Source organism: Myripristis murdjan, chromosome 20 (assembly GCF_902150065.1).
Source record: "Myripristis murdjan chromosome 20, fMyrMur1.1, whole genome shotgun sequence".
Classification (NCBI taxonomy): domain Eukaryota; kingdom Metazoa; phylum Chordata; class Actinopteri; order Holocentriformes; family Holocentridae; genus Myripristis; species Myripristis murdjan.
Window position 1 is genome coordinate 6,043,695 of NC_043999.1, and position 59,756 is coordinate 6,103,450.

At 41.8% G+C, this 59,756-nt stretch overlaps 2 protein-coding genes across 3 annotated transcripts; both read left to right on the forward strand.

The window, feature by feature from the left end:
- Positions 1 to 492: 492 nt before the first annotated feature.
- On the forward strand, positions 493 to 29,308 carry phex (phosphate regulating endopeptidase homolog, X-linked). The gene is made up of 22 exons (XM_030079364.1): positions 493 to 616; positions 4,564 to 4,620; positions 4,803 to 4,964; positions 5,981 to 6,064; positions 7,547 to 7,773; positions 9,189 to 9,257; positions 10,248 to 10,364; positions 10,619 to 10,702; positions 11,412 to 11,554; positions 11,771 to 11,864; positions 13,669 to 13,797; positions 14,116 to 14,217; positions 16,938 to 17,015; positions 18,172 to 18,275; positions 18,412 to 18,470; positions 19,610 to 19,664; positions 21,546 to 21,613; positions 21,722 to 21,852; positions 26,053 to 26,118; positions 26,352 to 26,456; positions 28,171 to 28,247; positions 28,362 to 29,308. The coding sequence occupies exons 1-22, from the start codon at positions 493 to 495 to the stop codon at positions 28,462 to 28,464; spliced, it is 2,238 nt and encodes a 745-aa protein (XP_029935224.1). The 3' UTR covers positions 28,465 to 29,308.
- Positions 29,309 to 42,684: 13,376 nt separating this feature from the next.
- Positions 42,685 to 56,186, forward strand: ptchd1 (patched domain containing 1). 2 transcript variants are annotated; one of them, XM_030079448.1, is made up of 5 exons: positions 42,700 to 43,047; positions 46,318 to 47,032; positions 53,174 to 53,592; positions 53,776 to 53,904; positions 54,517 to 56,186. In XM_030079448.1, exons 1-5 carry the CDS (start codon positions 42,700 to 42,702, stop codon positions 55,615 to 55,617), a joined length of 2,712 nt encoding a protein of 903 aa, XP_029935308.1. In that variant the 3' UTR covers positions 55,618 to 56,186. The 2 variants fall into 2 exon arrangements, with proteins under 2 accessions (XP_029935307.1, XP_029935308.1); XM_030079447.1 differs by having other exon boundaries at positions 42,685 to 43,047; positions 53,174 to 53,904.
- The last annotated feature ends 3,570 nt before the right edge of the window (positions 56,187 to 59,756 follow it).

Genomic DNA, 59,756 nt, shown 5'->3' on the forward strand with positions numbered 1-59,756 from the left:
GGGAGGGGAGGGGAGGGGAGGGACGGTTTTGAAAGTGGGAGAGCCGGGGTGAAGTTGGAGTAGCCACAGATAGACTGACAGCGGCTGAGAGAGTGAGAGAGAGAGAGAGAGAGAGAGAGAGAGATTGGGAAAGGAATCAGATCTGAAGGGAAGAGAGTGGAGGACAGAAGGTGTGCATGTGGGAAGGAAAAAGAAAGAAAGAAAGAAAGAAAGCAGTGGAAGAAAGTAAGAGTTTGGGTGACTTTCTGAGTTCTTTTTTTTTTTTTTTTTTTTTTTTAAGAAGGAGGGGGTGACAGTGTAGCTCCTGGCATTAGATTTGCATGTGCAGGTGATTTGGAAAACTTTAGATTTTTTTTTTTGAGTTTGGTCAAGTGCATAGATATTAATAACTGATATCGATTTTAGCAGCCGATTAGAGTGATTTGACTCTCTCTCTGTGTGTGTGTGTGTGTGTGTGTGTGTGTGTGTGGAGGTGTGTGTGTGTGAGAAGCCATGGAGTTAGAGCGTTTAGGCGGCGGCGGGGTTAAATCGGAGCGGGGCAGCACTCGTCTCTACAGGATAGCCCTAGCCATGTGTGTGTGTCTCTGCGCTGCCCTGCTGCTCGCACTCATACTGGGTAAGTACGCACACACACACTCACACACATACACACACACATTCTCTCCTTCTCTCTCTCACCCACACAGAGATTTCCAAATCTTCCCGGTCATCCTGCAGTATAATTTTCGAGGAGGTTCGGTGGCCGTGTGTGGCACAGTAGGCAGATTATAGTCCGTGTGTGTGCTGCAAATAGAAGCAAATAGAAGCACGTCTGCAACCTGTGTGTCACACTATTTTTGGCCCGTATAGGGTTTCATACACACATGCATCAAAATCTTCCCCTCTCTCTCTCTCTCTGTGTGTGTGTGTCTCGTGATGAACTCTGAACCTCAGTGGCACGTTGGGAAAGCCAGGAAAGGAATTTTTGGGTTGCCAGTTTTGGGAGGAGCAGTTAATTCTTAATTAATTAGCGTTCAGTTGTGTGACAGTGTTTTACGTCCTGCAGCTGGGAGGACGTGCCCGTTCAGCGATTCCTTGAGGAGCAATGAGTGGCTGGGAGGGGTGGGCTGGGTGTGTGTGTGTGTGTGTGTGTGTGTGTGTGTGTGTGTGTGTATGTGTGTGTGGTGGGGTAAGTATTGTTTTTCTGTTATTGAGGGAAACCAACATTTTTGTGGCGGCTTTGTAGTGTAATTATGTAGCTGCTCCATATATGCCCATATGCACACACACACACACACACATACACACACACACTAATGTAAATCTTTCATCAACCCTGGTCCCCAGCCATGCAGATGACCACACACTGGAATGTCAAGTGGTTTTTTTGATTTTAGTTAGTTACTGGTTTTGGGTGTGCTTATTTTGCATGTGTGTGCGTGTGTGTGTGCACTGTCCAGTTTGTGTGTGTGTGTGTGTGTGTATGTGCATGTTTGTGTTTGTGGCCTGCTTGGTATCTCAGTAACAAACACGTAGTCAGCATTAGCAGTGACACTGGAGCCTCAGACATCTGTGTGTGTGTGTATATGTGTATGTGTGTGTGTGTGTGTGTGAGAGAGAGTCCATGTTTACCCGAGTGTGTAAGTGTCCGTGTGTGAGAGAAACGCAATAGTCTGGGTCAGGGGGTTGTTGGGGTTGCTTTAGGCCAAGTGAGCAGTGTGTGTGTGTGTGTTTATATGTGTGTGTGTGTGTTTATGTGTGTGTTCCTACCAAAAGGGGACGAAACATTAACGACTCTCCCAAGCTTCCCTGACTAGACAACAAGGCCGGTCAGCCTCAGAAGTCAGACAGCATGGCGCAGCTCCGTGACGCTCCACTCATCCGTTCACGATGGGGATTTGGTTTCTAAATGTGTCGGCTCTTCGCAGGCCGCAGCATCTCTGCCTGTGAAACCTCTGTTTGCTCTGACAGCCGCCGGCAGCTGGCCGACGTTCGGGAAGGGAAGGGAAGCTCGTAACTGGACTTTCCCTACTCCTCTCGGTCGGGAAAGTGAGCCGGTAACCGTTTACACACCGCGAGCAAAGCTGGCTCACGACGCGCTTTGTTCAGACCGGGTGAACGTGAGAGGCTCCGATTGCAGCGCTCGGAGGTTCATCGGGTCATCACGGCTTACGCTGCATTCATTCATCCATTTCACCTCAAAAATGTTACAAAAAATAAACTCTAACCTGTGAAAAAATACATTTTCACTGTGGTGCAGAGCATTAGGACATCCTGCTGAAGTGTAACTCATACAGGGTGACCCCCAAAAAAACAGGAACTTTTTAACAATCCAATAAAACCAAGAGTGATGGAAGAAAAATATTTTATTCATAGTAATTGAAACCTGAAAACATGCCATTTTAAGAAACAATGATGGAATTTTCATTTTTTAAAAATTGTGCTGCCAGTTGCTCATGTCTGCCAATACGCACTTCAAAGATTCCCGTTTTTTTTTGGGTCACCCGGTATTACTCATATTTTACTTAAGTACAAGTAAAAGCCCCGACATGAAAATCGAATTCAGTTGAAGTGTAAAGTAGCTTATTTAAAATGAACTCTGAGTGAAGGTGACTATTTACAAAAGTGAACGCTGATACGTGTGATTTTTTCCCCCTGCAGTTCTTTTTTTTTATTTTTTTATTTTGACAGTTAACATAGCTGACATTGACATAACTAGACATACATGACATAATGTTGACAGATACACAGTGTAAAAAATAAATAAATAAATAAATAAATAAATGAAAAAAAAAAAAGAAAAGTTCTTAAAGGATGTACCATACCGAAGTAAAAATGTGCTTAAGTACTAAAGTGTACAAGTACCCAAAATGATGAATTATGATTACAATAATGTGAGTAAATGTAATGAGTTATACCCAACCTTGCACTTTTTGCACCTGGAGATAAATGTTGCCGTCCATTTGTCGGAAAAAAAAAAAAAAATCGTTGGAAATTCATAGATCTGAGTTGAAATAGATGCATTGCAATGACTTGACTTGAACTTGAGTTTAACTTAAAAAAAAATAAAATAAAATAAAATAAAATAAAACATCAGGGCTTATGAGTAATGAAATCAGTCGAGACGCTTTCACGACTTACGATTTGCAGTGTTTTATTTCAGTATGTGTGAGCAAATCTTTGCATTGTTGAATACTGAGAGCCGTCTGTCCTGTTTCATTTGCTCCCTCGCTCACGTCACTGCTGATGTCGGCAGCGGGCCAGATGGGTGGATTAGATTAGCCGTGGCCCTGTTATGATGAAGATAGTGTATTCTGTTTTAAATCAGCACATTATTCAGCAATAGACCGCTCACTCTTTAAGTGTTCATAGCTGAGAAATTAAATGTGACTGGAGCCGTGACTGGTGACTTACAGTTGAGCAAGGTTGACTGGCATCTATGCAGAGGTCTTGTGTAGCTACAGAGTTTCAAACAGGCAAATTATGTGCTTCCATTGTTTTGGCGTTGCCTTTCATAACAGGGTTTTGATTAACGGGCATTAATGAGGCTGTCGTAATTAAACAGAAACAAAGAGAGGTTAGTGTTGACCCCGACTTTGGCTGCAGCCGTTCTCCAACCGTCGTTTCGGAGACGTTGATTCCTGCAGCCTTTCAGTTGAAAGCTTTAGAAAACTGGGAAGTTTTGAATGACTGCAACAAAATCATGCGAGTGAGGAAACAAAGAGGTGCAGAAATTTTGTTGGCTTTTGGCCGCTGATTGCTGCGGCCGGCTTTTCTCTCATGACAAGCTTGCTGATTGTCCGCTCACCAGCTGAGTTTCCCCGGTCGCACAACTCTGTAGGAAATGAATCAACGTCCAGCAAACTTTTTGACTGTGTTGCTCACATTGTGAATGTCACAGTGTCACTCCCCTTGCTCATCGACATCTCTCGAGCTGCCATTGACCAAAGCTGTCAACCCTCCATCCCTTGTTTCTGCTCCATGCTCAGCAGAGGACTGCATGGTTTTATGTGTGTGACCACCAAAGTGACTTTGCAGCCAAACTGTGATGTTGCATTTTAATCAGTGGTGGAGAAAGCACTCAAATCCCTCACCTAAGTGGAGGTAGCAATACCATAATGGAAAACCACTTCATTAAAATTAAATGCCCTGCATTCAAAATGTTACTTAAGTAAACGTATAGAAGCATCAGCAGTAATACATAGCTAAGTATAAAAAGTCAAAGTAGCCCTTGTGAAGAGTGGTTGAATTATTGATGCATTAACTTGTAATAAGTATTTTAATGCTGTAGTTCACACTGCTCCATATCCTCTTGGCTTGTTTACACTCACACAATGCATCACATTTGATGTTTTACATGAAAAATTCCACAAAGTAACTAGTGACTATGGCCATCCTATGAATGTAGTGCAGTAAAGAGAACCATGTTTCCCTCAGAAATATAGTGCAGTAAAGTCTCACCAAATTGAAATGTACAAGTTAGGTACAGCATGCCACAAAATTGTACTGTGCTTAAATAAATGCACTTTCTACCTCTGATTTAAATTGCCAAGCTTCATCATCATCTCTGTCCCTCATCCTCAGTCTCTCAAAGAAGCAATCAGGAGGAGTTCTGCTTGACCCCAGAATGCATTGAGGCAGGTAAGGGCACAGCTTTTCCATTCAGCCTCATATGTAAGGGTCCACTATTCCTTGTATGGGAACTGCCGAGCGTGAGGTATTTCTTTTGTGACTATAAATACCTGGTGCTCACCAGTGGTTATTTGGACTCACTGGCTTGTGTGTTTTTTGCTCTGTGTCTATGTGTGGCCCCTCCTCCACAGCGGGGTCCATTCTGAGTAAAATTGATCAGTCCATCCACCCCTGTGAGGATTTCTATGGCTTCTCCTGTGGAGGTTGGCTCAAGGAGAACCCCATCCCTGAGGATTCGTCCTCATACGGCATCTACCCCTGGCTACGGCAACATGTCGACATCCGACTCAAAGGTGTGTGAGTGTGTTTGTGTGCATCCACAAAAGGGGCGCCTTCAACAGGCTTCCACAAGACAGGAGGAAGCACACATCAAATGAAACAACAAAGCTACTGGATGTCTCTGTTGTGCAGAGGAGGTTTAAATTATTATGCCTTTACTGATCTGACATCACTGTTGTATTGTTATGACATGTTATTTAACAACTGGATTCTGTTTTATTTGCACAACTTTGTTAGGCAGTGAAATGTTTGCAGAATTGCAGTGGGACTAAAATTATTATAGTAATAATCATTATAAAAAATAGTGTCATAATATAATGATAACTTGAAGTGATGGCTGAAGTCATGTCCATTTGTTTTCACTGATCCACAAAGCCGAATGGTAACAGCACTGTCCCAACAAAGCCATCATAATAAACAAATAGATGGCATAGTGTGCCTTCAGCGGCCCATTTACTTTCATTTACTACATTGCATGCATACCTTAAGTTACTGCCTACCATTTTTCAAAGCCTTTCAAAGTCCTCTGGGTTTGATTTTCTGACCAGAATTGCATGGGAATACAATGCCGTTTGGCTGACTTTGAAGTTCGGTCAGAATTTTCCATTAGCATTTGAACACATCAGAAGAAATGCAGAGTTTTTCAAATCAGTGTAGGCATGGAACAAAACTACCACACAATGATAAAGCAATTTTTGGTAAAAATAAATAAATAAATAAATAAACTCCAGCTGGATGATCACTGTGATGGATAATTTTTCTCAAGCAAGTGGAATTTGAATTTGAAGTCTTTGCAAGTTTAATTTTTGAATGAAAAGGAAAGGCTTCCTGGAAGTTTGGAAAACCTATTGAAAGATATCAAAGATATCAAAAACTATGGTTGTGCGTTGAGAAAAGGTCTATAGTAATGTAAAGCATGTTAGAAAATGAGCTAAAATGTGAAGAAACATGGGTGCATTGTGATTCAAGGACATTGGCAGAACTGGTTACCGCACAGATTCTGTTTTTTTTTTTTTTTTTTTTCTCTCAGAGTTACTGGAAGCCCCTTCAGATCCCGACGAGCTGGAGGCAGTGACCAAGGCTAAGATCCTGTACCGCTCCTGCATGAACGAGAGTGAGTCAGGCAAACACACACACACACACACACACACACACACACACACACACACACAAATACAGATAAGACACAGTTTGAGATAAGATGAGCCTTTACTGATTCTTGTATGGAATTTAGGTCATTGCAGCAGCAAAAGTGAAAAGATACAGCTGTGTGTGTGTGTTTTTTTTTTTTTTTTTTACAAAACTAAGAAATAAAATCTTACAAAAAGAACAATAAGATAAGATATACAAAACGGTGATGCGTATTTGCGGTGTTCAATTTAAGCACATATTAAATGTGCTAAAACTTACAGTACCAGAACATCTGCAGGAGGCTGATGTTATTGTTGAGCAATATCAGTGGCTTTATGATTCCAGCTGCTAGATTTCTGGCTTTCGAAATTAATTTTTTGGCCTGTACTCCATCTAGGAGCATGAAACATGTGATGCATAATAAAGTATTTATTTATAATAAATGTAAGTTATGTATCAACACTACAGACTTCACATAAACTTCTAAATGACGTCAATACATGTTCCACACAGTATCGACATAAACGTAAAGGTTCTTTGTGGAGCATTTGCAAACATAAAGATGTCATTGTCAAATTAATTGTAATAGCCTACTTTGCTATGATTACTGAGACATTTGGCAGCACACATCACGCTGATGCAGTGCATTTTGAGGTCTAAAGCAGGATGTTTAGTTTTAAGCAAGACAGTTGCTGGTAGAAGGGCTGGGCAGTATATCAATATTATATCAGTTTTCTGATATAAGACTGGATATCATGTGGGATTTTTGATATCGTAATATACAGTGTGAGTGTCTTTTCCTGGTTTTAAAGGCTGCGTTACAGTAAAATGAGACACATTAGACCTTTGTGGCTGTTCTATTATTTGCTTCTGTCTGCTTGGTCATATCCACGTCACTAAGGGCTGTTTATGAAAAATCTCATTGCACAAAAATATTTTGTGAAAGAAGCACCAATGGCCATCCCAACAGTATCATCACAATATCGATACGAGGTATTCAGAAAAAATAATAAATGTGATATTTGATTTTGCCCATATCATGCAGCCCTAGCTGGTAGTGTATTACTCTTTACAAATTTTTTTTTTTTTTACTTTGTATTTAGCAGTATGTCTGCAGTGGTGTTTACAGATTATTTGCCAAATATGCAAAAAGAGCACACAGCCAGGTTTTCCATTTTGACATAACAAAATATCATCAGAGTAACATAAAACATGCTTCCAATGGAAAAGATACATTTATTTTTTGACCTCTTGGCTATTTTTGGCAGTTCAGATGCTGCATGAACAAACTGCTGCCACATGCTGTTCAGAGTGTAATTATGTTAAAGTTCGCTTGCAGCTATTGGCAGTGTGAAACGAACCTTGATTGAAGTCATGTATCAATTGAAATGGACACGTCAAGGTCATGTATGTGGTGACCTTGACCTTTATTGGTGTGTGTGTGTCTGTGTGTGTGTGTGTGTAGCTTTGCTGGAGCAGGTGGACGTCAAACCTATGCTGAGAACGCTCAAGCAGCTGGAGTTTCGGTGGCCCGTCCTGGGGGAGGGGCTTGGCGGGGCGTGGCAGTGGTCGCCGGCGCAGTGGAACCTGCTGAAGACGCTGGCCGAGATGAGGAACCAGCACAGCAAGAGCGTCCTGATCCGCCTGTACGTCTCCCCCGACGACAAAAACTCCTCCCACTACATCATCAAGGTCAGAGCTCCTCACCTCACTCGGGTTTTGAAACCTAGAAAGTGATAGAACATGCATGACGAAGACAACAAGACGCCATAAAGACAGCATCAGCAACAAACGAGAATCCTCCAGACAGAACATCAGCCATTACAGAGCAACAGGAAATAGCCTACAGCAAAACATCAGTACAGTAATACACCAATTTGGTGTGTGTGTGTATGCATGTGTTTGAGTTTTTCAAATTTAAATTTTACATTTTAGACATTTCTCTATAGGGATTCAGAGTGGGGATTTGATATACACTTAGTGTCCACTTTATTAGGCCCATCTGTACAATTTAATGCAGCTCAATGCAACATAAATTCTACCTTTTAACAGTTTATAATGCTCAGTTTATGTTCACATTGCGGAGAATGCGTCAGTTTAATTCTGTGTTTATTATTGAGGTTGCAGTTTGCAGAGGTCTTGTACTGGACTACATTGTATTGAGAGGTGTTTCTAATTTTTTGTCCTCCGCATTTATATATAATGAGGGGGACAGAATAGTGGAAACAGCTGTCAATAAAATGCAGTCCAGTCCAGCAGCAGCACTAACTATGAGCTCAATGCCAAACATAAAAGTGAATGAACACCTCTGTTACTGTGACACAAAGAAAACCTGAGCATTATAGGCAGCAGAAAAGGAAACTTTATGGCACAACAGTTGGACTGGATTGTATTAGATTGTACAGGTGGTCCTAATAAAGAGGCCACTGAGTGTATATATATATATGCATATATAAAATAAAAAAAATATATATATATAACAACAGGATATAAACACAAAAACAAACAAAATGAGTTGTTACCACAAAAGCAGCTACCGCAACAATGAAAAACACAACAACAAAAACATCAATATATGCAGCTAACAATTTCAGCATGGATGGATGGAAACTGTAGGAAAGACTGTGGGTTGTGCCATACACACAGCTTTATTTACTTAGAAATTAAGTTCCCCTTCCTTAGATAACACTTACACTCTTGATTTCCTACTTAAGTATGGATTAAAATAAAATAATGGACAATAAATAAACACATAATATTCTAATAATATCAATAATAATACAGGAATATCATTATGAACTGTGAAGCACAAAACCCTTAATATGTCCTTTAGGGCCGTGTCCGTGTTAATTTTGACTTAAAGTTGAGTAGAAAATAATGCAACTCAAATTTCCTTAATCCATGGAGAAATCCCCTTAATGTTAATATTTTCAAAAATAAATCCATGGGTCGATTTTGATAATTAAGTAGAAAATTCTGTCAGGCGCTTTACATTTTCTGAACTCCCTAATTCCTTCAGTGTCAGATGAAATTAGAGGATCTTGTTTCCTATAGTGAATAATGGAGGCGGCAGATGCTAACCTGCACTCTCCCTCTCCGCTGTGCAGCTGGACCAGGCCTCGCTGTCTCTCTCCTCCAGGGAAGACTACATCACCAACACTTCCGCCGCCCAGGCCGTGAGTCTCTCCTTCGTCTTTCACCCCTCTGACTTGTCTCCTGCAGCGTCGCCGCGAAGCAATCTCCGTCCCGCTCGAGTGACAAATTTGCCTTTCCTCTCCCCCTCTTCCATCTCTGATCCTTCCTCGCACTCTTGGTGCCATTTTTACTTTGATTAATTGGTAAAAGCATGTCTCCTTCAAAAAAAAAAAAAAAAAAAAAATCCACCCTAAAACACTTCAGCACTGTAGAAAGAGCTGCTATTGGATATGTATAATCGCATTTCTGAGCCTGTTTGGTCATTTCGTTTGCCAAAAACTGACCAAATGTTGAATTTTTTTAAGTGCTCCTACAATGGAGTTTGATAATAGAACATTTTTTTAGCCATCTCGGGTAAATGTTGCACCAACACTGACCTTTCCACACTTACATTCAGCAATCAAACTGGGTGAAATCCACTGGAGAAGAGGCAGTGATAGCTTTTTTTCCCCTATTTTTTAATTCAATAATTATCTAGTGACTACCTGTTTTCTCTCATGCTCGTACTACACGGTAACATTTTTTTTTTTTTTTTTGCAATTACTCTTTACATCTATACTTATACCCCGTAGCTTAATTTAACACGTTCAAATATGATTTTTGGGCATTCTGGGAAATGTGAGAGAATTACTCACTGGAGTAGAAATAGATGAGGGAAAGGTTGAGGGAAAGAGGTTACGCCAAAAAGTAAATCGTAACACCTCCTCACAAAGTCACTGATGAAATGCATTAAACATCACAGGAGGCTGCGTGAGGGTATCTGAGAGTGGATTTTTTTTTTTTTTTTTTTTTTTTTTCAAGTCTTAGATGATTTTTGATGGTTTCTGAGGATTTTTTTTAAGGTTGACAATGGCTCAAAGTAACAAAAGAAAGAAGTGACATTTCATTGTCTCTTTGCGGTTTGCTCCATCTCCTTATCTCTCTCCGGTTCTCCTCCCCCCACCCCCCCACCCCCCCCTCTCTCTGTGTAGTACCGCGCTGCCTTGCTGAGTTTGATGGTGGATGTGGCCGTCATGCTGGGAGCTCCAGAGAAGGCAGCGCTGACCCAGATGGAAGAGGCTCTGGCCTTTGAGATCAAACTGGCACATGTAAAGATTTCACGTCAGATACAATACCTCTTAATGTGCGGAAACAGCTTGATAGGCATCTAAAAAAAAAAAAAAGAACAAGACATTTGCGGCCATCATATGTGAAAGAGTAATCAATCCATCAACTCTGAAGGAAAACCGTTTCATCTGTAAACATTTCAGATCAGTTCACTGAAGATCGCCTCAGTGTGATGTTGCTATTTTGATTGCCGAGCATCTGCTTGATTACTCCTCCCGTGTTGCTCTTCCTGTAGATTGTGATCCCCTACGAAAACCGCACGAGTGAGAACATGTACAACAAATACACCCTGTCTCGCCTGCAGCGCTTCATACCACAGGTACTCAACATCCACGCAAACGTGGACACACACACACACACACATGCATGCACCCACAAAAATCAATATTATATCACTATCATGATAGATGCACATCAGTGGTTGCAGCACTGTAGCCTTGCAACTTAAATGTCAGAAAAAATCCCAATCAAATGGAGGGATATGCTCCAGAATGAAATTTGAGTGGCACAAACTGCCTGACAGCACAAATTACTCTTATTTTTTGCCTGTTTTTGTTCTTTTGTGTAGCGCCTCCGAATAAATCTGAATCTAAATTCATTTTTGAGGTAATATTTAGTACGATTAGACCAATATATCAGCCTGCCAGTATATCAAACCTATACTGCGCTTTCATTAAAAATAGGATATCAGTGTCATCCGCCTCCGATATGATGGATATGATGTTTGCTTGATCACATATTTGTTGTCTAACAGATCAATACTCTGCTGCTGGTCTGTGAGAAGCCCTTACCCTGAATACGTTGCTGTTCCAGTGCAACAAAATGGACACACTTATAATGAATGCCAGCACAATGTATTATTTTAAGTCCCAAAAAATGCATGCATAATATGATATGTATTTATGTAGTTGATATATGTAAAGGGTTGCCTTTGGTTGACAACGTAGCACTTTCACATCTTCATGTCTTATGTTATGTAAGGAAGAAACGGTTAACTTGATCGTGTCCGTCCCTCCGTGTGTGTGCAGTTCGACTGGCTGGGCTTTGTGAGAACGGTGGTGGAGTCCAAAGGCGACCCAGCTCTGTCCATCTCCTCCTCCGAGCCCGTCATCGTCCGAGCGCCGCAGTACTTCAAGGAACTGTTCAAACTCATTAACTCCACAGACCCCAGGTACACACACACACACACACACCACACACACAGACACACACATGACTAGACAGAGAGCACACACAGACACATGAGCACACACTGGAGCTTGAGGGCTGCTGTCTCTCATTATAAGTATATTATAGTGTATAATGAGATTACATGCTGGCATTTAATTAATGTCCCTCTCTCTCTTTCTATCTCTCTCTCTCTCTCTCTTTCTCTCTGTCTTTGCAGGACGGTAGCTAATTACGTACAGTGGAGGACAGTTTTCTCCAGGATCACCACCCTCAGTCGTCGTTTCCTCTACAGATACCTTGACTTTGCACGGGTCAGCACAGACACTCGCAGCAAATACAAATGTAGACACTGCAGAAGTCCCACTTTTTTATTGCTTGCTTGCTAAACTCCTTGGTAAAAAAAAAAAAAAGAAAAGAAAAAAGAAAAAAGAAATGCTGACATAGTTAGACCGTATACCATTCAGCGACCAATGAATCTTTGTAGTAATGCAGTTGCAGGGAAAAATATGAATGAGGACTTTTAAAGAGGTTAACGCTGTATTCATATTTGTGCACTGGAGACCACAGCAACTAAGTTCTGGTCTTCTAGTCTTAACCCTCACAAGTGCATGACTGACTTTAACTTAACCCTAAAAATCATGCTAAACTCGACTCTGTTTAAACAAACCCTAAATCGAACCCTAAACCATGTATATCTTTAATATATTAATCCAATCCTAAACTTAAATTCCTCATGAACCCCCATTGTATGTATTTCTTGGAAAAACAATCACCTCATGCTGCACAAGTAAGCTCAACTAAGCTTAATTAAACATTTTAATGGATAAAATGTTCACAAATGTTGGATGGACCCCACCGCTACACACATCCCACCAATCGTCCTTCTCTCCTTAATTGATATCCTATTGGTGTACACCTCAGCATCTTCTTTTTAACAAGATGCACATAAAAACAAGAAATTAAGATGACCATTTCATGGGCTCTTCATACACAAATAATACTAAAATTTTCACTTATTTATTTATTTTTAATGAACACTAGTCAATTGGTTCACACTTTATTTTGGACTGTCCGATGTTAATATTCAACTTTGTATTAATCTCAACCCAACCCTAAGTTAGGCAAAGTTCATTGGACAGGTTGATATTAGTCTCTATTGTAGATACTTCTTTATTTTATTTTATGTTTTTTTATTGATGCTGCTGTAACATGGGAATTTCCCAGTTTGGGATCAATAAAGTAAATCTATCTATCTATCTATCTATCTATCTAAAGTTAAGCATTTATGTCGCGTCATTCGTGAAACTCAGCGGATACAAAGTTGATACTAAATTACATGTTACACTGGACAGACCAAATCAAGTGTGACCCACAATTGCATGAACATATTAATTGAAAAATTAATTTAATGCACGAGTCTCTTTGTGAATGTACATACCATAAAAAAGATGGAATACAGGAATTAGTAAAATAGCAGCAGAGACAGATTATACCACATGACGTGCAAAATGCAGGGATGTGCAAATCGAGCATCAGCAGTGTCAGCAGTGGAGTGTCAGTGGAAGTGTGAGTGTGACTGTACGTCCTGGGACATTTTGTTAGTTCATCATGTAGGAGGATGATGGCTTTGGGGGGCGGGAAAGACGCCCTCTGGAAGTGACAGGTGCTGTGGATGTTGACCAGAGCGGGCAGCGGGGCTCTGATGATTCTCTGGGCGTGACGGACGACTCGCTGTGTCATCAGTCAAACAAAATTAGAAGACAATAACACTCCGAGCTTGTCAGTGGCAAAAACGAGCACTTTGAGTGGACGTTATTTGACGTGCGTGTGATTACACTGCAGCCTGGGTTGCAGCTGCCGGCAGAGGCGTTCTCACTTCGTACCGGACCAGTTTCAAAAAATGGAAAAAAAATATGGAACAGGTTGAAAAATAGTGGAATTTACCTTTAACACTCACTTCATACTGGACCAGTTTCAAAAAATGGAAAAAAATATGGCCCAGGTTGAAAAATAGTGGAATTTACCTTTAACACTCAGATACTGCAGGAGACAGCTAAGACACTCTCTCTCTCTCTCTCTCTCTCTCTCTCTCTCTCTCTCTCTTGCCCCCACCAGGTGACCACAGGGATGACCTCTCTGACCCCGCGCTGGGATAAGTGTGTTAACTACGTCGAGAACACGCTCGTTTACGCCACCGGGCGCCTCTTTGTCAACACACACTTCCAGGAGGACAAGAAAAATATGGTGTGTGTGTGTGTGTGGAAATGACATCACATACTTCAACTTCGGTCAAGTGTTTAATTGCATCATGCGCAATTGTTTTGTCTGGGCTAAGTCCGGGTAAAGTGTGTGTGTGTATCGTGTGTGTTCGGTGCGACGTCACCCACTTGAAGCTCTGCTGACTGTCTCCCTGCTTAATGCATGCGCGTTTGCATATGCATAGGGATGTGTTTATGTTTATGTGACTGCCGATAATGACACTGTTTAATGATTCATTCGCTTTTGTATCATGCACCAAATTATGTACGCATGTGGGAATGTGTGTGTGTGTGTGTTTTTCAGATGGAGGAGCTGATAGAGGGAGTTCGCTGGGCATTTATCGACATGCTGGAGAAAGAGAACGACTGGATGGATGAACCAACTAAGAGGAGAGCCACAGAGAAGGTAAGAAAATCCATCTTCCTCATTATCAGTCATGCATCTGTCACCTTTTCCCATTAAAAGTACCCATACTTCCTTTCTCCCCGCCCCGGTGAGGACGGCGGAGTCACTCCCTCGCTGCTGTCATAATCTGAAAACTCATTTCTTCAGGAAAACAGCGCCTCCTCCCCCCTGCCGTCCTCTCTCCACTAAATTACACTCCCTGCTCTCATATCTTTGTCTACAACTTGCACTGTAAATACTTCCGTCATCATTATGGGTAAAAAACAAGAGACCGGCTCGCCAGCTGTGAGCATCTGGCAAATGTAATGAAACCAAAACCTCAACAACAAGATGTACCCCATTCACAAATAAGTCCACCAAACAGTATACAAAGCCTAAACCATCAAGTGTTATAAAATGACATGACTCACCACAGTGAGGCTTCTACATGCGAGACAAAACTCTTCCAGAAGCAATATGAACTGTAGAGAGATGTGAAATGAGAAGAAGAAAAAAAAAAAAAAGTAATCTTCCACAGCAAATGCTCTGAAAAGTCGCCGCAGTAGGAGCAGCGAGTAAGGGTATTTTTACATGTGGTCCTTTTTAAAGAATCCAAACTCGGTCCTCTTAAACTGGACCAGAAAAGTGGGCCAGCTGAAGAGGGACTCGATGCTTTTTGCATTCACACTCTAACGTCACTTGAAAGAGGATTTGGTCCCCTTTCTAGTTCACTTCAGCTGCGAGGGGAATGTCAATTCCTTCTTCGTTCACACGGCAGTTCTTTCACTGACACCTTTAGGATTGTCACAAGCCGACTCTTGGCCACCTTGTCTGTGATGTCTGTCACTTTTTGATGAAGTATTGTTTTTTTTTTTTCATTTAAACTTTCCTTCATGTTGACAGAAAACTGGAGATAGAGACCTATTTTTGTCTGCGGGAGACATTTGATGAGTGAAATTTTCCACTTTCCTTTCATCAAGAAACGTGTCTCTCCCCGTCCATTAGCCTCGCTGCCAGCTGTGGTTTGTGTCCCCTGCTCTCCGGTTTAGTGATATCACATGATCTGTGTGTGACAAGCAGCGATGACCAACACAGGGACCGAGGAAAAAAAAAAAAAACAAAAAAAACGCAAAGGGACTCAGGTCTCCTTTGTGTTCATAAAGGACTTTTAAGCAAAGTGTGAATCATAAAGCAAGGCAAGGCAAGTTTATTTGTATAGCACAATTCAACACAAGGTAATTCAAAGTGCTTTACAGAGACATTAAAAGCAACAAGACACAATTTAACCCTCTGAACCCCAAGCAGTTTTTGGGTGTTTTCTGCTCCCCTCACATTTTGGCTCACTGTGGGCTTGTTTTTCACTGCAATTACAAGTGCTGCACCTCTATGGAAACAGCACAGCTGTGGCTATCACCTGAAGCCATTCAAAAATGTCTTTCACACAGTATGAAAGACTTATAGTGCCAAAAGTAATAAAAAATTTAAAGGCAAACTGTTGTTTCTTTTTGTTTTTTTTTTGATAATTTATTTTACAAAAATCGAGAAACATTGGAATAAATGTACAGAACATTTTTTCAGGTGCCCACAAGTGTCACTGATCCAGGAAAAAAAAAGTAGGGCTTCACATGATTTATTTCCTGAAATATTAACATTTTTCCAACCTGTATAAACTTAGGCGTTTTTACTGCCTTGCGCCCTTCCATGTTACTACTGCTGCCTACACACTGAAATTCAGTGAATTTTTGTCACGTGACTGTTGGGCTCACCTGAATCAATCAAGATGTCTCAGACTCGCTGAAGACCAGAGAATTTTCTGTTTTTTGAATGATCTGGATTGAGTAAACGACTATTTTTTGGAGAATTGTTGAATGAAGCATGTATAATAAAATGATTCGAATAAAAAAATCACTTTTTTAGGCTTAGCTTCGTCCTTTTTTCTACCACTAAACGGAAGTCGGACATGTTGCATTCAGGGACCGTCGGAATATTCAAATTCCGACAAAAAAATAGGTTTTTAAAGCTTCCAGCTATGATAAACGATTGAATTTTGGCGATTTTTTAAAAAATACATGTCTTTCTATCCCGCTGGTGGGTTTGGGGTGCAGGGGGTTAAAACAATAAAAGCATGCAGAAGCCGGAGTTTGTTTTATTTCAGAGGGACGTGTTCACATTCCAGTGTCCACAAAAAACTGCAACAGTGAACAGTTCAGGTTCACTCAAGAGACAAAGGTTACCATCAGGCTATCTGACTACCCTCTGCTTCTGGTTGCCGTGGTAACTCATACACAAATACTGCTGACAGATTACATTTTTCCCATTTCCCAGTGCTAATGTAATATGATAAGTCATTTTGCACTGTATGTTATAGATATGGTCAATGTGCCTGTCTGTTTGTGAACAGCAGCACGTTGTGTCCCACTTTCTGACGCAATAAAATGTGTCTTATCATCTTCCACCCGCCCGTCCCACTTGTTTCTCCTCATGTCTTTATCCTCATCGTGATATATCCCATGATTATACAGGCACAGGGTTAGCTGTTGTGAGTACATGGGGCCTTTAACTCTAAAACTTTTTCACGTTTGGCTCCTTGTAATAGAATTTAATCCTATTCTGCTATTGCGTTCTCTGTTGAACTGCTCTGGATGACAGCGTCCATTAAATGCCTATTATGTGATGTAAATGTCTGTCTTTGATCCCCCTCATCCTTCGCTCTCTCTCTCTCTCTCTCTCTCTCTCTCCAGGCTCACGTTGTCCTGGCTAAAGTGGGCTACCCCGAGTTCATTCTGAATGACACCTACCTTAATGAGGATTTATCACAGGTTTGTATAACACTCTTGTAAGCCAGTTGTGCCTCATAAGCGGGGAAAACACCCTTTAAATCTCAATCCATTTTGCAGTTGACTCTGTCCACATTTTCTGTCAAATATCAAGGCACGAGTGTGACCTCATGTGATTCAAAGGAGGCAATGACTGCAGGATTTTGTTGGAAATTAAGCAGCATTGGATCAGGGGGGGGAAAGAGATAAATAAATAAGTAAATAAATGAAGCATGCAGCGCAGTCTGGCATCGTTGCACCAATTGGCAGATGCAAATGATTTTGGAATGTCTCGGTTCATTTCTGGAAATCTGTGAACGGGAGGCGGGCCAGACCATGAGCTCGCAGATTCCTCTGGTTCTCAGGCTTCGTGCCGCGTGAAGCAGTAGAAAATGTTGGCAGCGCACAGCCAGTAGTCGCAAAATACAGACTGCACAAAAACCACTGCAACACTGACAAACAGGCCGTCGCTTGGATGCTGGATTACTCACTGAAAAGTTTAGTGCTTGATAATATGCTCCTCGATAACTTTCCTAAAATTAGAATATGAATACTGCACGTCTTCATCCAAGTGTTACTCACTCCAGCTAGAACCATATCTGGGTAACAGCAATCAGCTTCTTTTCCAAGTTTTGTCTCATTTAAGTCGCAGTCCATGATCACACTGCAAAAACTCAAAATCTTACCAAGATTATTTGTCTTATTTCAAGTCAAAAATGTCTTATTTCTAGTCAAAATATCTCATTACACTTAAAATAAGACATGATCACCTCAGAAGTAACTTGTTTTTAGACAATTTTCACTTGTTTCAAGAGAAAATTCACTTGTTTCAAGTGAAAATTTGCTTGTTTCATTGGCAAAATTTGCCAGTGGAAAAAGTGAAAATTCACTTGAAATAAGTGAAAATGAGCTAGAAACAAGAAACAAATTTTGCCAATGAAACAAGCAAATTTTCATTTGAAACAAAAGGCAATTGTCTAAAAACAAGTTATTTCTTAGGTGATCATGTGTTATTTTAAGTGTAATGAGATATTTTGACTAGTAATAAGACATTTTTGACTTGAAATAAGACAAATCTTGGTAAGATTTTGAGTTTTTGCAGTGCATGCAGACCATATCATTGTCTGTGCATGTGTGTGTGTGTGTGTGTGTGTTTTAGGTAATGTTCAATGAGAAGGACTACTACGGGAACGTGATGCAGACTCTACAGTTCATCGCCAAATCTGACGTGGCGTGGCTCAGGAAGATGGTGCCGCGTACAGAGTGAGTGGCGGGACCGCTCTCTGCTCATCTGCCCGTGCTGTTTCCCATGTTGCACTTCATCGTAGTCACGGCATATTCTCTGTGTGCATGTGTGTGTGTGTGTGTGTGTGTGGGTGTGTGTTTGTGTGTGTTCCAGGTGGTTCACAAACCCCACAACAGTCAACGCTTTCTACAGTTCCTCTACAAATCAAATCAGTAAGATATGATTAATCACCAAAACATGGCATCAGGTCAGGGACATTAAGATGCTGCTGACGTCAGGCCCTGTCCGGACAGGATGAGTATTACAGGACAGCATGGGAAATGGTACACATTGCACCTCGGTGATTCAATCAAGCATCTGCACAGGATAGACCTATTACATTATTATTTCCAATCCGACTGATTCGACATGGCTCATTAGGCTGTTCCATATTTCCGTGCCCCTTTTCGAACTTCTCTTGATGCTATTTTTCTGAATAATTCGCCTATAAATTCCCACAGTATAAATTGTCAGGGCTAAGACACCATATACGGCTTTAGTGGAGTTAGTTTTGTTGTATTTCCAAAAAAAAAAAAAAAAAAAAAAAAAAAAAACAGCTAAGGCACATTTTGCATAATGAGAGAAGAAAAAGAAAGACCTCAAAAAAATCAAGAGCTGGATTTTTATTTATTTTTTTTTAATCACTTTATTGGGTTGTTCAAGCACGCTCTACCCATAATTACAATATCTCTGACATCATCTGCTTGCTAATGTTGTCGCTCTGTCGGTGATGATATGCAGAACATGAACGGGAGGATAAATAGAGGACTGTATGTCCCCACATCGCTATCATTTGGCCTCGGACCAAAAATGTTGCACGGCTGCAGCAAATCTTCTGGCCTCAAGTGGAAGAAAAACCGAGGCCGAGTTTAGTTACTCACTGCTTCCGCTTACAAATTTGTAATGCAGGATGTAACATTAAAAACACCTTAATCACCGTTGTTTTCCCTGAAGTTCACACTTTGAAAGTTGCATTGGAAGGTATTAAGCATGAGTAATGTACAAACTGTTGCTAATTTACATTAAAAGCAGACTGACTCATAAAACTGATAGAGAAGGCGGGAGGTTTCTGAAGAATTGCTTATTTGTTATCTGTGATTTAAATATTCCGGCCCAGGTACAGCCATTCTGCAGCTGTCACACGTAACTTTGCTCTGCACAAAACTAAAGTCCAAAAACGTAATTTAAAATAATGTAACCTGCCCTTCTCCGGTAAAATGAATCCTGTCCTGAGAGGGCTACAGACACACACACGAAAAAAAACAACAAAAAAAAAAACAATGTTGTGACTGTTTTTGATCTCCTCATTCAGGATTCCCTGCAGGAGAGCTTCAAAAGCCCTTCTTCTGGGGAACAGAGTATCCAAGGTGAGATTAAAGAAATATAATGAGCCGCGCCAACAGACCGAAAAAAATCCACCTCATGCTTTAGTCAAGAGCAAAGTGGAGCTCTGAAGTAATTAAAGGATTTTCCTGACATGACCCAACTAAAAGTAAACCGCAGAGAAGAGCTGCATGAGAATAGACAGCAGGCTCACACTCCGTGGTTCACGAAAGTCACACGAGGTTATGACCGGTGACAATACCTACATTCAGTACTTTTTACCAGAGATGGACAGAGTACTCGACCCCACTACTTGAGTAAGAGTAAAAATACTACTGGTCAAAATTTACTCCGTTACAAGTAAAAGTAGCTCAGTCGGTACTCGAGTAAGAGTAAGAAAGTACTTGCTTTTAAAGGTACTTAAGTATCCAAGAGTACATGCTTTTAAATTTACTTAAAGTAAAAGTAAAAGTAAAAGTAAGAGTAAATTTCTTATTTTTCACATCAACGAATTACTGTAATTTTTTCAATTTATAGGATCTTGTAACTCTTGTTTCAGAGAATTAACTCTTTGAAACCACCTGCACTGATGTGCTTGCGTGTAGAACCACAATGTTATACAAAGCCCGCAGAAACACCTACAAAAACAAATAAAATGAATGAGATCATAAGAGGACAGTAAATGTCATTTTCACGTTTTATTAAACACCCCCTCACACACATCAGGCAAGGCATTTTCTACCCCCCCCTCACTGAGGGGAGCAGTGAAGAAATTCCTTTACAGCAGTGGTTTAACCTTTTTGTATCAAGGTCCATTATTTATTCGGCATTTATTGTATAGATGAGGTAACATAGGAGATTACAGGCAAACGTTGATAAAAATAACAATTATTTAATTAAGTAATGCAGATGTTTAACAATCATTTAACTCTTAAGTGAAAAATTTAACCTAATGGACCCGTACCGCTCCAACTAACTCTCCATCATTTAGCTTGGGACCAACTGGAACCCCCTCAAAGACCAATGGTGGTCCCTGGACCACTGGTTGAGAAATCACTGCTTTACTTTCTTCTCCTGCTGCCGCCATTGTCGCAGTCTTGTTTTGAGTTGTTGTGAGTCAAAAGAGCGTGGTTACTTCCTCATTTTTTTTTTTAACTTTATTATAATAGATAGCTAAAAATCAAATAATATAACGCACTTAATTTTGCTTTCATGCCTGCAGTCATTTTGTTTGAATCGCTTAGGCTCGTTTGAGAGTTTTAATCTATATGATTACTGCAAACTTTCACTTTAATACAAGGGCGCTTCAAGCCACAACACCAGTATGACAAATTCACACGGGTGACCTCATTATTATGAAAAATATAATGTTAAACACATTATGAGGTCTGCAGTCATCTTGAGAAAGCTTAACTGCGGGAAGTGATTACTTTATAATACATAATCAATAAGACAGACACCATGTAGTGTGACACAATATTACAGTCTAACATGAATGATTCAAAAGTGAGCATTTTAGCAAAAGCCTGCAATTGCAACTTATAAAACAGATTTTTTTTTTCCTTGTAATCCTCAGTAGTCATTTTGCCCGAGGCACCTGAGGAACTGAGCGGTTCAAAATGCTGAGACATGAAATTCAGGGGAAAGGTCTATTTCAGAAATAGGGGATTTTGGAAAGTTTTATTTTGTCAAGCAAAGACTTTGGTTTTTCACCATTCTTTAAAAAGTGCCTTTAAAAATAAATATATATGTAGGTCTTTTGTCAAATGGAAATTCATGGAGGAAACAAAACTATAGTAAATATAGTAAACTACCTATAGCTCAAACTAAACCTTAATAATATAGAAGTTGTTTTTGATTTTGAAAATGGCTTATATCATACAAAGAGGCTGTGGTAACCTCATCACCTTGATATTTGTCTCCAGGTCCCTGAGTTATGGAGCCATCGGGGTGATAGTCGGACACGAGCTGACGCACGGTTTTGACAACAACGGTAAATGTCGACCGCCAACGACGAACTTTGAATTGATGTAGGGAGAATGTACAAATTTTTCAACACGTCCTCAGCTGGATTGTGTGGTTTTCGTGTTGCTGTGCGCAGGACGCAAGTACGACAAGAACGGTAACCTGGACCAGTGGTGGAGCAACTCGTCCATCACAGCCTTCAATGAGAAGACCAAGTGTATGATCGAGCAGTACAACGGTTACCACTGGGACGAGGCCGGGCTGAATGTAAGAACCACGCAGTTTGAATGCACATAACTAAACTTACAAGGACAGCAGCTAAAGGCTGTGTCCACTAGGGCTGTAGTCTGTTAGTCGACTGGTCCATCTATTGGTCGAGACGTTCTTGGTCAACCAAAATCTGATTGGTCGATTATTTGCTGTGTTAATTTTATCAGGAGTAAAGCACTAAGTGCTAATGGGGGTGTTTTCAGAACACCCTGTTTCACAGGTAACAGTCTGTCTTCAGAACACCCCCCTTGTTTTCACAGTTTTGGATTAGCCCAACCCACTGGAGACAGATAGGTAGGCCTGTATGTTCTGAACTGAAGAAAAAATTAGGCCTGGTCTTCCGACTATTTGCTTAATTAAGAACGTTTAATGAACATTTAGTCCTCTACCATGTCAAAGACATCGTCAGTGTGGCAGCATTTTACTAAAATAGATGGAAAAAAGTTGAATGCAAACTTTGTGAACAACAGTTTGCATATCATAGCTCAACGACCAGCATGGCATATCAATGTGAACCACAGCTTTTTCTTTTAAAAGGCCTGTAAGGTAAAATGTTTGTACCTGACAAGTTTCAGCTACCTTGCCTCTGCAGCCTTCATCAGAGGTGTCACGTGATGTTGGTGTGATGTCTTCTGTGATGTGTTACATGGATTTTGCTATCCCACCTGAAGTGATGGGATGGCGGTGTCCACGTGACACCTCTGATGAAGGCTGCAGAGGCAAGGTAGCCGAAACTTGTCAGGTACAAACATTTTACCTTACAGGCCTTTTAAAAGAAAAAGCTGTGGTTAACATTCATCTGTAGGCCAAATGAACCTTTTTAATATAACATGGCATATCACCTAAAAATGGTAAGCTAACATGTCTGCGTTATGTTGCTCCGTCAGTTTTGAGTATAAACATATCAGAATTGGCATATTTCAAGGTTTCAGTCTAATAATCGTTTTATAACTGCAGGCACACACACCCGTGACGACGGCAGCTTCCCCCAGATACACCCAGACCATGCTGGATGTTAAACCTCCACCACCTCTATCACACAGGGTGTTGTCAATTTTATTGCACCGGGCAATTCAGCCTGGCTCTGTGCAAGGACACGCACAGTGCAGGCTGGAATAATAGTGGACAGTCCTGTCAATTATTATAACACATGACAAAAACAAATGGCTAAATTACGTTGCATATACCTCAACAGTTCTTGTGCTGATGTCACCAGTTGACATAGTACTATTTTCAGAAATCATCGGCTATGATGTCGCGTAGGTGCACGTGATGCAGCGCTGTCAGAGCCGACTGACTTCAGTGTGTCATTCAGTGCAAAATAATTAGGTCAAAAATGATTTAATATACTGCAAATACTAGTTGTTTATGTTTATTTATAATTCATTTAGGCGGACAAGTATTATTCCCGCCATCCCCCAAATTAGTCGACTTTTGGCCAAAATTTCAGGACTTTAGTCGACCAAGATTTTCTTTGGTTCACTACAGCCCAAGTGTCCACACTAACCCAGATAAATTGGGAAATGCATCTGAGTCAATATCAGTATAGAGTGCCATTGAAACTTCCCAATGACACAAAAAAAAGATGAGATTTTCCACTGAACTCCATATCCATTGTATAAAGTAGACCTTAAGCTGTTAGAAATGCATGTTGGTCAAGCTCCTGCACCTTTTATAAATTGACTGCAAGAATAGAAAGTACAAGTGAATTGCAAAATGTGTCCACCCTGTCATGGGACAATTTCTAAATAGAGTAAATATGTTCTAATCATATTGATTACAAAATGTACATTTTCAGAAAGGTATTTGGTCCCTCGTTCAGGAATATATTTTAGTTTCTGGAAAAAATCTCTCAAAAATACAGAAATTATGGAAAAATATGTTTGTATATGTAAAATCTGTGAAAGTTGTACTTTCTTTTCTGAATAAACTCTATAAATAAAGGTATCTGGTCAAACTTTGAAATAATACTGTTTGGCCCTAATCTCTTAAGAGCAAAATCACACAAAAGGTTTTGATAACTTGTGAAAATAATTATTTATTCACATAAAACATGAACATGACGGGGTGGACAATGACATGACGGGGTGGACAATGTTATGGTTTTGTCAACAAATGTTTTTTGTCAAAACATGACTTTTTTCACCTACTGTATTTTGAATTGTGCACAGGTAGGCTACATTTGGAAATGACACTCAACAACAGCAAAAATAAATAAATAAAACCTTCAACTAGACGAAAAAACAAGATTGATATAAACAAAACAAAAACCCTTGGTCCCTAAATGTAGGCCTACCACAAAAAGTATAAACATAGGTATCCTTTCAAATGGTTTCTTTCTCTGCATATGTTTTGTCCTCCACTTGACTTCTGGAACACTGAAAAACTTATAAAACTGTTATAAAACTAGACTTGATGACGGGGTGGACAATGACAGGGTGGACGTTTCTGGCTGAAGTTTGCATTTAATGAGCACATGGTGGGCCATTAGCTAGCAACATGTATCAGTTAGGAAGGTGACTGTGTATACTTTAACAAACATATTTTGAATTTCTGAAAAGCATTTATATAGATTCATATTTTGCAATGACAGGGTGGACACATTAAGATTGAACACATTCAAGTTCAATCATAAAATGATGAAAATGTCAAAATATAAATGTTGATATGTACTCTCTCTGCATGAGCTATTCTTCACTCCATTTGTAAAAGACAAAGCAGTGGTAGTGATGTCACTGATTACAGCAGGGGGTTTCTTTTAGTGGCAGTAACCACCTAATGACGGGGTGGACAGCAAATCCAGGGACACATGCAAAACGTTTATTATTATTATTACATTAGACCATAAATGATCCAATTGACTCATTTTATTCAAGTACTCGATGAGAGCAACAAGAGCATGTAAAAGGTTTGTACATTGTATATCATTTATCTACTTATTTCACTCAGTGAAGTTAGTAGAGAGGAGTTTGGGACATGGCAAAATCACATGCATCTAATCATAGAAAAATTTTTTAAATATGAAAAACACCCTTTTAAAGATGTATCTCTGTACCAATGTGTGTTTAAATGTTTGGCCATTTATAATAAACCATCAGAGTTTTGTTATTTTGCAAATTTTTCATGAAAAGTGAGTGATTTCTGCCTGGGACACCAAATGGTACCCTATATTGATATTGACTCATCTGTTTTTCTATGTTTTAGCCTTCAGTGCACACTTACATGGCGTATACAAGAATTTACAACATGAATGAACGTGAATGAAACAATGAAACTCTCATGCCATGTGATCACACTCAAGAGGTGGCTAACAATCATTTGTACTTATTTCAAATTCAAATTCAGTTCAACTTCATTGTCTGCCCAGACAAAGATGTCTGGCTTGCTGTTGTTTCGCTTTTCTTTTTGCTTTTGGCTCTGCTGCTTGCGTTTCATTCAGCTAACTTTGCAGCGCTATCCAAGAGACGCTGTTTTTAAATGTGTCTGGCTCAGTGTGGACATGCGCATGTTTTCATAGATCTCCAACAGAGGCTTTGCAGTTGGATCACGAATCTCCCTACCGCAGCCATCATGGAGGTCCAATACACTGGCAGTGTGCAAATATGGATAAATATAGATCACCCAGACTAGAAAAAGCGATCAAAGTCTGTGTTTAAAAAAATAAAAAGGCAACAAAATGGCATAAACTCCTGTAGGCATGACAATTAGACACATACAGTACACAATCCTAGAGGAACAATGTTCATAATGTCCATGTCTTCTGGTGTATGTACAAAAATGCATAACCTGGTATATGTTCAATAAGAAAATACTTGAAATTCACACTCTGAAAATCACACTGAGGGAACATAGGGTCAAGGAAACATAGATATGCTGTCATTATGATATTTGCAAAGCATGTAATAGATGCCACTGCTAATGTCACTAACCAATAATAGCTAGGTGACGTTATATAGGCTGCACAAAATCAAAATTAACAGCGAAGTTGTAAATTTTGAGGCACAGTCAGCTGTTGGTAGACATTTTTTTTTTTTTTTTCCAAGACCTGAGGGCCTCCAGGATCGCTGCCACCTGAAAGCCTTCTGCATTTCAGACTGCCAGATTCAGGTTGCCATGCCCTGGCAAGAGCTGATCTGGAGCTGGATAGTTTTCTAAGGGCAGGGGAAAGAAAATAAAAGGATCTGCGTTGCTCTGCAGGTGCGAGGGAAGAGGACGCTGGCAGAAAACATCGCAGACAACGGAGGAATAAGAGAAGCTTTTCGGGTATGATTGCTTCCTCCTCTCATTTTTGTCTGGACTGTGTGTCTGTCTTTCTGTCTTCCAGGAGCTGTAAATTATTTGGTGTACTGGACGGACTAATTTTTCTGGTTGCTATGGAAATCGGTGCTGATGAAAAATGGCTCTTCCTCTTTTTGTCTGTGTCTGCACATTGTGTGTTCGTGTGTCTGTCTGTGTATGGGGGGTACGTACCTGTGTGTGTGTGTGTGTGTGTGCAGGCCTACAGGCGATGGATAGATGAAAGCAGGGGTGGCGTGGAGGAACCTCTGCTTCCTGGAGTTGGACTCACCAACAACCAACTATTCTTCTTAAGCTACGCACATGTAAGGACACACACACACACACACACACACACACACATGGGTTTAACAAGTTTCTGATGCCATTCTGGGGTCAACAACTCCTTCAGCCAATGAGAGAGCTCCTGTAGTTATTACTCGATCTCCGAGCACACCGGCAGTTTCCCCAGTGAGCAGCTAATTCAACCAGATCTCAGATGCTCTGCTGTAATCCTAATTTTAAATCCATAAAATCTTCCTCTAACATCTTCCTCACTTATTCCATAGTTATCTATAGCCATATTTTGACTGCAAGAGCTTTCCGCATGGACTGGGAACCGTTTGAGGAGCTAAATTAAGTTGCGGGGACATTTTACCCCCCAAAGACATCCCTGCTCGGGGTGCAGTGCTTTCCAAAAGTACAGGAACTTTGTGGGCGGGGCTTGCAGCGTTGAATATTCAGATGATTTTGTTTTCCTTGCACTGTATTTATTTATGTATTTATTTATTTGCACCATAATACAGAGACAATTACATAGATAAAAAAAAAAAAACAATAATACAGAAAGTGCTGGAGAGGTAAAAAACCCAAAATGGGCTTATTCAAGGAAACCTCCCCAAAAATGAAGATAAGATAACAAATAAAATAAAATAGCTACTCAAAATTCAAATAATGACAAAAACAACAACAACAACAAAATTTCTCTTTTTGTCTGCTGCTTTCAGCCTGTAATTCTCATTCTGAGTTGAATGGCAAGTACCATAAACATGCACTCCCATCTTTCCTCCTGAGTTTTATTGGAAAGACTTTATTTAACCCTGTAAAGCCTGAACCATCAAATAAATTGACGAAAAATTCTTTGAAACTGGAGCCATTATTGGTCCAACTAAACAGCCAAAAAAAAAAAAAAAATTCAAATATCAATTCCCAACTATGAGTTTCAATTTGTATCATATTTGGCACATCAGGCAATTATGCTTGATTTTTTTTTTTTTAATTTTAAACAAACAAAAACATCATAAAACACAAAATTTCTTTAACACATTGGTAATTCCAAACATATAAAAGAACACTTTCCCTTCCAAACATATAAAATAACACTTTTTCCATTATTTAGTATGATCTTTTTATTATTTTGACCAATTTGGTGAAAATGACCTCAGTATACCTGCTGTGATAAATTTAAGAGAGCCATTTTCAACACGGTTTTACAAACACAAACGTCATGAAATGTTCAGTCATCTCACATGGCATCAACTCAGTCATGTTTCCTATCGATGTTTCAGTAAAAATACTGAAACATCAATATCGTTATAGGGTTAAACCAGTGAAACCTGCACTGATGTTTACAACCAGCTGTGGTGATTGTCCTGAAGGAGTTTATCTAACAGTAATGATCAGTGGCACTTATTACGCCACTCCTTTCCAGCAAAATTGATAAACTGACCTGGAAAATGTATTAAATGTGATTTTATTACATGTAAACGTATCTTGAAAGCACAGCAGAAATTAGCCACAGCCCTGTAGCAAACAAGCTGGTTTGAATTCCCAGTTTAGCCGTCATTATTTAGAAATATCTCACCGCAGAAGGCTGTGAGTGACCAATTAGGATTGATTATTCCACCGTGCTGTGTAATAAATCTGGGTTACTAAAAGCCTCTGTTCGATGGTGGTGCAAACTCACACACACACACACGCACACACATACACTCGCAAACACACACACTGTCACTGCAAACGTGAAATTGTGCTCTGCAGGTGAGGTGTAACTCATACCGACCAGAGGCAGCCAGGGAACAGATTCAGAGTGGAGCCCACAGTCCACCAAAATACAGGTGAGGGTGCATGCATACACACACACACACACACACACACACACACACACACAAAGATCCACCTACACACACAGCTTTGACTACCTGTTCTTTAACCCTCCTGTTGCCCTGCAGAGTTGTCGGAGCGATGAGTAACTACGAAGAGTTTAGCAAAGCGTTCGGCTGCCCAGCGCCGTCAGTCATGAACCGGGGGGCGGAGTCTTGCCGGGTGTGGTGACCTATGACCTCAGCTCGACCGCCGACCTGGCCACACCTACTGTATCGGCAGGGCTTGTGTCGAAACGCTGCCGTGAAACGCTGATAAAGCTGGACCATATCGTCTATATGTTACGGGAACAATGTTAAAAAAAAAAAAAATGAAATGAAATGAAATGTTTTTCTCACAGAAACATGTAGACTGTATATTATGGGAAGCTGTGCTGGTCAAAGCCATTTTTAAGGGACTATACTGCATATTATATGGCAACAGTGGAAAAAATGTAACTGCAGAAATTATGACTGAATCTTTCAGGACCATTTAGTCTCCAGATTATGGTAATAATCTATAAAAGGAAATGACTGGAGCCTTTCTTATGGGTAAATATAGCCTGTATGTTATGGTAAAGGGATAATGACCAGCACCTTTTTTTTTTACATGAACATATAGTCTATATTTTACGGTAACAGTGAGGCATATTGGGTGACTGGAGCTTATGTTACAGCATCAGTGGAAAAAAAAAAAAGCAGAAAATGACAGAAAGCTTTCCTACATGAATATATAGTCTATGTTATGATAACTGTGGGGGGAAAATCAAAAGCAAATGGAGCAGAAACATTAAGTTTATATGTTTCTGTAATTGCAGGAAGCATAAATGATGTTAAAACGTCCAGTTCAGTTTGTCTGAATACACCAGCAGCCTCGCTACTGAATTCCTCAATCCCTAAAACCAATGTTAAATCATGTTTTAGTGTTAGTGTGTCTGTGTGTGTGTGTGTGTGTGTGTGTGTGTTTATGGGCAAAACATGCAAAGTAGAATGACAAAAAAAAAAAAAAAAGTGAAGTATTTTAATTTCATATGAAGTCTTATTTGTAGTAGTGTTTCTTATATATAGTGAAAGGAATCCGCCATCGTTGTGAGATTGCACTTTGCTCTTGTTTCCGTTCAATTCAACCTGAGCCAAGAAATGGCAGTGAAGCCGTTCCTGAATCAGGATGAATTGAACTCAAACTAGAAGAATTATCCCTCTGGCTGATTTTTTTTTTTTTTTTTTTTTTTTTTTTTCTACAAAACCTTAAAAGTTTGTAAGACATGAGATCAAAATACTTGTTCAGATGTCGGTTTGTAGTGTGTTTGAGTGTGTGGTGTGTATGTCAGTGTGTGTGTGTGTGTGTGTGTGTGTGTTGGCTGTGCTCCTCAAGTCAGTTCTTGGTCACAAGCCCAGTCTCAGGCGCTCCTTTTGGAAAGCCTCGCTCCTGTCTAATTTGTCTCAATCTCGGTCTTGTGTCGGACATTTATATTCATTCTGCCTGCAACGCTGCCAGAGGCAAATGATCCCAAAGAATTATGCTCGAACCGCGAGATGCACCGCCTCCATTCTTCATCCTGTCCGTGTCAATCAGTTACTCTGCTGAGGTGCACCAGCAAATCTCTGTTTACCGGGCTAAAACTACACTTTGAAACTTCTCAGACTTGAACTTGACTCAGCTTTGACAAAGCCCGGGTCTTGTCAGGGTCGGACTCTGTGAAACCGGTCTGGACTGGACTCCTGATGAGTCCACCTGCACCGCAGTGTGTGCAGGTGTGAGCGAGGGAATTTACGCCAAAAGTCGATAAAGTATGGAAGCAGTCTGCCCCTTCGCTGGCTTTTTAACAAAATGAAGAGTTTCACTGCAAAATGAGATATCCGCCATTTGAAGAAATGTGAAAGCTACCATTAAGAAATGATTTCTTGCATTAATATAACCCTGATGAAGGCCACCAGAGCTGAAACATCTTATTAATAGAGTGTATTTTTTTTTTTTTTTTTTTTAAGTGAGTGTCGCGCCTTACTTGTTTCTTCCTCCCGCTGCAATTTCTTTAACCCTTTATAGAGCAAGTGACTATTTTTGGTAATTTCAAAAATTTTACATATCAGGCCCATCCCCTGTCTCAGTTAGTTCAATAATCATTTGGTCTTCACCCAGCCAATCAGCAAAGATCGCTCTCCATCCCAGGTCACATGATTGTGGCATTTGACCAATCTCAATGGCTTTGATTTTCTTTTACAAAATGAAAATTTTAGAAAAAAATTATAGAAGTAATAAAGTCCTGTCATGTTCTCTAATAACAGTCTAGGGTTGTTTTTTTTTTTTTTTTGAATTTCAAAGTATTTCAACGAGTGCCCTATAAAGGGTTAAGGCACCTCAACTTGAACTGTTGGAGCGCGACTTTGTCCCTAGCATTGATTTGAAACAACCTCTGGATTATTATTGAGATTTTTTGCTGTATTTTGCTTACAAAGTAGTAGATTTTTATGAGCATATTCAGATACGTACAGATCAGTAAACATCAGGATGGATGTGCCGAATTTTGGGGACGAATGCCTTCATGCGGTGCCACGGGGCGGAAAGCCTCACAGTGCAAAGGACTGAACTGCAATCACTGTACATTACAATCATATTCCTCCATGTTCTTTATTTACATTTTAATATCTTCAAGTGTTACTCGTTTACATGCATTTTGTTTTTTGTTTTGTTTTGTTTTAACTTAATTGGATGAATCATTGCCATACATTTTTCATCTGTTGTAGTAAAAACTTATCACTGTATGTTGTGATTGCTGTTCACTGGTGTTGCTGTTTATTGGTGTGTTTGCTTCCGTCAGGTCGTAATAAAACTTTGAGACATAAATGCATGGCCTGACAGTGTGTTTGTAGCTTCGCTGTAAATGATAGAGAGAGGAAAGAGAGAGAGAGAGAGAGAGAGAGAGAGAGAGAGATGATGATGAGTGGGACGGCAGACAGGATGGAGGGTGATGATGGATGGGAACAAATGACATAAAGAGGTTGGGAGTGCATCTGAAGGCATGTACCCTTATTGATTTTCCTCAGGACAAGCCATTACACACAGATACACACATGCACGCACACACACACACACACACACACACACACACACACACACACACTCACATCAACTCATCATACCTCTTAGCTGAAGTGAATCTTCTTGAACATCTCATTCATTTATGTCTGCAGTTCCCATGGCAACTTGGTCCGTCTGTGTTCTTACAGGAGACACTTTAACCTGGCGCTGTTTGTGTGTGCATGTGTGTGTGCATGTGTGTGTTTCAGTTTGTCTTAGAGGGGCCAGGCGGGGGGTACCATTAACGATTTGAATCTATTGAAGCATCAGCAGCGGCCTCTCATCAATACACACCAATTAGAATAACGGCCACTATCCCCCAGTCTATTATAATGGAGGGGGTGGGGTATATAACATGACGATAAAGAGATAAAAAGAGGGAGAAATGGATGATGATAAGAGGTAGTGTTCTGATATTAGAAGTGTCAGCAACGTTTGTTGTACATCAAGCCTCTGGCAGTCATTCCTCCACTCAGTCATTGTTGTAAATGGCAGGACCGACCACTGACGTGCTTAAGGAACAGACGCAGGACCTGTTGTTCACTTCCCTCATCGCCTGCTCTCACCGCCATCCAGCCACAACGAGTTTCCATTTTAGCTCCGTCAGTCTGTGGCCTGCAGTCAGCTCTGCCAATCACGGGCGGCGCTTTAACACGCGAGTCCATCTCCGCTCAGCGGGCGCGATGTAAGATGGTGGCACGCTTGTGAATTATGAGCTGCTGCTGTCTGATTTTGAGCCGTGATGTTGTAAAAATGACACGTAAGACACCAAAACGGGACGAAGCTACTTACTGCAGGCCGGTTTCAGCCGATGACAGCTGAGATGATTACAGGAATAAGGAGAGGAATTCACCGCAAAACGACATATTTGTGTCCTTTACCACCCTGAGTCGTCTTGAATGTCCATGACAAAGAAAGGTTTTAAGTTTCCCAAAGAACACTGTGGCAATTTAGTGTGGAGTTGATTGGCGACTTTGAAAAAAGCAGCAAAAAGGATATTAAAATGTCTGTTTCGTATTCTCAAACTTTTCACGCAGGGTAATCCAAGTTTTGGCTCTCCGTTCATATGTTCAACATGTCCCACACTAATGTGCTCACTAAAAAAAACTGCTCCCCACAACACTAATAAATAATTTTGAATAATAACAATTTTTAATTGTTAAAAATTTAAAAACCTGCCTCTTTCAGCTGACTGTTTAAGCTAATAGTTAATGATTGTTTACAAGCTGAAGCGAGTGCAGGACAGTGAGGGAGAGAGAGGACAGACCACAGGAGGAGCAAATACTGAGCTTTTTATTCTTTCAAAAAGTCTGTCAGGATTTTAATGCCAGAAATAGTTCATATTTTATTTCATATATTTGATATTTTGAGTTCGTCTCTAGATATCTATTTTTTTTTTTGCATTTTAAGTTGTATTATTTTGTGGCATAGTTTCATTTCTTTTTTTTATTTGATCTAAAAGGGACAGTGTACAGCTCAAACACATACTGTATGTCACTATTTGATGCCATATCTTGCTTTGTTTTTTGTTGACACTACAATAAATATGTTTTTTGAAGAATAGTTTGATGTAGTTGGATTATTCAAGGTATTTCCTCTAGTTTTAGAGCTTATTTTGAGTTTCTAGTGCTTGTAAAGCTACTTTGATGGACTGTAGTGGAAATAGAACAGTGAGCAAAGAAATTTGGTTAGAGGATCGTTGCTTTTAATAGCATTATTTAAAACATATGAACATGGTGAGGGCTCAATACTGTACGGCAAGTTTCAAAGGAGCGTAAGAGAGAAAGAGGGAGGTATAGTCATGCCAGACAGAAATTTTTTCATGTCCCCCCCAACAATTACTCTCAGAAATTTTGCTGTTTATTGTCCCCCTCAATAATGAAATGGGATTTTCGCCCCTGCCTGTGCATAATTGGCCTGCATGCTCACAGACTTGAAGACCCGCCTTCAACTTCTTCATTAGCCAGAGGTCTCATTCATTCATTTGCTACACTGACGCCTCAATTAGCATTGTACACTTAAAGCATTATTAGTGAAAAAAACATTGACTTGGATTTGATTTGATTCATATACTGAACACAGGAATGGAGAGTCGGGACTTGAATTACGCTGCATGAAGACTTTGCGAGTTTGAAATGAATGTTCAGGACAACTCGGAGTGAGTAAGTGATACAAAATGTATGTATAAATTTGGGTGAAATAGTCCTTTAACTCTCTTACAACTGATTTGAACCTTTTTCTCTCCGTGATAACGTGTTGAGTCCGAGCACTGACAGCCTCTGTCAACACTTGGCAGCCAATGGGTTTGGTACGTATTGCTTCATTCATGCAGTTCTGTTTCTTTCCAACAGAGGGCAACACACTTTAGCTGGGGGGGGGGGGGGGGGGACAGCACGTCCAAAGAGCCTTTCTGAGGCTGCACACAGATTACTGATGGGCAACGTAACCAGACAGATTGAATTTAGCAATATGAGGGGTGAAAATGACTCTTCTCAGATATCACACTCTGACCTTTTAGCAAATCAGGGTTTCCCCAGGCACCGCTGAAGTCATTTGGCTTCTCCCAGTTTTCTTTATCAGGGCCGCGGCGCTCAGCTGTCTCCCTCTTTATCTTCAGCCGGCTCCTTTTTCTGCTATTGTGTGTGTGTGAAAGAGAGCGAGAGAGAGAGGAAGAGAGAGAGAAAGAGAGCAAGAGAGCATAATGCATTGTTTATCTGCATTTGTCTGTGTCTATCCTCTGTGTCTCCGGCCTGCAACTATAATCAAATCTCGGAGGCTCTAAGAGGCCATGAAGGAGACTTTACTGTCTTTTGCCATCCATGGCTGTTCCCTGTGACCCCCCCACCACCACCCGAGACACACCCGGCCCCTCCGCCCACCGCCCGCCACCCACAAGCCACTTACAGCTTCCTTCCTCCTTCCTGGCCTCATAGGCTATCATCCAAATGACATTTAGAAATTATAAATGCTGCTGACCACTGAGGAGATGCGGAGATGGACAGGAATAGCAGAGGAGCAGATAAAGATAGATACAGAGGAAGAGATGAGCTGGAGAAAATGGGCATGGGGGAAACTGAGGACAGTGTCCAACTTTGTGTGAACGTAACGTAATTGAGCACTCAGATGTGCTGGCATGAGCCGGGCACGGCTAAACTGACGGGATGATCTTTGATAAGCGTGAGGAGAAAAACAAGCCTTATGTCGGGGAAATTTCATGAATAAAGCACATTGTCTTGAAATGCAAATAAGGTCCTCTGTGCACGAAAAGTGGGAGAAACAAAAGTGTCCCTATGGATTACCGTCGTGGAGGAGGAAGAGCTAGAAACAGGAAGCTGTTTGGCACTGAAAAAAATGAAAATAAAAGGGTAACACTTTACAATAAGAGTACAACAATTAACGTTAGTTAATGCCTAATAATAAGCAGCAAGTAATAAGCATTAAGTAACAAGTAATAAACATTAAGTAACAGGTAATAAACATTAAGTAACAGTTAACTAACCGTTAACTAATGTGTCTAAGAATCATGTACTAATGCTGTTCATGCTAAGGTATTAATTTATATGTTACTCAAGGGTTATTGTAGATATTATTAACATTAGTAAATGCCATAATAATCATTAACTAACAGTTAATTACGGCCTTAACTAATGTTAATTGTTGTAGTCTTATTGTAAAGTGTTACCAATAAAAGTATAGAAATGTGTGTCACAGATAGGAATTGGCATTTACATTCCAGCCCCTACAACCTGGGTTAAATTTCTCCTGTGAGTGAAATTTGGGCTAGTTATTTGTTTTTTATTTTATTTTATTTTATTTTATTTTATTTTATTTTATTTCTTATTTAACCAGGACTGATGCTTTTTTTTTTTTTTATCATTAACATAATTGATTTAGTTTCCTAACCTTAATCAAGAGAGAGTGTTCTGTCAAACTGCCTGTGTGCTGCCTCCCTCCCTCCTGCTAATGAGGGGAAAGACCAGGTACAACCACAGGTGAGACCAATCTCCCAATTAACATCCAGCCTGACTCAGTCTAAGCTGAGCAGTCCAGTCAGTGTGGAAGAGACAACAGCAGTGTTCACCTCACAGCTTCAACACAAAGGAAAGTTTTCCTCTCAGCTGACTGACTGAACTGTAGTGGAACTCTTTGTAATGTTGGATGGACAGCTGCGAAGCGCCTAACACACACAGCTTCACTGTTTGCTGGATGCGTTCAAGAGCGCCTGGGAGATTTGGACTGTAACATGAAGATTAAGTTTAATGTGCTTTTCCTTAGTAAATGAGTTGCAAAGTTTGTTTATTGTTTAAACCAGTTAAGAAGTAGATAGTGATTCATTTATTTTGATGGATGTATTTAATTTAAAGGTTTGCTAAAAATGGGTTTTTCAAACTCTAAGTTAACTGGTTAAAACAAATTGTTTGGTATGAAATGTAAATTAGTTATAATATAAACAATTAAGGTGAAATGGTTAAATTAATTCATGTGCTGTATATTATTTAAAAAATACCTTTTAAAAACTGATCTGTTGGTTAAAAAAAAACATTTTATTGGTAAAAAAATAAACAAGATAAATACAACTCTGATTAATTTCTAAGAAAAGTCATTTGTTTAAGAAGAGACTTGACAGAGAGTGATAGGATCAGGGGCTCATTTATCTCCTCTACAGTTGGACTGGCTTGGCATATTCAATTATGTTTCAGGTGATTATTTTGGTGTGGTTTGGTTTATGTGTGTCTGTATTTGTTGTAAACCTGGTAAACCAAATTTCCCTGGCAGGAAAAGTAACTTCAAGAATTGAATTTGTCTCAATTAAAACAGCAGTCCTTCAGAAAGTCCATATGTCCAATTTTTCAGCTTATTGAGTGACATCGTCTAGGACAAAGAAAACCATTGATAATGCATCACAAAGTGTCAGAAATAACCAAACCATTTTTTTTTTCTCAATTCCTGAAATGTTAATTTTGGACCTTTTGTGAGGTTTCTGTGTGACTGAATTAAACAAGACAATGCATGATGTATTTCCCGTGATTTTCAGTTTAATCATCACAATCAGGCAAGCTGGCAACATGCGAACTGTCACATGCAATTTCACACCTCACCTGCTTCTAATTAGAAAGAGTGGAAGTGCTGTCAGCCAATCAGAGGCCAGTGTTGTGACTGTTCTGCCTGTGAGGACCATGTTTTCAAATGGATTCAGTGAAGACCCTGTCAGAGGATCTGCTGAGGCTCTGTCCGCTTCACCGTCCCCTTCTCCATTTCTACCTCCCATCCCATCTCCATACTCTGTCTGTGTGGTGTGTGCAGTTCCAGGCCTGTCCTCTAGGTTTCCCAGTGTTTCCCAGCACTACCCACCTGTTCCCAGTCTGCAATCAACCCAGTTGGTCCTCATCACCAATCAGCCTTCAGCAGTATATATAGACCAGTCACCTACAAACAAACAGGCTTTGCCAGATCTTTAGCGTGCGCTCTGCTTTTCTTGTAAAACACCAGGAAACCCATATTTTAAAAACATACAACACAAAGGCTGAATATTGTGGGGTCTTTTAAGCTTCCTGGTGATATTTTTGTGAGAATAAAGGATGAATTTCTCTGCAGCGTGGGTCACTAATAGGGGAAAAAAAGTGCACTGAAAATAGTTTGGAAAAATGATGCGCGTGTCAGCGGACAGTAGATGATGTTAGTTCTGGGTCTTCCAAACGGTGACTGAGATTTTCAAAAAGAGAAATTGCGTGCTTGGTGTTACAATGTCCTGAATTATGAATGCCAGCTGATATTTTCTCCTGAACTTGGAGGGGATTTGGACTGTAATTCCTCATTTATTATTTCTAAGTGGTTTATACTGCGTAAAGTTTTGAGCATTTCTCTTCTTCATCCACTTGGCTCTCAGGGCGGAGGGGGATTTTCTGCACCCAAATCTGGCAACCCAGCTGCCCGCCATAACCAGGGATAGATGGGTAAATAAATAATACAGAAGGAAGGGAAATGGAAATGAAAGGACATATTCTTTATTAATGGATGGGCTCCACCAAAACAGATGGATTGGGGGATGGGAGGGGCCGAAGGGGAGGGCGGTAAGGGAAGAGAGAAGCCTTATTTATGAATAACTGGCCTCAACCAAACTCGGCGTCCATAGTCCATAAAACTCTCTTCAATAATGTAGAGAGTATGTCACACAGATGGGCAAACATGAGCGCAGTTGAAATGTGTGGCCTCAACACATGCATACACTCACACACACACACACACACACATGCACCCCCAAAGACTGACAGCCTGTTGACAGTAAAGTCATAAGAGGTGCCTCTCCATTGTGCTGCCCAAACCTTTTTCCTCATCTGTCCATCACGTGTGTGTGTATGTGTGCGTGCGTGCGTGGGTGGGTGTGTGTGTGTGTGTGCGCATGTAAGTTGGCCACAAATTTCATCGTCCTGCAAGCCCCTGGAGGATTCTCCCCCTCCCTCCCTCCCTCTTCTCTGTAGGTGCAGAAAATAGCATGACAAAACTGGCAAGCTTTCAAAGGACTCCATTACATACTCTCTCATTCATTCTCTCCCCCTCCCTCTTTCTCTCCTGCACACACACACACACACACACACACACATACACACACTCTCTCTCTCTCTCTCTCACTCTCACTCTAGTCTGATTTCTATAAATCATTTAGCGAGACTAATTAGTACTTTTGTTATCAGAAACTGCCCCAAGCCCCCTATATCTCTCTGGTCCCTCATTCTCTTTTCCGCTCCTCTTTTCTCCCTGGGGAAACACTTACTCATTCATTCCTTCACTGCTCCTCTCCCACTGGACTAGTAATAGGGATTAAAGGCTAATTGAGGCTTAATTTAATAATGGATTATAACGCACATGCATATGCCTGTAAGCACACACACGCGGGCACCAAAAAAAAAAAAAAAAAAAAAAGGTTGTTGATGATTTTTGATTTGTTTTGAATTTAAATTCATCGAGGGAGGTCTTTTGCTGTGCATGTATTTTTTTCCCCCCTCCTGTAACACACTCATTTACATTCAAACAGCTACACGGACACCTTGCACCATGGCTGAGTGCCTTGCTCAAGGGCACCTTGATAGTAATTGCTGCAAGAGGATAGAGCCTTACTTCATTCTTGCATAAAGTTGATGCAGTCTTTGGTGTGTTCACTGACTTTTATGACACCCATTATTCCGTTTACCTGATTTTGCATATAGCTCAAAATATCAATAATGTTTTTTTTTTCACATTTTGCAGAATGTTTTACTTAAACATGTATTTACTGAATAAGTTTGAAGGCTACCTGCATGTGCATGTGCTGGTGGGATTGTCTGAAACTGTGACTTCTAAATGAGAAACACCATTGCTTTCATGATATCTGATTATGAAATGAACCAAAGTGGATGACCTGCATTTCAATGGGATAATTTAGAAAGCGTTAATTCTCACAGTTCATCTAGCTAACAGAAAATAAGCAATACATTTTCCCTTTTCCAAAATTTCCCCCGGCTTTACAACTTCATCATCTAACTTTGAACAACATTCACATTTTGAGTTTTTTTCCCCCCCACTAATATATCTAGTGGCATGTGATACAGAATTTATCCTTTTTAGAAGTAGAAATTTTAAAAAAATGGGTTTTTGAAATATGCAGTAACTTTAGTCAGTTAAGCAATATTTTATTTTCAACATCTTTTGGATTTTGGAAATGTCATACCCTCAAAAAAGTAATCAAAGAAAATCTAGTTTTATCAGTGTCTGCAATGAATATCTTGCATCATCTTTGACCATTAATTGGGAAGTGACTTTTTTCAGAACATCAAAAAATGCCATTTGTGGGGAAGCAAGAAGAGTTTGTGGCTGATTTTTGTCCAGCTGCCACGATTTATGATATTTGGGGAGAGAAGGGAGCCATTAGTGGTCCGAGGCAGGCAGACTGTATGCAGTTTGGTTATTTGATTCCACAAAAGTCTGAACGTGAAGATGGACAGATGGACAGACGGGAAGAGTGTGATGTTGTTCTGTCTGCACTCATTATTATCTCCACCACATCTCCTCCACGGCGCTCTCTCCTCTGCTTTTAATGCCTCTCAGTGTATCAGACACCTCCACCCCATAACCAGATTGGGAGACAGCAGGTGTGTGTTATTGTGTGTGTGTGTGTGTCACTGTGTGTAAGCGTGTATGTGTGCGCGCGTGCACTCGTGTGTGGGCGCACCAGTGTGAGTGTTTTGGGGGATGGGAGGGCATCACCATTACCATGGGAACCAAGGCTTGTAAAAAAGAAAAGTAATTTGTCTGGTTTCTATGGCAACAAGCTACACAACAGCAAACACAGGGAACGTATTGTACATGTGCAACAAAACTAAAGACACTGATTAAGAAGGAGGTAATCTTGTGGCCAAAGTGAAGTGGTGGCAATGTGACTGAGCAGAAAATGCATGCAGAAAGATTTTGTCTCGCTGCATCCACCAACAGGTTTGTACCCTCTCCATTAAAAAAAAAAGAGAGAAAAAAATCTACTGTGATTCCTCTTCTTCTTTGTATTACTAGTATTCATAAGTATTATTATTATTCCAGAATATTGTAATGATAGAACAGAGGTTAAAAATGCCATAAAATACCATGAGGTCAATGCACAGTCAGTGAGAACCACATTTGCACAAACTACCTTTACAATTGCAATTGTTATATCTCAGTGACAGAGGATATAAATACACTATATGGACAAAGTATTGGGCCATACCTCTTAATCATTGAATGCAGGTGTTTCATTCAGTCCCATTGCCACAGGTGTATAAAATCCAGCAGCTAGCCATGCGGTCTGCCTTTACAAACATTTGTGACAGAACGGCTCGTTCTAAAGAGCTCACTGAACTCCAGCGTGCTGCTGTAATAGTAATGTAATAGGAAGCCACCACTGCAACAAGTCAGCTGCTGAAATTTCTTCCCTCCTAGATATTCCACCATCAACTTTAAGTGGTATTATTGCAAAGTGGAAGAGTTTAGGAACCACAGCAACTCAGCCACCAGGTGGCAGAACACGTAAAAGTTGCAGAACGTAAAAGTGCATAAAAGTGGCCAATGCTGTGCTGACTCAATAACTGCAGAGCTCCAAACCTCCTCTAGCATCAACATCAGCACAGAAACTGAGCGCTGGGAGCCTCATGACATGGGTTTCCATGGCCGAGCAGCCGCACGCAAGCCTTACATCACCAAGCACAACGCCAAGCATCGGATGGAGCGGTGTAAAGGACGCCGCCGCTGGACTCTGCCAGGAGAACGTTCCCTGTCTGACTGCATTGTGCCGACTGTAAAGTTTGGAAGAGGGATAACGCTATGGGCTTGTTTTTCTGGGCTCGGCCTCGGCCCCTCAGCTCCACTGAAGGGAAATCTTAATGCTTCAGCTCACCAGAACATTTTGGACAATTCTCTGCTTCCAGCTTTATGGAAACAGCTTGGAGAAGGCCCTTTTCTGTCCCAGCATGACTGAGCCCAGTGCGCAAAGCAGCTCCATAAAGGCATGGCTGGCTGAGTTTGGTGTGCAAGAACTGGACTGGCCTACACAGAGCCCTGACCTCAACCCCATCCAACACCTTCGGGATGAACTAGTATGGAGATTGTGAGCCGGGCCCTCTGGTCCAACATCAGTGTCTGACCTCACAAATGCTCTTCTGGATGAAAATTCCCACAGACACACTCCAACATCTGGTAGAAAGCCTTCCCAGTAAAGCAGAAGCTGTTCTAGCTGCAAAGGGGGACCAACTCCATATTAATGCCTGTGGATTTAGAATGGGATGTCATTAAAGCTGTAGGTGTAATATGTAGGTGTCCCAATACTTTTGTCCATATAATGTAGATAATAAAGCATGATATTATCACTATAGTTATGTTATTGCATACCATACCAGTCGTACTGGCTCCCTGTAGAAATATTATAGGCATATTATAATGATACCATAGAGAGTGAAAATATTATGATGTGCTTTAATGTTATTATAAACACGGCTAACAGACTATGGGTGGCCATAATATATTATTATAATAATATATTATTAGAAGAATATCATGATATCGTATATCATAAAAAAAAAATAATGATACTGATAAAGTAGCCTTAAAGGTCACATCGTTGAACACCATATTGCTGCACATCATACTTTCCTTTAGCAGTTCCCCCTCTCTCTCTCTCTCTCTCTCTCTCTCTCTCTCTCTCTCTCTCTCTCTCTCTCACGCGCACACAGACGCACGCTCCCAGTCAGTCAGTATGGAATGACTGTGTTTGTTTCTCTGCATTGTACGCGGCGCGGCACGGCAAGAGGCGGGGCGTGAGGGCGGTGCAGGAAAAAAAAAAAAAAAAAAAACACGGTCCCCGGTTTGAAAGCCGGCAATTAGTGACGCGTGTTCCCCAACGTCCAGAGCCGTCACTGGGGGAGAGCCCTGTGTTGCATGAGCAGCAGGGGCTCCGACAGCCCACCGGGGCGATGAGGAGAGGACGACAAAGCCTTCTGCCGCAGAGGAAACCAAGATTAGGCTGTAACTCTCCCGGACACCAGTGCGCCCACACCGTCACCATTCTGCCGTAGCGTTTCACTGGGTTAATTAGCAGCCCCCGGCTCCGTCATGACTTGGTGATGTAGGGTGGAGCTGGACGCAGGGACAGCCGGGGGATAACATCTCGGTGTGGATGCGCTTACAGTGATCACCGTTATCACCGGGTCGGCTCTCTGCTTCCCCTCTATAGGTATGTACACCTTCAGACCTTCAGCATATAGCGTGACTACAGTATGTTTCTAGCAACCTGTCAGAGTGTGAATACCCATGCAAAAGAGAAAACTAACGCAATTCAGTAAGGGCAAAATAGCCTTTAAGTCTCCTAATGAATCCTATCGGAGTTGTTATTGCATAAAGATCACTATAACAGACACTCAAGTCTTTTCAGGAATATTAAAGTGTGTTTTTTTTATTTTTTATTTTTTTTCCCCTATTGCGCACCAAGCCAGCATGCAGAAGGTGTTGAGCACAAGCAGTGTATGTGTAGTATTAAATGTGTCCATGCTGTGTAACTGCGGAGCAGAGGATTGCTGGCTCATTTGGCTGGTTTCTATTCATTGCGCTATTCCAGCTGATGAGTGAAGCCCAGGGAAAGAGGCGCTGCTCTGACCGGGGGATGGTTGGATTCTCCCCCACCTGGTGACCTCCTGCTCCGGGGGACAAACCCTCCGACAACCCGTATCCCACCTCCTCCTCCCGGCGTAGAGTCACGGAGCCCCCCGATGCGTCCGGCAGCTCCTGATGGTCGGCGGTGTTCCGGGGCTTTCCGGTCGGTGGGAGAGGCTCGAGCCGCGGCCGCGCGCTAGGATGCTGCGCCAGGTGTTGCACGCGGGCCTGAGGAGCTCCTTCCACGCGCTGGGCCGATTCGTGGCGAGCCACCCGGTGTTTTTCGCCTCGGCGCCCGTGCTCATCTCCATCCTGCTGGGCGCCAGCTTCAGCCGGTACCGCGTGGAGGAGAACGTGGAGAACCTGCTCGCGCCCAAGCACAGCCTGGCCAAGATCGAGGGCAACCTGGTGGACAGCCTGTTCCCCGTGAACCGCTCCAAGCACGCGCTCTACTCCGACCTGCAGACGCCGGGCCGCTACGGGCGCGTGATCATCACCACGCGCAAGGGCAGCGTGCTGGAACCGCTTCACCTGGACACCATCCTGAAGGTGACAGGCGCATGCACGCACATTACGCCTCCTCCGTTCAAGTCATTCTTTCCCACACAACGGCCACAAAGTTTTTTACAAAACAAAAACACTGAATCAAAAGTAGCTGAAAACAGACGGTTTTCTCTTGTAGGTTTTATATGCGATTTAAAACATGCATTCAAGCTTACGAACACACACACACACACACACACACACACACACGCATGCATAACTAGGGCCTTTGTTGAGAGATTCCTAACAGGAGATGCCAACCACGATAATCAGAGATTTTACAAGTGTGTGTTATGCCAGAGCAGTTTAATTTTTTTTATTAAACAAAGAGATCAGATTCTGTGCCTTTGAAAAACAAACATCCCAGGGGATACACCGCTTCTCCAGAATAGAAGTTTACAAAGAAATCCATTTTGTACACTCATTCAGACACACACACGCACATACACGCACACAGAAAGAGAGAGAGAGAGAGAGAGAGAGAGAGAGAGAGAGAGAGAGAGAGAGAGTCAGTATCTGAGAGCTGCTGTGCAGTTCATTAAAAGGTCCTCTCCCCATTCTGAACAATTAATCCTAATTTAAGAGAACAATACCATCCCATTCCAAATAACCCTGACGACCATGTTATAATTACGAAGCAGAGCATTTTAATTATGAAGTGGTCGTAGTCAGGACGAGGAGGCCTCCCTCCACGTTTTGCATGTCTAAATGATTTTATGAATATTAGTTTGACACCCCAGGAGCAATTAGCAAAAATGATTTCAGGAGGTGATGAGGTTGTAATCAGAGTTTCCAGACCACAGAGGCCCAAGATAGCCCCACTGCGTACTTGTGTGCATAAGTGCCTGCACAAACAGCATGTTTCTGTGTGTATGTGTGTATGTGTGTGTGTGTGTTTGTCAGGCATGGTTATTATGACCCACTTTACCCACCCAGAAAACATTGTTGGTCCTTAGAGGACTGCCACAGTTAGACAGGCTAGCTTAGGACTCCGCATCAGATGCTGCCAACAGGCTCTGAGAGGGAAACAGGTTGGTACACTAATGCATGAGGGAGACGCTATTAAAGGAAAAATCCACCCTCGGATACTCCAGCACTGTAACATATCATCAGTCTGTGATGTTCAGTTTGTTCCAGCAGCTCAGAGGTGTCATGATTTACTTTTTTGTGTACCCACTTTCCATCAAAGTTCCTCATCTCGGTTTTGTGATTCGCTGTATTTCCCACAATGCCTTTTTACAACCTCCAGAGAATGTGCCTGAACTTTTATTATGCAGCTCTGATTATGTTTGTGCGGAGCCTCCCCCCCCAGGGTCAGCTGAGACACAAAAGTAAATCTGTTTCTCTCGATTTAGGAATCTGTGCCCACGCTTTACAAACTGCGCTCTCGGATTCCTGTTCCACGCCCACGGATTTGTAAACCGTGCCCACAAATTACGATGTAAGCCCACGGATTTGCCATCGAAATCTGAGGGCACAGTTTACAAATCTGTGGGCATGGATTTGCAATCCCACAGGCACAGATTATGACTCCAAGAGCAAGGTGCATAAACCTTTCACAGATTTCTAAAGTGAGATTTCCTGAGGAGTTTCCAGAGGAGTTTTTCCAGATGAGAAAAAAGTGTGAGTTGCATCGCTGAAATTAGGGACACACGAGGCAACTCTCCCTTGGATTTCCAGTCTTTGCCTCATTTGCATCGTCTTAAAAGTTTCCTGAGCGTCTTAAGGAGCTCACGGGAGAAACCGTCGTCTAGTGTGGCACTACTTTGATGCGGTTGTAGCACGGTTCTCTCACGATGAAACAGTCAAAAGCCAATGAGATAACAAGCGGAATTAAATGTTGCTTCACACACACACACACGCACACACTTCGGCTTCTTTCTTTTCTTGTCAGCGTGTGCACACTGTGCCATCAACAAGATCCGTTCTCTCCATTCTCATTGGCGATTCGCTGTGCAATCCTTTCTGCTTTGCACGATCATGACCGGCCGTGAGAGTACACGACTACGCGAGAGTTGGCTACTCCTGTGCTTTGGATTCTTGAGCCGTGGGTGACAGTAATGCACGGTTTAGTCGCTTGCCAGCTGTTGTAAAAACACAAGGCGAAGAAGCAGCCCTCTAGATTACCATCCCTTAGATTCCTTGTTGTCATACGTGACAACCTCGAGGACAGAATGCGCAAATGGCGGTTGTTAAGTGTGACACGCTCCCCAATTAAAGAGTTGGGAGAAAGTCGCCTACCGCGTGCCGAGAAAATGCGACTCGTCTTGTGTCTCCGTTCCATTCTGGTCTATTAAGGCTACTGTCAGCGGAGAAAATGGTACCTCTGCTTCTTTTACAGTTCCTCCCCGTATGACTGTTGGACGCTGGTGGGGGGAAATGATGAGAGGGGAGAAGGTTTTGCTTTGTGATTCTGCAGGACCGACTCCAAAACCTGACAATTACCAGAGATGTTTTAGGTAGCTGAAAAAAACGTTGCGCCATTAAACACTGGAAATATCGACGCTGTACCTCGGCCCGTATTTCACACAAATCAGAAAAATACACCACCAAACAATAACATCGTCCCACAAATCATTGCCAATAGCTTTTTTGTTTGTTTGTTTGTTTGTTTGTTTGTTTTGGTGTTATTAGTGTTTTAGCATGGATTTTTTTCTTAAATCGGGCAAGAAAAACCAGAATCTCAAGATGAGTATTAAAATAATCTTAGATAAAGTACAGTAAGTGCCCTCTCTCTCTCTCTCTCTCTCTCTCTCTTACTCATACTCACACACACACACACACACACACACTCACACACTCGCAGGTCAGTGCAGCATTCTGAGGGGGTAGACAGCTCTGCCTATTTATGCTGTGGCAGAGACTGGCATCAGGCCTGTTGCTTAGTAACCGGCACTGTGGATGCTGGCACTGTTGTCCTCTTGCCATAGAAACAGAGGAGGATACTGAGGCCACCATTGTTGCTCGGACAAGTGCAACACATACTTGTAGCACATAGGCACGCATTCTCACACACAACATGTACAATGCATAGATAGATAATACTGTCTTACGTGAACACACACACACACACCAACACACACACTTGTCATGGACTGCTGGATGCTGCTGGGTTCTGAAATTTTGCCAAGCACAGCTATGAAAACTTTGATGCAACTTTTGTGCCTTTGCCACAGTTTATCTGGGCCACTAAGTGACTTATGCGTGTGTGTGTGTGTGTGTGTGTGTGTGTGTGTGTGTGTGTGTGTGTGTGTGTGTGTGTGTGTGTGCATGCAGTTACACAGGCGGATCTACCAGATGCAGGTGACAGTCCCGGCCACCGGCTTCAACAGCTTCAACTACTCCTTCTCCTACCTCTGCCTCCCCGACGACAAGAACATCTGCATCATCGATGACATCATCCGCGCCATGGAGGAGATCCAATCGGCCCGCGCCTCCAACCGCTCCGTCCCCGTCCTGCGCTACCCAATCACGCGGCTGGCCGACGGGCGCCAGGCGTACATCGGCCACCAGCTGGGCGGGGTGCAGGGCTGGGGTCCTGGCGGGACGGTGCGGGGTCCCGGGACGGGGACCAGAGGAGAAGGGGTGCGTTCAGCCCGGGCGCTGCAGCTGACCTACTACCTCCAAGCCCGTGGCGGTCTGATGGACAGGGTGGCCGGCCAATGGGAGAAGGCCTTCTGCGCCGAGTTACAGCACTTTTCGGCGTTGCACCCTAAGCTGGCGCTGTACCCGTCCACCTCTTCTTCTCTGAGGACAGACTTCCAGTTCTCCTCCGTGCTGGCGCGCCGCCCCCTGTTGGCCAGCTTGGGGGCGTGCAGCGTGCTGGCTGTGCTGTGCTGCTCGATGAGGGACTGCGTGAGGTCCAAACCCTGGCTTGGCCTGCTGGCGCTTCTGTCGATCACGCTGTCCGGCCTGACCGCTGCAGGGATACTCAACCTGACCGGGGCCACCTACAACTCCACGTACCTGGGCATCCCCTTCATCATGCTCGGTAGGTTTAAAATAACACCAGGGCAATATATATAGTTCAGTTTTGCCCTAATGTTATCAATATATCAGTATTGTGATATAAGAGCAAACATCATCTAGGATTATGGATATTGTAATATCGTGATACTGCATAATGATGATATGGTATTTCCTTATTTTAAAGGCTCCATGCAAATTTCTGAGCTTATTAGAGAGTTTAGAAGCCAATATTTTGTTTTTAGTATTATTATTTTTTGTTATAAAGATGTGATTTGAAAGAAAAGTTCATCTATGATTATGGATATTGTAATATCATGATGCTGCATAATGATGATATGGTATTTCCTTATTTTAAAGGCTCCATTACATTAAAGGCTGCAAATTTCTGAGCTTATTGGAGAGTTTAGAAGCCAGTAATTTTTTTTTTTTTTTTTTTGTTATAAAGCTGTGATTTGAAAGAAAAGTTCATCTATGATTTATGGATATTGAAATATCGTGATACTGCATAATGATGATATGGTATTTCCTTATTTTAAAGGCTCCATTACATTAAAGGCTGCAAATTTCTGAGCGTATTAGAGAGTTTAGAAGCCAGCATTTTTTTTTTTTTTTTTTAATTATTATTATTATTATTTATAAAGCTGTGATTTGAAAGAAAAGTTCATCTATGATTATGGATATTGTAATATCGTGATACTGCATAATCATGATATGGTATTTCCTTATTTTGAAGGCTCCATTACATTAAAGGCTGCAAATTTCTGAGCTTATTAGAGAGTTTAGAAGCCAGTATTTTGTTTTTATTATTATCGTTTGTTATAAAGCTGTGATTTGAAAGAAAAGTTCATCTATGATTATGGATATTGAAATATCGTGATACTGCATAATGATGATATGGTATTTCCTTATTTTGAAGGCTCCATTACATTAAAGGCTGCAAATTTCTGAGCGTATTAGAGAATTTAGAAGCCAGCATTTTTTTAATTTTTTTATTATTATTAGTTTTTATAAAGCTGTGATTTGAAAGAAAAGTTCATCTATGATTATGGATATTGTAATATCGTGATACTGCATAATCATGATATGGTATTTCCTTATTTTAAAGGCTCCATTACATTAAAGGCTGAAAATTTCTGAGCGTATTAGAGAGTTTAGAAGCCAGTATTTTGTTTTTATTATTATCTTTTGTTATAAAGCTGTGATTTAAAAGAAAAGTTCATCTATGATTATGGATATTGTAATATCGTGATACTGCATAATGATGATATGGTATTTCCTTATTTTGAAGGCTCCATTACATTAAAGGCTGCAAATTTCTGAGCTTATTAGAGAGTTTAGAAGCCAGTATTTTTTTATTACTATTATTATTATTTTTTTTTATTATAAAGCTGTGATTTGAAAGAAAAGTTCATTTTGAAATGGAATAAGACTGTTGAGAGAGTGAGAGAGCGTTCTGATGGCTTTTAGGCATGTGTCAGACGTTGGCTGGTTTTGCTCGTGTTACTCATGTCAAGTTATTTATAGCTTCGCCCTGCAATTTCTGCCATTTCCGAGCCATTTAATAATCTGAAACTAATGAACGCCTTGTCGAGACTTTTTGAGACAGACCTGTTTTCGGCCCTTTTTGCTCCTCTCCAAAGTTTACTGCCGAAATCCATACCACTTCAACTCATCCCACTGCTTCCCCTGCTGTTTAAAAAAAAAAAAAACTGTCATTACTGAAAATTCACAATTGCAATTTTGAGTCAAAAGCATGATAAGAAATGTGACAAAACACACCGCGATTGGTTTTGCTTACAGGTAAAGAGTTGAACAGAGTTTGTCCTAGGCTTGCCTCTGCACTGACATGACGTCTACCTGTAGAAGCAGTGAGAGACAGGGAGGGAGAGGGGAGGCCTGGTGACGTTTACACACAAAAACCTTCTGCTGCTCTTTGATACCATCAAGTTTCATTTTCACCACAGGAGACTTGAGTTGAGTGCAGCGCTACTGTACATCATGACAGCTGCCGAGCCAACTCTCCTTTATGGTGCAATGCAAAATTGGCCAAAAATTAAAATGAAAAAAAACAACACGAAACAATGATTAATTAATGAATTAATGAGTGAATTAAATGAAACAGATCGCTCTGCCTAGATAAAGCCTGTGTATTACACTCACTGGCCTGAATTGACCCCTTCCATGATGTGTGGGACATTTTGGGTGTATGCTTTTTTGCTGTGGGTGTGGCCAGCGGTGAGCTGGGCTGCAGATATGAAGTGCAAGGAAATCATCGCAAAAACACCAGTGGGGGAAATCAGGAAGAAATGAAAAAACCAAGTGAAGCTAATCGTGTGTGACCTTAGACAGAGGTTAACATTGGCGCTGTTTTTCTTTTCTTTTTCTTTTCTTTTCTTTTCTTTCTTTTTTTTTTTTTTTTTTTTTTTTTTTTTTACAGCAGACTGCCTGTGCTTGCCGTCTGTTCGATGCCTGTGATGGCTTACAGATGCCCGCCTCAGGCTAGATGCCATTTGAAGCAGACAGCTCGTCAACATGAATGACAAGTGTGGGGGCATGAACTTAACCAACTTTGAAGCTAAACATGCCAGTTTTCACCTCAAGGTGAAACCTGGCATGTCGTAAATAAATTGCGTATCTGAAAGTAAGGTGTGGAACCGGAGCCTCCAAAGTGATTCAGGTTTTAATTTCTGGAGCTAAATGAAAGGTTTCAAATTGAATTGAATAAAAAAGAAAAAAAAAAACAATGCACACTCTCACGAAATGAGCAACAGCACACAATTAAATCAGAGCACACTAATGTTTTACTGGATGTTGAATGCTTGGATAAGAAAAAGACACTTTCACAGATTGAATTCTGTGTTTTTTGAAGTATGGATGTACTTACAATAATGATGAACATCAGGCAATGACCTTAATTCCAAAATGGATATATGGCAGTTTGGGAATGAACTTTGCATATTTTGCTGCCAAACAACATCAGCCAACAGTCCGCTTAGTGCCCTTTAATTAGGTTTGCTTCCCAGAACTATACACCGTATTGAGAAATCAACCATGAGGCTTCCTTCCTTCTTTCTTTCTTTTGTTTTTCTTTCTTTGTAGCTAAATCAGCCAACACTGTCTGCTCTTGGGCTCACACTTCATTACATCTTTGCTCCCCAGATTAGGCAGTAATTGACGTGTGGACTCGACGCTATAAAGGAACGGTCAGTGTTTGTGCATTTAGATATGCTTTACAGTTCAGTTAATTTGTGTGGGCAATGATAAAATGATGGAAAGGGATGAAACAAGAGACAAAACGATGCGACAAAAGAAACAAGGCAAAAAAAAAAAAAAAAAGAATCAAGAGCACGTTAAAACAACGCATGCAGCTCGTAGGACATGCATAATGGATCCTGTAAGATGTATGTAATCGCTCATGCACACACAGCCTGTACCATAATTACTCTGTAATGTGGAGGAGGAAAGGCTGCTGTTAGGCTTAAAATAACTTGAGAGATCGAGTGCCCAGGAGAGAGGGACACAGTAAGAGAGGGCGAGAAAGAAGAGTTTCCAGGAAATATAAGGAAGCTGAGGGAAGAATTTCCGAATCAGAAAATCCAGAAAAAATGTAGAAGTAGAGGGGAATAAAGGAGGACTTTTCAGGACACAAGAGAAATGGGCAGACAGGAAAAAAGCAGGAAGAATGAGGTTTAGAGAAACGAAGGAATGGGCTACAGGGCACAGAGAGAGATAGCAAAAGACACAGAGAGAAAAAGAGGTATTTATATATCCTGTTATGAGAACAGGGAGTTGTGGCAGCAGAGGCACATTTTATGTTTTGCTCTCTTTTCAGAACCAGTCCGAAATGATAATAGAGAAACCTTTCATGGTGCATCATTTAATCTCCGCTTCAGCTCCTGAATGCACAAAACTGGTGTAATAATAAACAGATCGTCGTGGTGGAGGGAAAATAGTCCCATTTGACTCTGCTTTGTCGGGTGTGCACAATGTCAGCAAGGTCAGTGTTGATTTATGATTAAAAATATTTCAGCAGGAAAGCAGTGTGTGTGTGTGTAGGAGTTGGTTGTTGATTCTTTGTTAGTATATGTTTCATCTTGTGTTCTGGGCCAGTATTTTAATGTATGACGCTAATTTTCCCTCAGTCCCGATAAAAAATGAATTCCTATCTAAATTAGGTCCTGTGTTCCCATAGGTTAGGGTATGGGGATTGGGATTATGATTAGGGTTAAATTTAATAAGTAGTAAGTAGTAAGTTGTAATAAATATTCTCTAACTTGAATAAACAAGTTAACAATTAATAATTTACTGTCTCACAATATATAACTGATTAAACCATTGCATTGTAAGAAGGGGACAAAGGGCTGGGAGAATAATTGTCCTCCCATCTGTAAAGTGTGTGTGTGTCTAGGTGTGTGTGTGTGTGTGTGTGTGTATTTTAGCGACAGGCTCTCCTGCCCTGATTTAACCTACAGTTCAGTGAATACAGTCTCCACACTGTCTGAATCCATTTTTTTTGAGAGTATACTGAAACCCAGAGGCTGGAATAGACTGGCAAAATACCTATCTCTCTCACCTTATACTCTCCCATGTGTCTGGCTCAGTTTGTGGAGTGTGTGTGTGTGTGTGTGTGTGTGTGTGTGTGTCAAGCTCCAGTGAAAATCACAATCCTTGGGCGAGTGCTGCCCCCAGCCTCTCTCTTTGCTCCCCTCTTCTCTCTGGTACATTAACCCCCCGTCCCTTTCACTCTCATTCCTTATTTAATTCCCTCCCTCTCGAATGCACACACACACACATGCATCCGCCCACACACACACACAAATGCACGCATGTATGCACACTGAAACTCCACAGACCGACACACTCCTTCAGTCTGTGTTGCACCCAGTTCTGGTGTTGGCACCTTGCGTCACTGCCAAGGTGTAAAGTGTTTCGGTGTGGTGAGGTCACTGGAGAAAGGAAGGAGAGCGAGGGGGGGGGTGTATGTCAGTGATGACTCATTGGCGCCATGGCAACCGCTGAGGTGAAAACCATCTGCTGCACGTGAACAACCATATGTACATGTATGTGCGTGCACATGAACGCTTGGCACGTCCGCGTACGCGAGCGCTGTCCTCAGTCACCTCCGATTGCATTGCACATTATTGAAAATGACGTCCCTCACTGACTGAAGGCCTTTTCTTTCCATTAGCTCGCTGAGGTGACCTGCACATTAGTTTCCAACCTATAAATCTGCCCAGCAAGGAGGCTTTATCTTTTATCTGTTGTGTTATTCTCAAGCTCTTTTGTTGGAAGTACTTCCTGCAGTAATTCTGCTCCGTGTATATGGTCTCATCTATATCCTTCTCTGTGCCGCTGCAGTGAGCTGGTTTCTCCACAGGGAACATTCAAATCTCAAGCACATGACAATTTTACTGTGGCTCACTTCTGTATTATTTATTTATTTATTTATTTATTTATTTTTCATATTTCTGGTTGAAATAGGATTTTACCGCGGAACATAATCCAGGAAGAGACTGTTCCAAAGAGGACAAGTTAGACCATTTAACATGACTGCTAGGATGGAGGTTGTATTTCAAAAAACTGTGTTGGCATTACTGGTTTGAATTTTTATGTACATCACGTGTTATGTAATGGAAAGTATCCAGTAAAAAAATAAATAAAAGAAATAAAGAAGTAAGAGCAATGACAAGAAAATAAACATCTAAATATCAGCAAGATGATATTTAGGTGTCAAGTCAATACCAAAATTTTAAAAAATGATATTTTAGTGTTGGTAGCATGGACACGCTTTGATCTTTCACTCATAACCAAGTGTCCTCATTCTAATGTTGCTGCCTTAGCCTGAATGTTTAAACACTTTACACTTAAACACTTAAAGGTTTTGTGTAGATGTTCATATTAAATTCTGAAATAATGGAGCGAGCACTGAGTGAGTTTTCTGTTTTTTTTTTTTTTTTTTTCCATTGCATCAAATCAGGTATTGAGAATCATGGAATTTCACTGATTTTGGTCAATTATGAAAATTTCTGGAGAATCAGATCAGATAACAAACTGAAAAGTGTTTTTTTTTTTTTTTTTTTTTCTCCATTTCCATTGTGGCTTTTAAGTTTAGTGCACAATCTAATGTAATCTCATTAGCCACACGTCTTCCTCTGTGCCTCAGGTCACGGGCTGTTCGGCTCTTTCGAGATGCTGTCGTCGTGGAGACGGACGCGGGAGGACCAGCACGTGAAAGAGCGCGTGGCCGGCGTCTTCGAGGACGTCATGCTGCGCTTCTCCGGCTCCACCATGCTCCACCTGATGACCCTGGGCCTGGCCGCCTCGCCGCTCACCAACATGGAGGCCGTGCGGCTCTTCTGCCGCACCGCCGCCCTCGCCGTCACCGTCAGCTACGTTTACACGCTGTCCTTCTACAGCTCCTGCCTGGTGTTCACCGGATACTTGGAGACCGGGTACCGGCACGGCTGCTTCTGCCGGCGCGTCCCCAAACCCGACCGCTTGGACTCCAAGCCGGCCTGGTACAGGTGTCTCATGTACACGCGCTACCAGGATGAGACGCAGACGCCGAACCAGCCACACGGGGTCAGCCACGGTCACACGCACACGTCCAACGCCAACCTGATGCACACGCACGCACACGCACACACACACGCGCACACTGCAAACAACCCTGTCACCCACGGGCACAGTCACGTGGCCAACCCGGCACACACACACGCACACCCTCACGCGCACGCTCCGGTCTGCCCGGACCCGCAACCTCAGGACTCTCACCTGTTGCTGGGGTGTGTGCGGCGTTGCTATGGAGACTGGATCACCAACACCTATGTCAAGCCGTTTGTGGTTCTGCTGTATCTGGTCTACATCTCCTTTGGCTTGATGGGCTTCTTACAGGTAAGGCACACACCCACACACACACACACATCTCTAATGTATGATAAATGGGATTCTGTTGCCCACACATGCACATTTACTTTCACATACACAACACACATTTTATTCCTCTATATTCTGAGTATGATTCAGTTGTTTACACACACAGAGCCATTTCGCACAGGGTGTTCAGACACTTATGCGGAATGGTTTTGTGCAGCATTTTTGTTCGCACCCGCTCTGACTGTTTGATGGGCACATATGCTAAAAACACAGAGCTGGAAAGCACAAAATTTACGCTGAGCCTGTCCTGTAAACCTTTTTTTTTTTTTAATGCCAAATGAAACGCAAAATCAGAGTGAGACAAGAAGAAATGTCGCACCACAAGGTGTGAAACATATGTGCAGGGAACTTCGCTAAATAACCCTTGACATCACCACCAATCAGTGGCTTGTTATCTGATATATTTAATTTTTTACTAGACAGTCTGCTCTTATACACCTTGTCTGCAACAGAGCCATGAGCTGGGAAAATCGAAATGGTAAAAAAAAAAAAAAAAAAAAAAAAAAAGGCTTCATTTGTGCCAGAGCGATAGCCTGTAGTCTGTAATAAATATGATTATGTTGTCCACAGGTGACCCAGGGTTCAGACCCCAGTGCACTGGTTGCCATGGATACAGCAACAGTACTGTACGCCCGTGCCCAGCAGCGTTACTTCAGCTCCTACTCCCCTGTTATTGGATTCTACATCTATGAAAGCGCCCCCTACTGGAACGTGTCCGTACAGCGAGACCTGCTAGAATATGCCAAAGGCTTCCAGCGAATCAGCTGGCTGGAATCCTACCTGAACTACCTATCGGAGCGCAACCAGTCCACCAGCCAGTCGCGGGAAAACTTCACACGCACGCTCCGCCACTCCTTCCTGCGCGAGCCCCAGTACGCCCACTTTGCCGACGACATCATCTTCGCCGAGCGCGGCCAGGGCGAGGAGCCCGACGTGGCGGCGTCCCGCGTCTTCCTGGTCGCGAAGACGACGGAGAACAAGCGCGAGGAGATGTCGGTGCTGCTGGACACGCTGCGGCGCCTCTCGCTGACCTCGCGCGTCCGCTTTCTCATCTTCAACCCCTCTTTTGTCTACCTGGACCGCTACGCCGCGGCGGTCAGCTCCCCCCTCAGACACTCCCTGCTGGCGGTGCTCTTCCTGCTGGGCCTGTCCTCCCTGGCCGTGGTGGAGCCGCTGGTCTCCGTGTGGCTGGGCCTCACCCTGCTCTCCGTGCAGTTCGGAGTGCTGGGCTTCATGACCCTGTGGGGCGTGGAGCTCGACTGCATGTCCGTGCTGTGCTTGATCTCGGCGCTGGGGCACTCGGCGGACTGCAGCGGCCCCCTGCTGTGCGGCTTCGCCTCGGGCCGGGGCGAAAGCAGGACTCGCTGGGTGAGAGTGGCGCTGGAGAGACACGGCGTGCCCTCGCTACAGACGCTCATCTGCTACAGCGCCGCCCTGGTGCCCGTGGGCTGCATACGCTCCAACCTCACGCACACAATGTTCCGCTGCCTCACCCTCACCGCCGGCTGCTCGGTGCTGCACACGCTGGCCTTCCTCCCCACCCTCCTCACCTTCCTGCCCCCCTCCAAGGCCCGGGGCCACCGGCCGGGAGGGGAGGGGCTCCGACAGGAAGTGGAGTGCGTGGAGATGAACGACAGCACACGGGTGGTTGATCAGATCACCACTGTCTGACGGAGAACGGGATGTTGTTATGGCCCCTCGGTTGCCATGGTGACCGCCAGCCGGGGATTGGTTCATTGCAGTCTGAGCAGCCACTAAGCATGCTGCAGACGAGAACACTGATCCCTGTGGAGAGAGAGAGAGAGAGAGAGAGAGAGAGAGAGAAAGAGAAAGAGAGAGATAAAGAGAAAGAGAGAGAGAGAGATAAACAGAGAAGGAAGTTGAGAAAGAGAAGGAGGAAGCAGGAAAGAGTGGGAGGGTAGTAAAGACGGAGAAAAAGAGACGGATATCCAATGCAGTGTATCCATGGTTACCTGCTTGTTGCTAGTGTTGTGTGGCATATTAATGAGCTCTTGTCCAAGCAGCCAATCGGGAGTTAGGAATCAGCTGAGGTCAGTCCCGGACGTCACGTTCCCACAGAATAAGTGCCGCACCTTTCACATCCCAAACTCGCTTTAGATCTGATCACATTGTTTGGCTACTGCTATCTATTTGCCGGTATCAAGTTGCACAACCACAGCTACAATGAAATGATTCTATGATCTGTATGATCTGAGTCTTTATACTTTAATGCTGGATAAATAAAGGTCAAATAAAAAAAAACTGCTTTTATTAAGTGCCTTTATAAGTGTTTTTGAGTTTGATGTCTAGGTTTGCTTTTACTAATTTGGGAAGGGTAAGAGGCCACGGCAAGACGAGGCCTCCTGCACTCCAAATGGAAAGGCTGTTGATGTAAAGTAAAAACATTAATATCTGCAACTCAAATATCGGGGTCATAAGTCAAGAAATTGCTCAAGCGTTTCAACCCTTTTAAGGTCTTTATTACCCGTTTCTTATTACCTGAGGTTATGACACCATTCAAGGAGCTTTTTGTTTTACTGCTTATGTAAATGCACTCAAGTTCTTTTTTTTTTTTTTTTTTTTTTTTATTTACATTTTTACAAGATGTTGTCAAATTGCTTCAGGGGCTCATGTCAAGGAAATGGACATAATGGAGTCCAGTCATTTCAGAATGCTGTGTCATTGATGAAAGAGCATTAAAAAAAAAAAAAAAAAAAAAAAAGTGAAGTTTTTTCAGATTTAGGTGGTGGGCAACAGGTGAAGAGGTAATCGTGGAAAAACAGAAAAGCTTCCATACCCCACTGTCTACACTTGCACGGGGAGTTACAATCATCATATGGGATTATTGATTGATGCTTTTGACATTTCTCCACCCATATATGCATGTTCTGTAGATCCTGACTTGGAACACCTTCATGCTCTTTATGGATCCTTCTGGATGTGACTGTCAACAAACAACGCATTTATATTTGTGTTTTATGGCGCGGGGTGTATCCATCTGTCAAATGTAATATTTCAGGCGATATCTCAGACACTACTGATCTGATTTTGCTGAACCCTTAAGAGCAATGATGATGCATTGTCACTTTGTGTTTTAGGCTTTAAAAAAAAAAAAAACAATTACACTGTGATGGCCGATTAAGCCGATGTAATGACAGGTGAAAGTTTAACCCCTTAAGTAGCTTCAAAAAAACCCCAAAACAATACATTTTTGGCCCATATTCTGTAGGTTGAAACACTTACATGGAGTGAAATATTCAAACCCAAGATGCCATTGTTTTATGGCTGCAGCATTACATCAAATAGCAAATATCGAGATGTCTTGTGCATCATTTCATGCACATTTCCCTGTGATTCAGCAGGAAATGTTGGATTACCTTGGCATCCTTGGGATCTCCACTGGAATTTAAGATAAAGTCCTGTTGGTTGGAGCAAAGCAGTGTGTGTGTATCGGTACTGAGAAACCCACCGGTGGGACTGGCAGAGTTGAAGAGGTCGAATCTTTGACAAACCCAAATTCCTACACCGACTGACACAAAATGTTTCATATAAATGCAGCATAAATCCTGTATCCAGTTTGCACTGATTGGCCTAATGAGGATACAACAATTAAAATACAAATTTTGAACCACAGAAGGCCATAGATGCTACATTATGCATCAGGTTACTGATTGGCCCAAGGGGTTCCTGCATTATTAATGCGGGACGATGCTTATATGAAAGTGCTGTGAGCATGAATTCATTTCTAAGGAATGGTCCGCGATGTCAACAGCTCTATTGGACAATATGTTCCTTCTCCGTCTATCTGACCTTCTGTGATTCTGGAAGTGTGAATGGCAGCATTGTTCTTATTCAGCCTCGGCTTATTCTCCCTCCAGCGGGGAGCGTATAAGCGTTGCCTGGCTTTACTCCTCAACCGCTGAATTCATCCGTTCCCAGCTGAAGGTCTAGTGTGTGGGAGTGATTGCTATAGTTAATCCATGTTCTCCTCTAACCTGCTTCACACTTTTCTTGAATAAAAGGATTGTTCAGCCTTTACAAAAACGTGGGCTGTGATCCAGCGCTCTGTACTCGCACAATTACAGCACCGACTACGGCGCTTTCTCGGTGTAATCCAGGCACGACGCATACCGCTCTGCCAGATGTTGGAGCTGAAATTTTTAACATATAAAAAAACACTGACTACTGTCTCCTTTTTGGCCTTTTAAAGATGCGCTCGTATTGAAAAAGCTGTTTCATCCGCTGTCAAATTCAATATACTGAAAAAAAAAATACAGTATAGTCAAACTTTGTGCCATTATTCACTTATTTGAATGGTGCTGAAAAGTGTGTTGAGAGTGTTAAGTGACACTTGAGCTTCTTAACAGCTGATACCACAAAATATGAACAAACCGCTGTGACTTCAGAAAGGAAAGGCAATTTAAATCCTAATAGATATTTGATCTATGGGGTTTCGGGACATAATTATTATGTGCTTGCCTTGAAAAGGCAACACATCTTAAAATCTTGCATATTTAATCTTTTTAATATTATTATTATTCCACCTTTTTTTCGGCGCGCTACTCCTCCTACAGCTTTGGTTTTAGGCCCCCACAATGAATTGGGAAAATGTGCGGCCCCATTGGGAGAAGTGTGCTATTACTTTTATAAGGAATCCAACTCACGGAATTCTCAAAATTCCAATTTTCCTGAAAATTTCGGCCATCCGAAATGAATGGCCAAAACTTCAGAGGGCTCCAGGGCCCAGAGCTTTTAACCTGCGTCCACGCACCAAATACAAAAAACGTGCGTCTTGTGGAGAAGAAGCGGTGTGTCAATTTTCAAACTGATCAGACTATGCGATTTCTCATAATTCAATTTTAAAATCGCGATTTTGCCCTCATTGAAAAATAATGGGAAATCGGCAGACACTCATGCATTTTCAAAGCCTCACAGCTCCCTCATTCTTTGGCCCACAGACTCCATTCAAAGCTTAAATGACTCAGCAGATGTTCAACTTTATGTGTGTCATCTTCAATTTTTCATGTCTGCTTTAGTTTGCCATAAAACACAGTTTAAGTTTGGAGTTATTTTTGAGCCGCCTCTGACTTTTGAATGAGTGTGTATTGCGTGAGCTAGAGTGGCATTCCTGAGGGCTAGAGTGGAGCAGCCCTGAAAATTCGCCTAAAACTTTTGTCTTAAACTTGCTCTGCTGGCCACACTTTTCACTGCACATGCATAAATTTGGGATCAAATTGTAGGAAAAATAGTTGTGCTTTGAAAAATGTAAATACAAAAGCAAAGTAGCTTCAACTTTTTACACTGTGACACTTAACGAGGCAGGAGTGCCAGCTCTCTCCCCCATAGACTCCCATTATATCTGAAATGCAAAGTCTCGGGAGAGAAGCAGAAAGACACACTTTTCCAACTCGCTCTAAGGTGGGCATTTTTGGGAGTTGGAAAATAATTTTGACACAGTTTGAAAGCCCAAAGCCTTGCCTTTCTCATGGTACATTTTATTTTCTGCTCGGACTTACTATCATTGACAAAGAAGCATTTGTTTGACCACTACTTTTAGGTGATTTTTCACAGAAGCAGCACTATCACTCATGCTGTGTGCTTCATAGAGCCTCATTTCTGGCTCCACCCACACAAGCCCCAGTAGCACAGTGGATAGTGTCTCTGCCTGCCATGCAGGAGACCAGGGTTCAACTCCCCGCCTGGGCAAGAGCCACAACACTACACAGCCCACAAACAGCATAGGGCTGGCGGTTTACACATGTCTAGGCGCTGGCAAGGCAAGCACATCAAAGTTTCTTCAGAAACTTTAT

Excerpts from the sequence above, each read along its gene's own strand:
- ptchd1 (XM_030079447.1), top strand. The coding sequence starts at position 42,700 with ATGCTGCGCCAGGTGTTGCACGCGGGCCTGAGGAGCTCCTTCCACGCG. Across the intron at positions 43,048-46,317 it reads ACCTGGACACCATCCTGAAG|TTACACAGGCGGATCTACCA; the intron begins GTGACAGGCGCA and ends GTGTGCATGCAG. Across the intron at positions 53,905-54,516 it reads GCTTGATGGGCTTCTTACAG|GTGACCCAGGGTTCAGACCC; the intron begins GTAAGGCACACA and ends TGTTGTCCACAG.
- phex (XM_030079364.1), top strand. The coding sequence starts at position 493 with ATGGAGTTAGAGCGTTTAGGCGGCGGCGGGGTTAAATCGGAGCGGGGC. Across the intron at positions 10,365-10,618 it reads TTGAGATCAAACTGGCACAT|ATTGTGATCCCCTACGAAAA; the intron begins GTAAAGATTTCA and ends CTCTTCCTGTAG. Across the intron at positions 11,555-11,770 it reads ATTAACTCCACAGACCCCAG|GACGGTAGCTAATTACGTAC; the intron begins GTACACACACAC and ends CTGTCTTTGCAG.